Source organism: Apodemus sylvaticus, chromosome 3 (genome assembly GCF_947179515.1).
Source record: "Apodemus sylvaticus chromosome 3, mApoSyl1.1, whole genome shotgun sequence".
NCBI lineage: Eukaryota > Metazoa > Chordata > Mammalia > Rodentia > Muridae > Apodemus > Apodemus sylvaticus.
The window spans coordinates 166,161,154-166,232,823 of NC_067474.1; the positions used below are offsets into that span (position 1 = coordinate 166,161,154).

Sequence of the window (71,670 nt, forward strand, 5' to 3'; positions counted from 1 at the left end):
CGAACTGAAGTTGGCCACCAACCCCATCACCTAACAACCAATTAGTTTGTATGTAACACTGCTCTGCCAACCACACTGTGCTTAATGGCAACAGCCCTAAAGAGAGTATAAAAGCCCATGCAACACGAGACATGGGGTCGCTCGCTCTTCATATGCAGAGTGGCCCTAGCATGCTAGTATTTTTAATAAAAAATTCCTCATGCGTTTTGCATCAATTTTCCATCTCCGCGTGGTCCACTCAAGGGGTCCGGTAAGTTAAGATTGGTTGAGTCTTATAGAAACAAGCGTGAAGACCTCTTATTTGTGTGGGGCCCGTGCTTTCGTGTGTGTGTGTGTGTGTGTGTGTGTGAATAGAATTGGTTGCCTTCCGCAGTGGAGGCTGTGAACACTCCTGTAGAGGCCTTACAGTCAGCGAGAGCATTTCCCTCAGATATCAGCCCTGGCAGGGCCTGTGAGCTCTGATTCTGGATGGAGAGGGGAGTGGCCCTTCCCTGTAAGAGGGTGGAGAGTGGATGAGCAGAGGGGGAGTGAGTTAGCATCTAATCTAAAAAGGCTCTTGATAACCAGGGAGGCAACTTAACAGTGTATACACCGAGAAAAGATTAAAGGGCCCATTGACTTCTTTGAGAGCTGAAGAAATTGAGCATGGTTCCTTACACCGGGGGAGTGGTGGGCAACTCTCTGGAACAGAATAATGGGGATCACCCCTGGGAGAGCAGTATGTTTTTGCTGTGGCTCCCTTGTTTCTTCATCAGTAAATAATGAGGGGGCCCTTGGTGATGAGTTTCCCCAAAAGCTTTGGAGGGAGGTGAGAGTTAAGATTTGAGGGATGGAAAGGGTGGGTTTGAGAGGGCATAGAAAAGTGAGGAAGTTTCCGTTCCCAAGAATGTGAGTGGGGGGAGCAGCTAAGCTGGATTTTGTGAGGAGCCATTTTAAATCCTAGGGAGGACGAAGAAGGTATTAATGATTCTTTAGTCCAGAGAGGGAGGGGGAAGGGATGAGTCTCCCCACACCAGGATATCATCCATATAGTGAATGACAAATACCGTTGGAAATTTAAACCGCGTTGGCTTAGTGCTTTATGCTCTGAATGTGTTAGAAGTTTTTAGTTTCCCCCAATTTTTTCTCCTACGAAGGGACCATTGGTAATTAGTTATTCCTGTTATTGGGGTGGGGTATCCCATGAAGGGATCTTTAATATTGAGTTATTCTCACCGTGAGGGAAAAACAAAAACAAACAAACAAACAAACAAACAAAAACCAAGAAGAAAAGTCTAAGTTCCGGGCCAGACTGTGACACTGCAGCTGCAAAACCCCACCCGTCCGCTGGTCTGTCTGTCATCCTTCCTGGAATTCAAGTGCTGCAGGCAACCCTCAGCACAAAGAGCTGACAGGGAGAGACCCTGTGGTCAGGGGTTCTGAGCTCCAGCTGCCATTAATTCTTCTTCACCTTTGGGTAAGTTTCATGCCTTCGGTCTTGAGGAGGGCTCATGGCCCTCTAATTTCGGACTCCTTTTGATGAGATGAAGTATTTCCCATGATAGGAAAGGTTTCGAATTGCCTAGGTGAGAGGGGATCTTTCCTGGCCAGCCAGGACTCGAGCCTGCCTGCAAATTCAGACAAACCAGTGGCTGTCCTAAGGGCACTTAAATGGTCATTGTGTAACTGTTTTTTTTTTTTTCAAAGAGAGATAAAGATATGGGGTGATGGCTGACACCCAAGTGGGTAGGGGGCTGGGGACCTTCTACCCATGCCAAGGAGTAACCTTGGCCAGAGGGTGACATCTCAGGATGGGGAGGGGGGATCTGGTGGGGCCGATGTCTGGTGGTGTGTGTGTGTGTGGGGGGTGCTCGCCTTCTTTTTGCATGTCCTGGGGGTGGTCATGTTCCACATTCAGGTGCCAGCTGTTCTTCAGGCGCCACTCCTCTGCCCACAGCGGCATGACCAGCCTGTGATCTCAACCTGTGGATCCTGAGGGCGAGGTGAAGCAGGAACACCTGAAAGTTAGAGACCAGAGAGGGCGAGCTCTGGGAGAACAGTCTCTCTCAGGAGACAGGCTTCAGTGGGACCATTCTTTTTAATGGGAGGGGAGCTTTTATTTATTCAAACCTTTGCGGGGTGACTAGGGGTTATTATTGGGATGAGCGTACGTCATTGGCTGGGCCAGGGTGCTGGTGATGCCTTATTTGCATAAGGAGGAACTCCAGGTGCTGCTGGATGTCGCTTTACCAGGGGAGAGGAAGTTTAACCTGGCTACAGGGCTACGTGACCTGCAGAGGGGCAAAGGAGAGGGCCCAGGACTACGTGTGCAGGGACATGCAGTCCCAGGGCAAGCAGGGGCGGGGGAGGTGAGGTGGGGAGGGGGAGTGATCCTACTCCTGCCGATCTCAGGACAAGATTTCTGAGGTTTGGACACCCCTCAACCCCACTCTTGTGGGGTCTCATGGGTCTCACCTGCACCCTGCGCCCCACCCCCACCCGTCCAGTCCCCCAGCTCCCTGGCCCCACACTAATGGCATCTGTGGTTGTCATGGAGGTGAGGAGGGGGCAGCAGAAGTTGGAACACTGGCCTGTAGTCCAGTTTTCACTTCCTCCCACATTAGAATGATAACCACAGTTCTGAACGGTTATGAGGTTGGATATAAGATTCAAGCGAGGTGTGGTGGCTCAGGCCTGTAATCCCAGCACCCAGGAGGCCAAGTGTCTTAGTCTCTGCTCTTGTGCTGTAAGGAGACACCATGACCAAGGCAACTCCTAGAAAGAAAGCATTTAATTTGGAGGTGGCTTACAGTTTCAGAGGTTCACTCCATTATCATCATGGCGGGAAGCGTTGCAGCATGCAGAGGTGGTGCTGAAGAAGGTGAGAACTATATCCTGATCAGAGAGAGACAGAAACAGAGACAGCCTGAGACACACACACACACACACACACACACACACACACACAGACACGTACGCACGAGTGTGCGTGTGCGCACAGAAAGAAAACTTGGCATAGGCTTTTGAAACCTCCCAAGCCCAGTAACACACTTCCTCCAACAAGGCCACACCTGCTAATCCTTTTAATCCTTTCAAAGAGTGCCTCTCCCTGATGACTAGCATTCAAATATAGGAGCCCCAGGGGGCCATTCTCATTCAAACGCCTGCACTTAGGCTGGAGGCACCCAGGCTCAGCTACAGAGAGGCTACACACAGGTCTACAAACTCGCCTTTGCCTCCAAGTGCGGAGAATTTGGTACACGCTGTTGGGCACCTGAGGCCCTAGTGCCACAGATCAATAGGGGAGCGGGGAAAGTTAAGCACACAGGGTTGTCTTTTCAAAGGAAAAGATGTATGATCTCTTTTCCATCCAGAAGACTGGGGACTGGAGGTGATTAATAGCCTGGTGATCTGTGTTATCTGAAAGGCCAGGCTATACCACGCTCCCAAAACCAGGACCACAGATACTAAACAGTCTAGATGACCCTTACATTATCTGCACATTTAGGGGCTCCCCCGAACTCCCACAGTTAGGACAGAAGGTGGCTAACAGCCCAAACGACCCGTACACTCTCTGTGTGACTGAGATCGTGACGGAGCCTTCCCAAGGCCCTTAAGCCAATAATAATACATGGAGCCTAGAGCTGTGGAAAGCAAGGTCCTTTCCCAGAAGTAACAGTGCCTCTCTGTGGTGAGCGACAGAAAGCTTAATCTGTAGCGTCCCTTTAAGAAATGCAGAGGTCAGCCTGGCTGGGGCAGCCACAGCGGCAGCTCCTGCTCTGACCTTCATTGGTGCTGCAGAGAACAAATAAACAAGGCTCTAAGAATGCTGCAGAGAACAAATATACAAGGCTCTAAGAATGCTGCAGAGAACAAATATACAAGGCTCTAAGAATGCTGTAGAGAATAAACAAGGCTCTAGGAATGTAGAAACAAAGGTTTAACGAACAAAGTGACCAAGTTGTGCTGACCATTCTGACCAAGACAAGACAAAATAAAAGTAACAGTTCTCTGAATCACCCCCTCCCCGCCCCTCCTGCTACTGGGTTCCAGGGAAGACCACAAACTGTCAACAATCTTGGTACCAAGGTTCCCTCTTGACCTGTAAATTTAAAAATATATTTACTCATAGTAATCCAGCCCCCCTTGCAAATAGGGTATAAAAGATGTCTGCTTTCTGTGTTCAGGGTGGACTCTCCCTACGAGGATAAGAAGCCCCACGTACGTGGGTAGATGTTTTCCATGGATGGATGTTTTCCGTGGATAGATGTTTTCCGTGGATGGATGTTTTCCGTGGATAGATGTTTTACGTGGATGGATGTTTTCCGTGGATGGATGTTTTCCGTGGATGGATGTTTTCCGTGGATAGATGTTTTCCGTGGATGGATGTTTTCCGTGGATAGATGTTTTCCGTGGATGGATGTTTTACGTGGATAGATGTTTTCCATAGGGGCTAAAGAAATGGCTCAGTTGGTAAAAGCACGTGCCGGCATCCAGAAGAAGCAGGTCACAGTTGCCTTTATCTCCAGTTCCTGGGGTGTCCTGTGTACATATTCAAGACAGACACACAGAAGTAAAATAATTTATTTCAAATTTTATGTTTGACTTTAAAATATATATTTTCTAAAGGTGTCAAAATTATATGTTAAAATTAAAATATAAGGGGCCGGCGAGACGGCTCAGCAGTTAAGAGTACTGACTGTGTAAGACCCCCAAAAACCGAGGGTGCCCCAGCACCCCACACCCCGGAAGGTGAGAAATCACTCGCGAGAAACGGTCTCGATGCAATAGCATGAGGATTTCTTTATTCCAGAATTCTGGGTTCCTCAGCCATACACTGCTCAGGGGTAGAGGACTGAGGACCCCGTGCAACTGAAGTCAGGGGTATTTAAAGGGGAAAAAACACAAGACAAGGGTTGGAGGCCACAATTCACAAGGCAAGGGGTGGAGGACAAAACATGCATGTGTTTCTGAAGAAAACAGAGCTCTCGAAGTGAGTGGGAGCTCTTCTCGGAATGGGAAAGTACAGAATGAGGAAGTAAGGAAGGTTAGAGATTATCTGAAGCAAACATCCTTGGGGCATTGTATAGTTAAACATTGGAACTAGAACAGGGTGGGCTAACTTTCTCAAGCTGAAAGCAGAAAAACAAGTTACTCTGTGCTGGGCTAGTTGTTTAGAGGTCTAAAAACATTGAGTTGGGGGTCTCTCAACTGCTCTTCCAGAGGTCCTGAGTTCAATTCTCAGCAGTCACGTGGTGGCTCACAACCATCTGTAATGGGATCTGACGCCCTCTTCTGGTGTGTCTGAAGACAGCTACAGTGTGCTCACTTAAATAAAATAAATAAATAAATCTTTTTAAAAAATTAAAATATAAGCGCACGCTTTTAATCCCAGCACTTGGGAGGCAGAGAGCAGATGGATTTCTGAGTTTGAAGCCAGCCTGGTCTACAGAGTGAGCTCCAGGACAGCCAAGGCTACACAGAGAAACCCTGACTAGGAAAAAAAATTAAAATATAAACTAAAACAAATAAATAGCAAGTGCTATTACACTAATATTTAATAAAATATTCATTTTAAAATATTAAATATGGGATTTTTTTAATGTTTCAAATATGTTGAATTTCATTTTTTTTTGAGACCCAGCCCTGGGTAGCCTGGAACTTGCTATAGAGATTAGACTGGCCTTGAACTCATAGATATCCACCTGCCTCTGCCTCAGGAGCGGGTCATACCCTCTGTATCAGGAAGGCAGGGACCTTTGCAGGATGACTGGACGCCACCCGCCAGGGCCCAGTCATAGGTCGGACACCTGCAAACTGTGTGTGGCTTGCAGGCCGGGCTGGAGAGCACTTACTTAGTAACAGATCCTACCTGACACTTTTAAATATATGGATGTGACTTCAGGGTATCCAGAGTCACTCCACATCCGGGTATCCAGAGAGACCCCGTGCACAGAGCAGGATCAGGACCCCGAGGTCTTATGGGCCGTGGTTGTGCAGGACAGTACACGGGGAGAATGCAGAAACCAGAGGAGGACCAGCAGCCTGGCAGCCAGCCCCTTACCTCTCCTTCCTCCAGGTCACCGTCTGTCACGTTGGTTTTTTTTTTTTAAATCCAGTTTCCTTTGTCCAAGTTTTGTTTGATTTCCTCTTCTGTTGGTATCACAAATGAACAAATGCCTCCTCTGATATCACCTGCTGTTGCCGGGGTGTGGGGCAAAGGTCACAAGGACATGGGACAGTCCTTGGGTATTTTTCACTGGAAGAGTCCATTTTCCTTTCTAGCTCGCTCTTCTATCGTGTCCCCCTTTCTATCCCCCTTTCTTTCCCTCCCCACCTACCTCTTTATAGACTCTCAAGTAGCCAAGGTTGGACCTGAGTAGACTGTGTAGCTGAGGATGACCTTGAACCTCTGGACTTCCTGCAGCCACCTCCAAATACTGGGTTTGCTGTGGTGTCCTCGTCTTCCTTCTAAAGAGCAGGCGAGACCTCATGTCACCAAGGCTCAGAGTCACACAGCTGGTCCCCAGCTCAGATCTGAGATCGTGGCCGAAGCAGTTTAACGGGTGCCATCAAGGGCTGGTGCCCTCTGTCCGGACTCAGGAAGATGTCGTAGTTTTGTGATTTGCTTTTTAAAGGTTGCATTTGGAAGATTGGAAAGACAGGATGGATAAGGCAGTAGCGTATGTATTTTGAAAGCAATCGGCCATCAAGGGCTTTGCTGGCAGTGCCTCATGTCATCTGCCTCCATGGCCCTGGTGATTTTTATCACACAAGACCACAGGGATGTGGTGACAGCTGAGAAGAGGCAGGGCACTCCTGGAGCTGTTGGTCTGGTTCAGCCACAGGCTGACAGAACTAATTGTGAGGATCTCTTAGCTCAGGGGAGACATGTGTCATGGGCAGAGGAGCCCATGAATGTCACTGTGGTGGGAAAGAAATGGCATCCCTTCAGGGGAGGTGACAGCTCCTGCCCACAGCCACCCAGATGGAAGGAGTAACAGTCGTTCAGCTAAATGTCACCGTGCAGCAGGGGCCCAGAGCACATGTGTGCATGACACAGACAAGGCCACTGGGTGAGCCCATGGCATTAGAAGCCGCAGCCGATCTGGTCACCGTGTGGTTGTGTGTTTCGTGGTGTGACAGACTTCAAGAGCTCTGTTTTCTTCAGAAACACATGCCTGCTGCTGAGCTGTGTAAACCACATTGCTGTTTCCTTTCTTCTGCAATACTATACTGTACTATAAAGTCCGATTGGTCACATAAGCATAAATGTCAGAGTCTAGATTTATCCAGGTCAGTCTGGTGGCCACACCCATGCTTGGCCACCACACCCATGCTCTGACTCCCTCCCCCTCAGGATTCAGGAGTCAGAACCCCAAGGACAGCAGATCCAACCTCCGTGGCTTATCAAGTCACCAGCCTCCAGGACGGCCAACCACTTTTCTCAAGTGGAAAAAAATCACAAGTGTTAGTGTGTGGAGAGCTTGAAACCATTGTTTGCGACAGATGGGGTTGTGAATTGATGTAGCTGTGGTGGGAAACTGGTGAACTCAAAGTGAAACTGAGATACTACTTGGCACAGGAGCCCCACCCTTAAGAGTATACCAAAGAGAACGAACTCAGATGTCCATCAGTTGCTGAATGGATAAACAGCATAGGGTATCTCTGTCTAAAGGAATATTACTACAGCAGGAAACACACATTCTGCAACAGGAATGGATCTTATAAACATGCTGAGTGAAAGGAGCCTGTCACACAAAACCACAGGTTGGCTGACTGCATTTTATGAATGTGTAGAAGAGACAAGTGCCCAGAGACAAGATCAGTCTCAGGGAGACACAACACGTGGGATTTTGTCATGTCATCCCCTCCCCCAAAGGGTTTCTCTGTATAGCTCAGGCTACCCTGGAATTTGCTCTGTAGACCAGGCTGTCCTTGAACTCAGAGATCTGCCTGCCTCTGTATCTCAAGTTTTGGGATTAAAAGTGTGTGCCACCATGCCTGGCCTTAGGAATTGATGTGGTTCTTTTTTTGTTTGTTTGGTTTGGTTTGGTTTTGGGTTTTTTTTGTTGTTGTTTTGTTTTGTTTTGTTTTTTGTTTTTTCGAGGCAGGGTTTCTCTGTGTAGCTCTGGCTGTCCTGGAACTCACTCTGTAGAGCAGGCTGGCCTCGAACTCAGAAATCTGCCTGTCTCTGCCTCCCAGTGTGCTGCGATCACAGGCGTGCGCCACCACCGTCTGGCAAAAAAAAAAAAAAAAAAAAAAAAAAAATTTTAATTGGATGTTTTCTTTTTTTTTCAAGATTTATTTATTTATTTTATGTATATATGAGTACTCTGTAGCTGTACTGATTGTTGTGAGCCATCATGTGGTTGCTGAGAATTTGAATTCAGGACCTCTTACTCTAGTCAACCCTGCTCCTTCTGGCCTAAAGATTTACTTATTGTTATATCTAAGTACACTGTAGCTGTCTTTAGTCACCAGAAGAGGGCGTCAGATCTCATTACAGATGGTTGTGAGCCACCATGTGGTTGCTGGGATTTGAACTCAGGACCTTCAGAAGAGAAGTCAGTGCTCTTAACTGCTGAGCCATCTCTCCAGCCCAGATGTTTTCTTTCTTTACATTTCAAATGTTATTCCCTTTCCCAGTTTCCCCTCTTTTAGAAGCCCTCCCTCATTCCATCCTCCCTCCCCCTGCTTCTATAAGGATGTTCCTTCACCCACCCCCTCCCATGTCCCCACCCTCAATTCCCCTACTCTGGGGCATCAAGCCTTCATAGGACCAAAGACTTCTCTTCTCATTGATGCCTGACAAGGCTGTCTTCTGCTACATATGGGGCTGGAGCCATGTGTACTCCTTGGTTGATGGCTTAGTCCCTGGGAACTCTGGGGGGTCTGGTTGGTTGATATTGTTCTTCTGTTGCAAACCTCTTCAGTTCTTTCAGTCCTTTCTCTAACTCCTCCATTGGGGACCCCATGCTCAGTGCAATGGTTGGCTGCAAGCATCTGCCTCTGTATTTGTAAGGCTCTGACTGGGCCTCTCAGGAGACAGCCATATCAGGCTCCTGTCAGCAAGCATTTCTTGGCATCCACAATAGTGTCAGGGTTTGATGACTGTATATGGGATGGATTCCCAGGTGGAACAGTCTTTAGATAGCCTTTCCTTCAGTCTCTATTCCATACTTTGTCTCCATGTTTACTCCTGTGAGTATTTTGTTCCCCTTCTTAGAAGAACCAAAGCATGCACGCTTTGGTCTTCCTTCTTCTTGGGCTTCCTGTGGTCTGTGAATTTTATCTTGGGTATTCTGAGCTTTTGGTCTAATTTCCACTTATCAGTGACTGCATACTGTGTGTGTTCTTTTTGTGATTGGGTTACCTCACTCAGGATGATAGTTTCTAGTTCCATCCATTTGCCTAAGTTCCATCCATCCTAAATGACTAACAAGTCATTGTTTTTAATAGCTGAGTAGTACTCCATTGTGTAAATATACTACATTTTCTGTGTCCATTCCTCTATTGAGGGACATCTGGGTTGTTTTCAGCTTCTGGATATTATAAATAAGGATGCTATGAACATAGTGGAGTGTGTGTCCTTATTACATGTTGGAGCCTAAAGCCAACACTCAGGAGGCAGAGGCAGGTGCAAGTGGATCTCTAGGACTTTGAGGCCAGCCTGGTCTCCTCAGTGAGATCCAGGCCAGCCGAGGCTTCATATTGAGAGGGACACTGCCTCAAAAAAAAAAAAAAAAATCATGTCTGTGTGTGTTTGCCTGTGTATTATACCATATGCATGCAATGCCTGAGAAGGCCAGAAGGAGGCATCACATCACATTGTAAAACGAGAGTTTCAGGCAGCTGGGAGCTGCCCCATGGGATGCTGGGAATCAAACCCAAGTCCTCTACAAGAACAGCCAGTGCTTTTTTTGTTTGTTTGTTTGTTTGTTTGTTTTTTGGTTTTTTTGGATTTGTTTTTTTCGAGACAGGGTTTCTCTGTATAGCCCTGGCTGTCCTGGAACTCACTCTGTAGACCAGGCTGGCGTCGAACTCAGAAATTGGCCTGCCTCTGCCTCTGCCTCCCAGAGTGCTGGGATTACAGGCGTGCGCCACCACTGCCTGGCCATAGCCAGTGCTCTTGATCACTGAACCAATCCAGGATTTCTTTATAATCGATGGAAGTGTCTCATAATTAACTGGAGATGATATTCCATGCATAGTGAATATTCTAAAATTTCCTGAATGGTGTAGAACTCAAGTGTTGAAGTTTATGTCATAGGACATGAAACCTTATTAGCGTCAGGTCCAAAAGGTTCTTAAGCTCTGAGCCATACGGCCCAGGTTTCGTTTCTGGCTCCAAGGAGCCTCTGGGTATTTATCTTAAAAGAATTTATTATAATCTAAAGATTTGTTTAACCATTCTAGAATTATGTACATTTGTGTAGGGGTGTGCACACGTGTGTGTCCGTGCCTACAGATGCCAGAGGCATTGGATCCCCTGGAGCTGGAGTTAGAGGCCACCGTGAGCCACTTGGTATGGACTCTGTGAGTTGAACCTGGGTCCTCTGCAAAGACAGTATGCACTCTTAACCACTGAGCCATCTCTCCAGCCCCTTTTATTTTTAAATGGTGTGTTTGTTGGGGGTATGGTGCATTAATTCAGGTGCCCAAGGAGTCCAGGAGAGGGCGCTGGATCCCCCCCCCCCCCCCGGAGTTATAGGTGCTTGTCAGCTGCCCATTGTGGGTGCTAGGAACTAAACTTAGGTCCTCTGCAGAAGCACTAGGCCATCATAACCACAGAGCCACCGCTCCAGCCCCTCTACCGCATCCTTCTAAGGTGAGCAGTGACATGCCTGGCCTCATGCAGATCCGGAGAGCTTTCAACGTGTGTTTTACTAAATGGCTGCTCTTCTCCGGTCTCCCAGCTCACAGTCCAAGGGCAAGCCTTCATTCCTTTTGTGGAAAAACATGTCCTAGTCATTTGAATTCTAGTGGGAAGTCCATATATTTTAGATAAAACTGCCCTTTTGAAAGACCGGGTCTCGATGCATAACCCAGACAGACTTGGAACACAGGACTCGTGATCCTCCTGCTTCAGCCATCCAAGTTCTGGAATTACAGCTGTGTGTATGTCCAGGCCTTCTCACTCAGACCCTCTGCCCAGTCGGCCAGCTCCAGAGCATCTTTAGTCACGGGTCATGCGCGGTTTCCATAACAACCGCTTCCTCCTTTTCCCTCCTCCTCCCTCCCCTCTTCTTCTTCCCTCCTCATCTCCCTCCTCCACCCTCTCCTCCCTCTTTCTCTTCTTCTAGTTCTTTTTTTCCCCCACTCAACATCTTTCTAAAACTCTCTCAAGGATATCCACCTTGGTCAGTGATGTCACCCAGCGCCTGCGAGCCGCCTGCTTCCCTTCCCTCTCCCGCCCTGCAGTTTTTCTTCTCCCCAGCCTCTCTCACACACAGACATTGCAGAACATCCTGCCCTGCTGATCCTCTGCCTGGACACACAGCTAGAGCCTTCTCCTTTGCATAAGGGCATCCTAATAGTAATATTGGTGAGACTGGGGTCCCTTCCAGAGTCGGGTGGCTCTCTCCACGGCGCCAGCTCAGCGCTGGGTTTAAGAGGTCTGTCTCCCTGCTCTTATGGTTTAGGAGATGATTTGTGGCAAAAAATGCTTAGGTCGGTCTCAGTCCTTAAGTCTCCAGTATTTTAAGGACACATGAAAAGCTTTGGCATGGGTAAAAATTTGGTCACTATGCTAAGTGATCAAATTTGTTTCCTAAAGTCATCCAGGAAACGTCCTAATGGTCAACAGCTGATTCCAAGAAACCTTTCAAAGTGACATCGAGTGGGGAGCTGTGGGGATTTTGAGGGTAGCGAGGAGATGAACCACTTCACAGAGCAGCGTGGGGATTTCCCAGGAGGCCCTGCTCGGTTGAGTCACAGGTCCTGTGTTTGACCTGTGTGTGGTCCTGTGGAGCGGCAGAACCTCACTGAGCTGCTAAGGAAGCAGACCGTACTTCACCGCCCTGAGATCGCAAGGTTTGTCTGCTTGGGACTAATGGGGGACTAGAGAAGTGAGGATGGACCTGGTTCTCAGTGCAGATTTCTAGACTGTTCTTCCCTTGTAATTTATAACTTCCATCTCATAACCCACTCCATAAAGATAAAAAAATAATAAAGTTGGTCCCTCCCCCTTTTCCTTTTCCCTTTTCTTTTCCCTTTTCTTTTCCCTTTTCTTTTCCTTTTTCTTTTCCTTTTTCTTTTTCTTTTTCTTTTTCTTTTTCTTTTTCTTTTTCTGGAGACAGGATCTTGTGTAGCCCAGTCTAGTCTCAAACTCTCTAGCCAAGGATGACCCTGAATTTCTGATTCTCCTGCCTCCATCCCCTGGGTGCTTGGATTACAGATGTGAACACTGTGTCTGACTGAGTGCCAGGGCCGCATGCGTGCTAGGCAGGTGCTCTCCCCTCTGAGCTTCAGCACCAGCTGCAGTGTTTGTTTTTAATTGCCTTTGTTTGTTTGTTTTGTTTATAACCTTCAAATCTTAAAATTGGCAAGTTCAGGTCTGTGCTTAAGAAACTCTGGCAGTGAACTAACACAGGTCTTTTAAAGGGGGCCTAATTAAATGTCCAGTCAAATAGCCAGAGTGATAGCCACCGGCTCTCCTCTCATTGAGGGGACCCCTCAGATGGCACTGGCCATTAGGGGCAGCATGGCTGCCATCGGGATGCCAGCACCAATAATCTGAAAGCGCTAATGTTGCTGTTCTCACTGTCCCTGAGTTTGTGAGCAACGTGAGATTTTTGCAGACACGCGCAAAGCTGGCAGCTGCTGGCTGTTCCATAATATTCCAGTTTTTTTCTTAAAGGATTTAACAATTTTTAAATTGTATTTGCGTGTTTGTTTGCACACTTGAGTGTGGACAGCCAGAGGCACAGGATCCCCTGGAGCTGGAGTTATAGACAGTTGTGAGCCTCCCAATACGGGTGTGGGGAATCAAACCCGGGTCCTTTATGGGAGCAGTGTGTGCTTTTAAGCATTGCCCCAACATTCCAGTCTTAACTGCTCTTTAAAACACTGTGGAACCGCTTAAGTATGGTTGGCAGTGTAGACAGTTCGGGGAGGGAAACCCACCCTGCTTATAGTTTACAGGATGGCTCTTGTGAGATGGCCTCCTCTTTTTCTTTTCTTTCTTTTCTTTTCTTTTCTTTTCTTTTCTTTTCTTTTCTTTTCTTTTCTTTTCTTTTCTTTCTTTCTTTCTTTCTTTCTTTCTTTCTTTCTTTCTTTCTTTCTTTCTTTCTTTCTTTTTTAAATTTTTCGAGACAGGGTTTCTCTGTGTAGCCCTGGCTGTCCTGAAACTCACTCTGTAGAGCAGGCTAGCCTTGAACTCAGAAATCCACCCCCAAAAAAGCCTCCAAAAAACTGGCATTACAGGCATGCACCACCACTGCCCAGCTTGAGATAACGCTCTCTTAAAGACAGGGTCTCAGGTATCCTGGGTTGGTCTGCAGCTGTCTCTGCAGTTGAGGATGACCCTCCTGCTACTGTCACATGTGTGCTGGGGTTAAGCTACAGCATCCACTGCCACTCCGGGTTTCTGCACACCTGTGCGTGTTAGCAAGCACACTACCAGTCAAGCGACCGCAGCAGGCGGAGAGCAGCTCATCTGACTGAGACGCTTTTGGAATCTCCTTTGCTAGTGTCGAGTGCATGTGACACTTCGCTATGGGAAACAACTGTTACAACATGGTGGTCACCGTGCTGCTGGTGGTGGCCTCCGAGAAGGTGAGGGCGGCGCAGAACCCCTGTGACAAGTGCGAGGCTGGTAAGTGCCAGACTGGCAGGTGCCTTCTCTTCGGTTAGCCTGGTGTCTTAGTCAGGGTTTCCATTGCTGTGAAGAGACACCACGACCAAGGCACCTCTGATAAAGAACAGCAGTCAATTGGAGCTGGCTTACAGGTTCAGAGTTCATTCAGTCCATTATCATCACGGTGGGAAGCATGGAATCTTCCCACCAGGTAGACTCGGTGCTGGAGAAGGAGCTGAGGGTTCTACATCTTGATTCTGCCGGCAGCCAGGAGGGGGCTCTCTTCCACACTGGGTGGAGCTTAAGCGTTAAAAGACTTCAAAGCCCACGCCCACTGTGACACGCCTACTCTAACAAGGCCACGCCTCCTAATAGTGCTACGCCTCCTAATAGTGCTGTGCCACAGGGCCAAGCCTATTCCTGTACCACAGGCCTGGTTAGAAGACTAATTCCCTTGCAAAAGAGTGTTGAATTTAACAAAGAGGCCATGGGGACCCAGCTCGCTCACTTAAGCTTGCCACGTCAACTTGCCATCTGCGCATCGTCAGAGAGGCACTCTCACTGCTCGCTCTCTCTCTTCCCAGAGGAATTGCTCAACAGATTCAGGGTTCTTCTTCTTCTTCTTCTTCTTCTTCTTCTTCTTCTTCTTCTTCTTCTTCTTCTTCTTCTTCTTCTTCTTCTTCTTCTTCTTCTTCTTCTTCTTCTTCTTCTTCTTCTTTTTTTTTTTTTTTCGAGACAGGGTTTCTCTGTGTAGCCCTGGCTGTCCTGGAACTCACTCTGTAGTCCAGGCTGGCCTCGAACTCAGAAATCCACCTGCCTCTGCCTCCCAAGTGCTGGATTAAAGGCGTGCGCCACCAACGCCCGGCTCCTCCTCCTCCTCCTCCTCCTCCTCCTCCTCCTCCTCCTCCTCTTCTTCTTCTTCGTTCTTCTATTTCTTTTTCTTCTTCTATTTCTTCTTCCTCTTCTATTGCTTCTTCTATTTCTCCTCCTCCTCCTCCTCCTCCTCCTCCTCCTCCTTCTTCCTCTTCTTCTTCTTCTTCTTCTTCTTCTTCTTCTTCTTCTTCTTCTTCTTCTTCTTCTTCTATTTCTTCTTCTCTTCTTCTATTTCTTCTTCTATTTCTTCTTCTTTCTTCTTCTCCTCTCTCTCTCTCTCTCTCTCTCTCTCTCTCTCTCTCTCCTTTTTTAAAGATTTATTTATCTATTATATGTAAGTACGTTGTAGCTGTCTTCAGATACCCCAGAAGAGGGCATCAGATCTCATTACAGATGGTCGTGAGCCACCATGTGGTTGCTGGGAATTGAACTCGTACCTCTGGAAGAGCTGTCAGTGCTCTTAACCGCTGAGCCATCTCTCCAGATCCCTTCTCTTGATTTCTTTGTCACAATATTTTTATGTTGTTATCCCTGGCTGCTGGATTGCGTGTTTGCAAAGGGTCACCCTGCAAATGTGTGCAGTCTTAAAATGCCAGTCAGTAAACCTATCTATCACCATGATGCAGAGAGGACAGACTGAATATTTATACTGATGTCCTTGCAAATGTCACAACACTGTGAGTGCTGGTCATATGTTGTCAGACACAAACGCTGGTGACGCTTCTCGTGCAGGTACTTTCTGCAAAAAATACAATCCGGTCTGCAAGAGCTGCCCTCCAAGCACCTACTCCAGCACAGGCGGACGGCCGAACTGTGAAATCTGCAGGGTGTGTGAAGGTAGGTGAGTCTGTCTCTCTGTCTGTCTTGAAAGGAGAGCTTGCTGTTGCACAGGCTAGACTGGAACTCCTGTCTCTCAGCCTCCCAAGTCTGGAGGTTTGATTTAGAGTTAGAGACATCTTCATCTTTAAGACCGTTGGACTTTGATTCCTGTCTACTAACTGATTTTTTTTGAAAGCTCTCTGCACAACGAGGTGTAGTAAATTCCTTTCATGAAATAACAATCATTTTTTTTTTGTCATTTGTTGTTTTGTTTTGAGACTGGCTCTCATTATATAGCCCTGGCTGAACCGGAACTTATAGACCAAGCTGTCCCTGGAACTCAGAGAAATCCACCTGCCTCTACCTCTGAAGTGCTGAGATTAAAGATGTACACTGCCACGCCTGGATTTTTTTTTTAAGTCCCATGTAGCCCAGGCTATCCTTAAATACTTCATTTTCCTGTCCAAATGCTGAGATTATAGGTTTGCACCACCACACAATTTATGATAGTGGCTCTCAACCTTCCTAACACTGGGACCCTTGTGTTGTGATGACCCCAACCATAAAATTATTTTCATTGTTACTTCATGACTGTAATGTTGCTACTGTTATGGATTGTAAAGTAAACATCTGTGTTTTCCCATTGTCTTAGATGACCCCTGTGAAAGGGGCATTCAACCCTGAAAGGCGTGGCTACCCATACATCAAGAATGACTGTTTTATGAGGGGTGGGGCGGGACCCAAGGCTCTGGTACACCAGGCAAGCACGCTACCACTGAGCCGCACCACCAGCCCAAGAAAAGGTTTTAAAGAGCAAAATGTAAAAATACTGTAGTGGATATTGAAAATAAAGCAGTATGAACCAGGCATTGTGGCACACAGATTCAGCACTAGGAAACTAAAGCAGGAGGATTTTCAGTTTAGCACTAGCCTGAGCTACACAATGAGACCCTATTTCAAAACACAAAAAGAAAGTTAACAGGCAAACATGATTTCTAAAGTTATAATGTCACTAACATAAGCACAGCAATCATGGATATGTATGTACATATATGTGTATATATGTATATACGTGTATATGTGTATATATATATGTATATATGTGTATATATATATATACACATGATCTATGTGTGTATATACGATATATATGTTTATATGATGTATATGTGTATGATGTATATGCATATATATGTACACATAATCTATATGTGTATATATGATATGTGTGTATATGATGTATTTGTGTGTATATATGATGTATATGTGTATACATGTACATATGATGTATATATGTATATGTGATATGTATATGATATGTGTCTATATGTATGTATATATGTATATGTGTGTGTATATACTTATGCATATATACATATGTGCATATATACACATACATAAAACAGCAGAACAGAGATTCATTTCCTGAGTTCGGAGGTCAAGGGTAACACGGAGCTGGGCTTTGCAGGCTATTTCAGGTTCAAGAAGCCTTGCTCCGCTACCCACAACGCGGAGTGTGAATGCACGGAGGGATTCCACTGCTTGGGGTCAACGTGCACCAGGTGTGAAAAGGACTGCAGGCCCGGCCAGGAGCTAACGGAGCAGGGTAGGTTGTGCTTTCTCCACCCGGCAGGCGCCAGTCTGTGACCTGAACACCACGAGCCACCGACAGAGACCCAGAAGTGTTGCTGACAGGCGTTTTCATCCCATTCTAGTGCATTCTATTGTGTTTCCATAAATGGGGCTAATCAGAAGCTAGGACGTTTTGTTAGTCGTCAGAGCCGTGCCTCCGTCCATGTTTTAGATGAGCACAATATGATTAGACTGAACATGAGTGGCCCAGGCTTCCAGTGCAAGGATCACCAAGCAGGCGCTTCAGAGCGACCGCTGCCCTTGCGGAGGACCCAGTTCAGTTCCCAGCACCACATCAGGCAGCTCCCAAGGGCCAGTCTTGCCAGCTCTGCTCTCTTCTGTGCTCTGCGGGCGTCTGCACTCACATGTATGTGTGCGCAGACAGATACATGCACACATACATGTGAATAAAAAAAACTAAACAAATCTTCAAACTAGCCACAAGGCAGTGTGCACGGGTTGACCTAACGACCGGGGTCAGTGGCTTGTCCCAGGAAGCGTTGAGGGTTGGTAAAATGCCTTCTGCTGATTCTCAGCCTTTCTTCAAGGTTGTAAAAACTGTAGCTTGGGAACGTTTAACGACCAGAACGGTGCTGGCGTCTGTCGACCCTGGACAAAGTACGTATGCACTCTCATTTTTCCTACAACACAAAGACCCCGGGACAAACTGAAAGAGAAGGACGCTGTCACTGGAACGTAGATCTGCAGTGACAACCTCTAGGCGATGGGACCTCTGTGTGGTTACAGAACCTTGTGTGAATATGGGCATTCCCTCAGAACCCACGCTGTGTGTGTGGTAGAGGGCAGAGCCTCTGTCTCCAGCACATACGTATGTGCATGCTGTGCTGGCCCCTGGAGGGACACGGGCAGCAGACAGAGTCCAGATGTGCCCGTGGGCTGGCAAGGTTGGCACTGGGCTCTGGGGCTGGCCACTGGTCCAGGTAAGGCTTGGTGGTGCCTAGAACAGCAGGGGTCTGGGCATGGAACACATGGCTCAGAGGTTGTGAAGGCAAGCTGGCAACCGTACGGACTGGACTACTCACCCTAATGGTAAAATTCACATTTTAGATGTCCATGATCTGCTTCTGTTTGATTTCCTTAGTAGAAAGCGAGTTTTTCGTTACTTCAGTTATATATTTATAATGTTTAACAAGTATACTGGTGGGTAACAGACTGATATGTTTTTTTTAAAAGCTCTTTCAACTTAAATTGATCAGAATGTACAAGTTAGTATTTGTAAAATGGGATGTGAACAGGGATCTAAGGAAAAGGGAAAAACCCTATATGATGGTGATGATTGTGATGATGATGGTGGTGGTGGTTGTGATGATGGTGGTAGTGATGATGGCACCGATGATGGTAGTGAGGATAGTGATGATGGTGGTGGTGATGACAATGACAACTCCTGTTCACGAGCCTGTGTCCCTGGGACTTGTTCACTTGCTTTCATCCTAATCCTGGGAGCACAGGCTGCCCCTCTTTTAAACTGCTGAGCAAACCAAGGCTTAGTTAGACAGGCTATAAATCTGCCAACAGTCACTCTGAAGTGCAGACCCAGGGCTTGCGCCTGCCTTGTCTGATGTTGCTGCTTTCTGCCCTGTGTGTGCCTGGGTCACTCATAGGAGCAAAAACTTGAGGGGAAGAGTTGAGAGACAATGAGTCAAATCGCGTTGGGCCGGCCACGTTGGCTGACCTCGACTGTGAGGGGATAAGATGGAGTACTCGTGGCTTCTCAGCCTGGGGAGAGAGGAGACCTCATGGGAGGTGGGGGAGCTTTCGGTCCAGAAGCTGAGGGAGACAGGTGGAGGTCAGAGAGCCTCTTGCTACTTTCTCACATCATCTGGCCCCCGTGCTTGTGAGCCCAGGCCAGCCCACGGAGTCGCTTGGATACAAAGTTTCTCACTGTACGGCTCCCCTCGGAAATTAACCATCTGAGCTCCTTCCCTTGTCCTGTCTAAGCTGCTCTCTAGATGGAAGGTCTGTGCTTAAGAACGGGACGAAGGAGCAGGATGTGGTCTGTGGAGCCCCTGTGGTCAGCGTCTCTCCAGGGACCACCACTGCTGTGACTGCTCCGGAGGGAGAACCAGGTGAGTGTTTTGTTGCTGTTAAATAAAACTTAGTGAGCAGCTACGGTAGTTTACAACTGGAATCCCTCCACTACAGAGGCTGAGGCAGAAAGTTGGCAAGTTCCAGGATAGCCTGGGCTACCTAAAAAGGGGCTACCCCTTTCTTAACCTCTTGAAACACCTCATCCAAACAAACGCATGATGTCTATTCAGACTACATGGGAGTGTCCTTAGTGCTGCTGGGTCTCCCAGTTCTGCCCACAGCAGGCGGCTCTGACATGCCATCTTCTTTGTACTCTGTCTTGTTTCCTGGATGTTGTTAGTCAGTCAGTAATCAGTAATAGCAACCCTTGTCCCACACAGGTAATGCTCCTTTGTGAAGGCCAAGTCCACGGGACTGACAGGCCCCATGCTTTCTCAGTAGAGACAGGCTACTTAGTTTCCGTAGGCTTCTAGTAAAGCCATTACACATGAGCACACTGTAGCTGTCTCAGGCACACCAGAAGAGGGCATCCCCATTACCTATGGTGTGAGCCACCATGTGATTGCTGGAATTTGAACTCAGGACCTCTGGAAGAACAGTCAGTGCTTTCAACCACTGAGCCATCTCTCCAGCCCACATTTGGGTTCATTTCTATAGCCACTTAGGTTTAGGACTTGGGTTGTGACCCCGTTGGTAGGGCACTTGCCTCACATGCCGGAAAAGCCCTGGATTCCCTCCCCAGAACTGTATGAATTTGGGTATGGTGGTGTGTACCTGTAATCCCGACTCTGGGGGTGGAGGCAGGAGGATTGGGAGTTTGAGGTTATCCTCAGGTACATGTGGAGTTTGAAGCTAGCCCAGGATACATATGACTGTATTTCAAAAACAAAACAGAACAAACAAAAGAGAGTAAAGTCACCTAAGCTTAATGAGTTATGGGTTGGCGTGCCTGCGCACTGCCTCCCCAGAGCCCGTGCACTTCCGGGGTGAGTTCAGATCAAGCTTGTCCTAACCACTTCTGGCGTCTGTCTTCTTGCTCCTGCAGGAGAGCGCTCCTTGCAGTTCTGTGCCGTGCTCCTGGCGCTGACAGTGGCCTTGCTGCTGGCCCTAAGCTTCATCCGGTTCTCTGTGCCCACATGGATCAGAAAGAAATTCCCCCACATATTCAAGCAACGTAAGGCCAATAGAGCATGGGGGCACGGGGAGGCGGGACACATGTCTGGGAGTCTGAGGACAACCTCTCCGGAATGTGTTGTCTTCCCGTTTCAGGGACTGGATAGACCCAGGTCCTCGGGCTTGCTTGGTGACAGTGTCTTCATTCCACTATCCACACTGCAGGCTTGGATTTTGCTTTTCTAAGCGATTGGCTAGCACATGGTTGCAAAGCCTGAACAAGCTTGTTCTCACAAGGGTCTTGGCAATGCCAAGGAAGTTGTGTAGTGACAGTTTGGGTTTCCTTAAAAACAGGAATATTATGTGCTTTCATTTTAATCCCAGGTGTGGGGTGTGGGGCTGCTTCAGACTGTCCTCAGCAGATGACTGTGATTTGCCTTGTGCTCTAGCAGGGGTGTGATTTTGCCAATTGCCGATGGTTTCTGCAAGTGTGTGGTATTTGGAATTCTGAGGACTTTTTGGAGGCTATATAAATTATAGAGCCCCTCTAGAAGGGTGGAAGTCATTGGTTGCAAAGAAGAAATTAGGCAAAGATCAAACGTGCCCCAAGGAACTTGATACCCCTCGACAGCAGGGATCATCTAATGATATCATTGCCCCTCCCCCAATCCTTTTGTCTCTCTTACAAGAGTTGCTAGGGGGTTGGAAGGGAAGACTTGGCAGAAAGAAGAAGGGTGGAGGAAAAAGGACCCACAAAGAATCCAAGAGTCTGGCGACAGACACAGTTGGGGTGGTTGTGACTTGGTGCTGGGAGGTATGGCTGGAGCAAGGGCTGACGAGGCTACTCTACCCACAATGCAAAGGGTGACCGCTGGGGCAGAAATAGAGCCTGAACAGGACCTAGAGCATGCATAGGACATCAGACACATATGCCGCAGTCCCAGATAACTGGGCACATGTGAGTGTGGGCACCCAGTCAGCTTGTGCTGGTGGCATGGAAGGACCTGGAAAGAACGTTGCTCAGAAGCTGGGGGGTTGGGTGGGGGGGGGGGTGTTGCTGGCTCAGTTGTTGAAATGTTTTATAGACAAGCTAACACCCAGATCTGTGTAAGAAGCAGTGGCATGCTCCCAACACACAGCAGGCAGTGACAGGCAGGTCCCAGGGGCGTGCTAACCAGCCGCGCCTAGTTGGTGAAGTCTGAGCTAGTGAGAGACCCTGTCTCACAAAAAAAAAAAAAAAAAAAAAAAAAAGCAAACAAACAAAGGCGAGCCTCTGATCTTGAACACACATGTCAGTGCGTGCACACCGCTATACAGAGAGCACCCCCACCCCACCCCAGAGTTGCTTCTCTGGATGGTAAACAGCCTCAGCCTTGGCTCAGGTGTGCACTCAAGGAATTAGGGAGAACCGGATGGTGTGGAAGTGGGTGTAGAATGGACTGCTGTGCTTTCAGAGGCAGATTTCCCACATTCATAAGCTAAATAAGACGCTGCAAGGAATCAAGCCACTGCCTGGCACAGAGTCCGTACCCTACACAAAAGCTTTCAAGGTCTACACCCGTTGTATGCTCCATAGACGGGGCAGCCTGTGCTCCGACTTTGTGAAGGACAGGAGGAGGGCGGATAAGCCGCTCACAAGCCGATCAGAGATGAAAAGCATCCAGGCGGCAAAACTGCATCTCCAAATGAGAGCGGACAGAAGCATGGAAATTGATGAAAATATTTGAGGAGCTCAGTAGTTAAGATACTTGCTGCAAAGCCTGACGACCCGAGCTCCAGCCCTGGGTAGTAGGAGAGAACCAGCTCTCGCACTTTGTCCCCTGGCGCGCAGGCACACGCCACGCCACAGCGCATGCGCGCACAGCCTCGCACGCGCACTGTAAAAGGTTGAGGCTTCTCCAGCAGGGTAGGCGTGCTAACTGTTCGCTCGTCAGAGAATCAAGCTTTGTTTGTGTTTTTTAATCTGCGACGGGGGAGATGTGGGAATGATGTCCAAGGCAGTACGTCAAACTTCTCCAAAATGATGGGGACCCCACTGGATGCCTCTCGCTCCACTTCCCTGTGAACCCGCAGTGGTATTTTTAGCTGTCTGGTGGGCGGGGAAGAGGAGCTCGTTGTGGTTTGGATTTATGTTTCCTTGATGATGCCTGAGGTTAGCTGCCTCTTCGCCTTTTCACATTTGATTGACAGTTTGGGTTTCTTACGCTGAAAAGTCTTCCCACCATTCTTTATCTGTCCTGTCCTTATCAATGAAGGGGACACAGTGCGCGTCCCTAGCTGTAGATGTCCGTTCCTTTTCTTTGGTCTTCCTCGCTCCCTGCCGAGGCCTCTTTCCTATGGAGCCCTCTAACCACGGAAAGAATCATCACATCCCCCACCCAGAGTGCCAACAAGGCTTCTGAGAACATGTTTTCAAAGGTATTAATTAGTAATGAGTGAGCTGAATTTAATAAAAAGTTAAAAACCTTTTAATTTTTATATAATTATACATTCACAGAAAGTCACCTAGAGCAGAATAGCATCACATGGCATCCACGAGACTCTAACGTCACCACGAGGCCAGGGCACTGACGTACAGGACACACATAGCTGTGTGTCACTCTATCACTCCCATCATGTAACACAACTGAACTAGGCAGCTGGTAAAGCGGGGCATGGGGTGCGGGCTGGAGCCAGGCAGTGTGGGAGACACTGAAGCAGAAGGCTCTCGGGTTCAAGGTCACCAACTCACCTGTCCACCGCCCCGTCCGCCCTTTCTCTGGCATCCACTCATCTAGTTTCCATTTTGACTCCTAGTTGTTTAAAAAGTGTATTTGTTATTTAATTTGTTACAATTAATTTGTTAGAAAAAAAACAATTGCATGCGTTTTCTGTGTATCACATGCACGCAGATCCTCTGGTTCTGGACTTTACAGGCGGTTATGTACCCGGCCCTGTGTGGGTGCTGGGAGCTGACCTAGGGTCCTTCGCAGGAGCAGCGAGTGCTCAACTACTGAGCCGTCTCTCCGGCCCCATGATAGCTTTACTCTTACATTTTAAAAACATAAAAGCCCAAGCCAGATAAAGCCAACACTCACTCCCTTCCCCCAAATCTATGGATGCTTATGCATAAGTTTCATGAGAAGGTAAGTTTTTGTGTCTCTTAAGAGAAATGCAGTTGGAGAGTCAGATGCTTTTTTGAGTTCGATTTTTTTTTTAAAACTTGGTGTGTGTGCTGAGGTCGGAAGACCACCTGCGCGGAGGGCGATTCTCTCCTCCACTTGGCTGAGACAGTCTCTCTTGATTCCACCAGGCTGTGTAGACTGCTAGCTGGCACTCCTCTCCATGCCCCGCCCCACCCCCGTGCCCCACCCCCATGCCCCACCCCTGCCTCTGCTGCTCATCCATCTTGCCATAGGAATGCTGGCCTTACAAGATGCCACCACGGGATTTGGCTTCAAAACATTTTCATTCATTCATTCATTCATTCGTTCGTTCGTTTGGTTGGTTTTCAAGACAGGGTTTCTCTGTGTAGCCCTGGATGTCCTAGAACTTACTCTGTAAACCAGGCTGGCCTCGAACTCAGAAGTCCCCCTGCCTCTGCCTCCCAAGTGCTGGGATTAAAGGCGTGCGCCACCACTACCTGGCCAAAATATTTTCTTAATGGGGCTGGAGAGATGGTTCCTCTGGCTCAGAACACTGGCTACTCTTCCAGAGGTCCTGAGTTCAATTCCCAGCCACCACATGGTGGCTCACAGCCATCTGTAATGGGATCTCATGCCCTCTTCTGGTGTGTAGGTGTACAGGCAGATAGAACACTCACTTTTTTTAAAAAGGAAAAATAGTTTTATGTCTCTCCTTCCCCGTGTGAATATATGTGTGTGTGTGTGTGTGTGTGTTGAGTATAGATGCATGGGGGGGGGTGTAGGGAGGCACAAGTGTGTGCATGTGGGGGGTATGGATGTGTGAATGGATGTGGGGTGGTGGTGGAATGCATGGTGGGGGCGCCAGTGTTGTGGACAGTCACATGCAAGTGCATGTGTGTAGGTTAGAGAAGTCCCCTTGGGAGTAGTAGGTGCTTTCCTTCTACCACGTGGGTCGCAGGGATCAAACTCAAGCCCTGAAATTTCTGCAGCGGGTGCTTTTAGCAGAGCTACCTCACCAGCCCACATCTAAGAACCCTTCCTACATCCCGGGTCTGAAGGGTTGAGACTTTCCCCCTGTGGGAGTGTGTACGTTTTACACTTTTGCATTTGACATTTAAGGCTATAAATTAGTTAGCTATAAAGTGTCAGAAATTAAGGTCAAGACTTTTTCCTGTGTGGATTAGAGAGCTGTGCATGCCCTGTTCCATTTTCACTCAAAGAAACATTATTCTCCATACTCTGTCTACCCACCCCCATTTTTATTGGCTGTGCTCATGAGGGGGCAGAGTCCCTGATCATTGGCTGTGCTCATGAGGGGGCGGAGTCCCTGATCATTGGCTGTGCTCATGAGGGGGCGGAGTCCCTGATCATTGGCTGTGCTCATGAGGAGGTGGAGTCCCTGATCATTGGCTGTACTTGTGAGGGGGCTTGCTAGCCATCTTGCTCTGAGGATCTATCTGGTCTCCTCTCTCTACCTGCCAAGTCTGGAATTACAGCCAGGCTGCCATACTTACCTGGCCATTTTGTGGGATTCTAAGGGTCCAAATTTATGTCCTCTTGAGTAGATAGCCAGCGCCTTAGTCAGAGTGCTGTCTCCCCAGTCTTCTTAAGAATCCTTTTCTAAAGCTTTTTTATGTATATGTGCCTATGTAATTGAATGCTATGTGTATCAGAGGCAGACATCCTGGATTTGGAGATTGTGAGCTCCCTGACATGGGAGCTGGGAATTGAACTCAGGGACTCTGGAAGAGCAGTTAGTGCTCTTAACCACTGAGCCATCTGTCCAGCCCCTTGATTTTTCTTTTCTTTCTCGCTTTTTTTGTTTGTTTGTTTGGTTTTTGTTGTTGTTGTTTTTGAGACAGAGTTTCTCTGTGCAGTCCTGGCTGTCCTGGAACTCACTCTGTAGACCAGGCTGGCCTCGAACTCAGAAATCCATCTGCCTCTGCCTCCCAAGTGCTGGGATTAAAGGCATGCACCACCACCGCCTGGCTTTTTTTGGTTTTTCGAGACAGGCTTTCTCTGTGTAGCCCTGGCTGTCCTGGAACTCACTCTGTAGACCAGGCTGGTCTCGAACTCAGAAATCCACCTGCCTCTGCCTCCCAGGTGCTGGGATTACAAGCGTGCACACCTGGCCTTTTTTTTTTTTTTTTGAGACAGGGTTCTCTGTGTAGCCCTGGCTGTCCTAAGACTATGTAGACCAGGCTGGCCTTGAACTCAGAGATCTACTGGAATTAAAGGTGTGAGCCAGCAGTGCCCAGCACCCCAGTCCCAACCCTTTTTTACTTTAAACAATTGGCATGACATAGTGCCTTAGATCATGTGTTCATTATATGTAGAAGCAGTGTGCTTGTGAAACTGGCTTCTATCCTGTCTCTCTCCTTGGGATTTTCTGCATAGACCACAACGTTATTTATAAATAAGCCAACATTTCCCCTTCCGTATGGTGGGAGACACTTCCCACCTCCAGGCCTCCAGGATTCTGATAAGAGATCTGCTATTATTCCAGTGGGTTTCCATGGTGTCTCTCTCTGCTCTCAAGACGTCTCTGCTTTTTGTCTTCAGAGCTCTGACTGTGATATGGTGTGGATTCCTGGACTCCTCGGGTTTGAGGTTCAGTCAGCTTCTAGAACTTGTAGATTTCACCTTTTCCCAGATCCGAGGCAGCGGCAGGTGGTGACGAATCGGCCATTATTTCAAATGCTTTTGAAAACATTCAGCCCCATTTACCTTCCCCGGCCCTCCATGCTCCAGTGATGTCAGTTGAGGTCTCTCATCAGAGCCCTACATGTCCTTGAAGCTCCATCCATCCGTCCGTCCATCTGTGCATCCGTGGATTGGATGATGACATTTCCGGCTCCATTCTCCTCATTCCACTGTGAAGATAGTCACCTGATTTCCACATTTTCAATTATCATAATTCTTCAGTTTTAAAACAGCTACTGGCTTCCTTTCAATTCGCTCCCCAGGTCTCTCACTATGCTGTCCCTTCTGGTCTTGAACCCATGGCCTCAGGCAGCGCTCCTACCTCACCTCCCAAGTAGCTGGTACTCTAGCTGGTCACCACAGCTGGTAGCTCTCAGTCAACTTATTCCCCTTTTGTTTCTGACGTGCTCCTAGTTGCTTGTTGGATGTTTTAAGGAGCCTACGTTAGATTCTTATCTTAGCGCCTGCGACTCAGTCGTTTCTTCTCAGCTGACCTCTTCCTTGTCCCGAGGGGTGGAGCCGTCATGCTCCGAGGGGGTGGAGCCTAACTCAAACCTTCCATCTTCTCAGACTTTCCCTGAGGCCATTCCCAGGGAGTTTGGCTCTAAACTTCCTTGGAGCGGGGATTGTAAACAGATCCTTTCAGGCCTCAGATGACTTTATTCTGGCGTAGAGGACAAGGCGCACTTGGGTTCTGCTGTCCAGGTGGACTCCACTGACCTGGCACCGGGGTGCCTGGCCCTGGCCCTGGCTTTTGCTGTGATGATTCCCTGGTTGTATAACACAGCACTTCTCAACCCTCCTGACTCTGCAACCCTTTAGCACACTTCCTCATGTTGTGCTGACCCCCAACCACAGCATTATCTTCACTGCTATTCACAGCTCTTAGTTTTGCACTGTTATAAATTGTAATGTAAATATCTGTGTTTTCTGATGTTCTTAGGCAGTCCCCGTCTAATGAGAGGGTCATTCGATCCCCTGGGGGGGGGTCACAACCCAGAAGTTGAGAACCACTGGTCTAGAAGTTTCCCATCTTGCAAGGCTATCTGTCCCTGGTCCTGTACCTGGAGAGAACAGGGTTTTCCGACCCCTGTGCTGGCATCCTCTGGCTCTGGGCACTTCCTGCCCCCCCCCCCCCCCCCCCCCCCCGCGCCTCGAATTGGAGGCAGAGGGAAACCCGGGCAACTTATTGCGGTGCTGTTTCCTCGGCCCTGAGATCCTTGGCCAGTCTGCCCTCTCCTCGCTGCCTTCCAGTCACCTTGTGTTTGTTTCCTAGGCCATGTCTGGAGTTTTGGACAGTACAGAAGAGCAAATCTGGGTTATGCAAGATATTTCCTATCCATTCACATTGAGGCAGTGAGAGGCCAGTGATTGGAGGAGAGAGAGGAGGAGCTAAGAGGAATGAAGGGTGGGAGAGGAAGAGAGAGGGCTGGTCGGAGAGGAGATGTGGATATCCAGATGGCTTCAGATGTGTTTCTGGTGTTCTGAGAGGTTAGAAATGTTGGGATAAAACTTCATCATTGTAAACTGGCATTATGTAATTGGGAGTTTCCTATGCATAAACATATTTGGCTGACTATTCAAGTTTAAGAGTTATTCTTTACCGGATACTTGGAGCAGAGGTTTGGCGGCGGGGGGGGGGGGGGGGACTATAATTTAAATATTTCCCACTACCTCTGGGAACATATGGCCTCTCCTACCTGCAGTGAATACTATTTTGGCTAATCTTGGGTACAGTTACAAAAAAATATCACAGCAGCATTTCTCAGTCTTGATGTCTTTGCTTCCCTTCTTTCTCCTCCCCCCCTTTAAAATATGATCTAGGACGTAGAAGACATGGCATTGGAGTGGGGCCTTTTGTTAAGTTTAAAAGAACCAGAGCTGGAAGGGCCGCTCAGCGCTCAGCCGTAAGCGCAGATCGGACAACCCCAAGCTGCAGCCGCAGGGCCGCAGGGCCGCAGACGCTGGGGCCGCGGGCCTACACATCACTTCTTTGCTTTTATACACTGGACTAGTGAACAGCTTTAAAGTTGGTGCCACAGGATCTCACGAAAAGAAATGAAAACCTGAAACACCCTTGAGAATAGAAGAGGGTCTGCTGCCGGGAAGCCACAGCTGGGCCTGCCGCGTGGGCCGCGCTCTTGGCCAGTGTGAGCCGGGCTCAAGCTTTGGTTGCCTTGTTTCAAGCCATTGAATAAAATATAGACGATGGATTTAACAGCTGAAAGGAGGGAAGGAGGGAGAGAAAGGGGAAATCCTGGCATGTTGGGGTCGTGCCGTAATTCCAGCTCTTGGGAGGCTGATCCAGGGGGCTTATCACATGACCAAGGCCAGTTTGATCTACAGAGAGCGTTGTAAGTCAGCAAGACAGCAGAGTGAGACCGTCTTCGAACAAACCACAATAAAATAAAAATACAGTAAGATTAAAAAAAAAAAACAACCAAAACCAAGACCAACTATCTCTACAAAGCTCATGCCTGCCATCACCTGGTTTGTAAACTTGCTCACTTTAGGGTTGAGACGGTTCACAGGTGTGACTCGTGTAACAGAGGCAGCAGACTGACGTGTCTGTGACATTGTATCTGTTGTTTCCTAGCATTTAAGAAGGCCATTGGAACAGCTCAAGAGGAAGATGCCTGTAGCTGCCGATTTCCAGAGGAAGAAGAAGGAGGACCAGGAGAAGGCTACGAGCTGTGATGTGCCATCCTAGGAGATGTGCGGACCCTCAGGAAACCGAGAAGCACTAGGACCCCACCTTCCAGTGGAGCGGCACAAGCCACCCCACCACCCTGTTCTTAAACACTGTCCTAGACGATGCGTGGGCACCCACCCCATCCAAGTCCCTTCTAATGCTAATATATTTGTCTTTACTATTTTTAATTCCTTTTTAAAAAAATTTTAAATTTTATGTGTGTGAGCATTTTGCCAGCCCATTTGCACACGTGTGTGTATGTGTGTGTGTGTGTGAGAGAGAGGTGGGGGGGGGCTCCTAATGCCTGCAGAGAACAGAAGAGAAAGGGTGGAGTCATAAGAACTGGAGTTACAGATGCCTGTGAGCCTCCATGTGGGTGCTAGGGATCAAACCCGCGGCCTTCGCAAGGGCAGCCAGTGCTCTTTTTTTTGGATTTGTTTTTTTTTTTTTTTTTTTTTTTTCGAGACAGGGTTTCTCTGTGTAGCCCTGGCTGTCCTGGAACTCACTCTGTAGACCAGGCTGGCCTCGAACTCAGAAATCCACCTGCCTCTGCCTCCCAAGTGCTGGGATTAAAGGAGTGTGCCACCACTGCCAGGCTCTTGACTTTTTTTTAAAGATGTATTTATTTATTTTTATTTATCTGAGTACACTGTCGCTGTCTTCAGACACTCAGCAGAGGCCATCAGATCCCATTACAGATGGTTGTGAGCCACCATGTGGTTGCTGGGAATTGAACTCAGGACCTCTGGAAGAGCAGTCAGTGCTTTTAACCACTGATCCATCTCTCCAGCCCAGCCCTTGACATTTTTAATAGGACAGTAGAAGATCAACTTCTAGAGTCTCCTTAACAATATATATACATATATATGTGTGTGTATATGTATATGTATAAAATCTAGAAAAATGACAGTTTCAGTTGGATTTCATGGACCAATGGTCCAGCTAAAATAACTGTAAAATCGGTATGTTTGCATGTGTGTGTGCATGTGTGTGTGTGTATGCATATGTGTGTGCATGTGTGTGTGCATGTATGTGTGTATGCATGTGTGTGTGCATGTATGTGTGTATGCATGTATGTGTGCATGTGTGTGTGCATGTGTGTGTATGCATGTGTGTGTGCATGTGTGTGTGCATGTGTGTGTGCATGTGTGTGTGTATGCATGTGTGTGTGCATGTGTGTGTCAGTATGACACATGACAATAAGCCATAAGTGCAATGTGCTTCCCTAACCCATCCCCCCTTGGTTTCTCACTCACTATGACACCCTCCTCCACTGTCTGAAGAGGGAGAACCATGCATTCCTGTCTGGAAAAGGCCTGTCAGAGTTTGAGGGTGATTTTCAGAGGAGTGCCCTCTGTGTTGGCCTCATCAATAAACAGGCCACATAGGAAAGGCACAACGCACCACTGTGAGGTGGGGAACTCACCTTAGGAAGGCGGCCTTCAGACCCGCAGGCTGCCGCTTGCCTCTGCCCAGCTCCTTCCTGTACAGCTCGAGAGAGGAGAATGGTTTTACTTTTATTTACTTTGAGACAGCATCTCACTGTGTAGCCCTGGCTGGCCTGGAGCTATAGAAATCCTCCTGCTTCTGCTTCCAGAGTACTGGGATTTAAACTGTTCACCACCCCCTCACACACACACCCAAGCTGGTCTTTCTGATTTTAAAAACCACCTAAAAATATGAAAATTGGGCTCTTATGAAAGTCGAGCCTGTTTTTCAGCTTCATTCCAGAAATCTTTATCGTGTCGTGTGTCGTTATGTCCCCTGTAACTGTCGCATGTCTCATGCTTTCCGATATCCTGCTGTGCGACAGCAGCTGTGAGTGGCTTGAACCATTTAGAATCAGATCTGGAACTCCGATTGCTGTGTAGCACCAGGGTGTCCCTTCTGCAGGGACCGCCCGCTGTCACTTATGAGTCCGTCCTCCTCAGAGCTATGTCTGGGTCCCTCATCGGCTTCTCAATCGCTGTGTGGGGGCTACTGATTCTTTACTGTTGCCTGTGCAGGAGAGCCACTGGGGAGACAGCCTGAAATACAATTGCTGCGTCTACAGCAAGCAGGTGCCTTGATCAGTTATACAGTGTATTAGTTTGGGCTCTCTAGAGTCACAGAATGTATGGATAGTTTTTATATAGTTAGGGAATTTGTCGATGATTTACAGTCTATAGTCCAACTCCCCAACAATGGTCAGCAGCAGCTGTGGATGGAAGTCCAAGGATCTAGCAGTTTCTCAGTCCCACGAGGCAAGCAGGCAAGGAAGAGTGAGTAAATCTTCCTTCTTCCAATGTCCTTATATATCTCCAGCAGAGGGTGTGGCCCAGATTAAAGGCGTGTGCCTCCATGCCTTTAATCCCAGATGATCTTGAATTCGGAGATCTCCTTGTCTTAATCTTCTGAAATTCATAGCTACTATGCTTCAAGATCTCCATGCCAAGATCCAGGTCAGAAACTTATATCTCTGAGCCTCCAGATTAGGATCATAGGTGAGCCTTCCAATTCTGGATTGTAGTTCATTCCAGATATAGTCAAGTTGACAACCAGGAATAGCCACTACAATCCACCCCTTGTCAACTTGACACAAATAATATCTCATGTTCACATGAAACAATAACAAGGTCATGAATACGCCTAACATGATATAACTATTCCTCGTACAATCGCAAATGCATTTGTAAATTTACAAAGGGGCAATCAATGTCCCTTGGGAACATTCTTTTGGTGTCTCAATACCAATTGATGTTAAAGGAATTGGAAGAAAGACAAATGTATCCTTAACAAAATAAGATGTGGGAGGACAAGGGGAGAGAAGGGGGCTTATGGGATTTTCGGGGAGTGGGGGGCTAGAAAGGGGGAAATCATTTGAAATGTAAATAAAAACTATATCGAATTAAAAAAATAAGATAGAAGCATTCATATTATAATCCTTGTTTCTGCAACTGGTTACATGGCCTTAGCTGGTATTTATAACTACCTTCCTAGCTGGGCTGTGGTGGCACACGCCTGTAATCCCAGCACTCTGGGAGTCAGAGGCAGGTGGATTTCTGAGTTCAAGGCCAGCCTGGTCTACAGAGTGAGTTCCAGGACAGTCAGGCCTATACAGAGAAACCTTGTCTCAGAAAAAATCCAAACAAACAAACAAACAACCTTCCTCTGCTACCCATTCTGTATTTCCTTCACCTTCAGCAAGCACCTCAGCAGGTCTTGGTTCTTTTCCTGGAGGATTGACCCATACCTTCATTCCTGGTGGGTCATCCTTTGTCATCCTGCTTGGATTAGGCTGTTGTAGTTTCCCATTGACTTTAATCACAGGACATAGCAGTACTCAGAGACACCCTAGGGGATCTCCTGCACTCCAGACATAATCCTGCTTATCTCCTTTGTGGAGAGGCAATCCAATTTCCCCATGGTAATCTGGATCTATCACCCCTCCTAACACTGTTATTCCTTTCTTAGCCTGTTGGTTTAAGGGCATTAGAAGCCCAAAATGGCCAGGGGGAAGTCTGAGCTTCCAGCTCAATGGAATGTTGTGGCTCCTGGTAGGAGCACTCCCCCCTCTGGAGCCAAAACTTCTAGGCCAGCAGAACCTAAAGTTGTGGGGACAGGAAGCAAAAATTTTCCTAGAGGGTTACTAGGAGTGAGTGGAACTATTCTCTTTTCCACTCCTTGATTCCTGGACCCATGGATCCTGGCTATGGGAGAAACTGTATCATATATTGAACGCTGATTCAAAGCATATACTGCCTTCTGAAGAACTCTGCCCCAGCCCTCCATGCTGTTGCCACCTAATTGACATCATAACTGTGTCTTCAAAAGGCCATTCTATCTTTCTGTCAGACCAGCTGCTTCAGGATGATGGGGAACATGGTAAGACCAGTGAATTCCATAATCGTGGGCCCACTGTGGCACTTCTCTGGCTGTGAAATGAGTTCCTTGGTCAGAAGCAATACTGTGTGGAATACCATGATGATAGATAAGGCATTCTGTGAGTCCACGGATGGTGGTTTTGGCAGAAGCATTACGTGCAGGAAAGGCAAATCCATAACCAGAATAAGTATCTACTCCAGTAAGAACAAAATGTTGTCCTTTCCATGGGGGAAGTGGTCCAATATAGTCAACCTGCCACCAGGTTGCTGGCTGGTCACCTCGAGGAATGGTGCCATGTCTGGGGCTCAGTGTTGGTTTCTGCTGTTGGCAGATCTGGCATTCAGCAGCAGCTGTAGCCAGGTCAGCCTTGGTGAGTGGAAGTCTGTGTTGCTGAGTCTAAGCATAACCTCCATCTTGGCCACCATGGCCACTTTGTTCATGTGCCCACTGGGCAATAACTGGGATGGCTGGGGAAGGAGGTGGACTGTCCACAGAATGGGTCATCTTATCCACTTGATTACTGAACTCCTCCTCAGCTGAAGTCACCTTTTGGTGAGCATTTACATGGGACACAAATATCTTCATATCCTTTGCCCATTTGGAGAGATCTATCCACATACTTCTTCCTCAGATGTCTTTCTTACCAATTTTCCAATTGTGATCTTTCCATGTCCCTGACCATCCAGTCAATCCATTGGCTTCAGCCCATGAGTCAGTGAACAATTGTACATCTGGCCATTTCTTCTTCCAAACAAACTGTAAAACCATGTGTACTGCCCAAAGTTCTGCCCACTGTGAAGATTTTCCTTCACCTGTATCTTTCAGGGTTGTCCCAGAAAGGGGTTGTAATGCTGTAGCTGTCCACTTCTGGGTGGTGCCTGCATAACGTGCAGAGCCATCAGTAAACCAGGTCCTAGTCTTCTCTTCTTCAGTCAACTGGTCATAGGGAACACCCCATGAGGCTATAGACGCATGCTTGGCAGCAGATGGCATTGTAACAGGAGTAGAAACCATAGGCATCTGAGCAACTTCTTCATGTAACTTGCTTGTGCCTTCAGGACCTGCTCTGGCCCGATCACGTACATACCACTTCCATTTGATAATAGACTGCTGTTGTGCACACCGTGCTTTATGACTTAGAGGGTCGGGTAACACCCAGCTCATGATGGACAGTTCAGGTCGCATAGTAACTTGGTGTCCTATTGTCAAACGTTCAGTTTCCACTAAGGCCCAATAGCAGGCCAAGAGCTGTTTTTCAAAGGGAGAGTAGTTGTCTGCAGATGACGGTAGAGCTTTGCTCCAAAATCCCAAAGGTCTCTTCTTTGATTCACCTACAGGGGCCTGCTTTGCCTTGAGTCTGGTTATAGGTCTAGAACTATTGGTGGGCCCTGAGAAACATCAGTATTGTCAGCAAAAGTCACTGCTGGTTTATCAGGCTCTGAGGGATTAATTTCCTCAAGTGGAGAAGGCATTATTTCAAGGGGTGGGGCTGAGGGTACTACTTCTTCAGGTGGAGCAAATCCTTGAAAATCTGAAGATTCAAAATTCTCAATTTCAACAGGGTCTTCCCACACATCCCCATCCCAAGTTATAGGATCCCATTCTTTGCCAATTAATGCCCTTATTTTAACTGCTGACACCCTCTGAGGTTGAGACTTAAATTTTTGCTGTAATTCAGCCAACCTTATAATGAGAGCTTCAGTTTGATTTTCTGCTAGTTGAGCTCTATGGCTGCTAGAGAGTAGATTCTCTTCAAGGGCACACATAGCAACTTTTAGATTGTTTACTTGAGTCTGGAGCTCTTCGATTTTATCACACAACTCCTTCCTTTCCTTCATTGTTTTTTCCCCCCGAGATGCTAAGAGCAACCAGCCAGCAAAATCATTTTCCAATTTTTTCCCCAACTTGGAGAAAGTATTGTATACCACCGAATCACCTAATTCATCAAGATAATCAAAGGCATTAACTTCTTTAAGCTTGAGATATAGTTTCATCCACAGGTCTTCAATATTCTCCAAGCTTCCAGGAGGGAGAGAATCTGGAGAAGTTTCAGTAGTTGAAGGTACTAGTGGATCAACCAACCAACTCCAAAATTTAAAACATTCATCCTTATACTTCTGCTCCTCTAGAACCACTCCTGGTACCAACTTCTGTATTAGTTTGGGTTCTCTAGAGTCACAGAACGTATGGATAGTCTTTATATAGTTAGGGAATTTGTCGATGATTTACAGTCTATAGTCCAACTCCCCAACAATGGTCAGCAGCAGCTGTGGATGGAAGTCCAAGGATCTAGCTGTTTCTCAGTCCCAGGAGGCAAGCAGGCAAGGAAGAGTGAGTGAGTCTTCCTTCTTCCAATGTCTTTATATATCTCCAACAGAGGGTGTAGCCCATATTAAAGGCAGTAGGTCTCTAACAGAGGGTGTGGCCCAGATTAAAGGCGTGTGCCTCCATGCCTTTAATCCCAGATGATCTTGAACTCAGAGATCTCCTTGTCTTAATCTTCTGAAATTCATAACCACAATGCTTCAAGATCTCCATGCCAAGATCCAGGTCAGAAACTTTTATCTCTGAGCCTCCAGATTAGGATCATAGGTGAGCCTTTCAATTCTAGATTGTAGTTCATTCCAGATATAGTCAAGTTGACAACCAGGAATAGCCACTACATACAGAAATAACAAATGATGCCCCCAGATCTCAAGGGAGTCCAGCAAAATGAAGATAAGTGGTTTTTTTGAACGTGTGTGTGTGTGTGTGTGTGTGTGCATTCGTGCGCTGGAGGTCAGCCTTGAGTACTGCTCTTCAGGTCCATTACTGACCTATGGCTTACTAAGCAGGTTTGGCTGACTGGCTGGCCCACGAGCCCTAGGATCTCCATGGCTGGGTTTTGAACTCAGGTCGCAAGCACGTAACTGGCTGAGCACCTCCCCTGTCCCCAAAACTCACCACTTTCTCTGAACATAGGTCTGTTTGACCTGTGGCTCTATGTCGTGGCTCACAGTTGAGATACCCGCTATGGGCCCATGCTTTGAATGTGTGGCTCCCCACTGGTAGTCGCAGAGCCTTTAGGAGAAATCAGAAGGGCCGTCCTTCGATGGTTCTACAGGTCCCTGGTCCCAGCCTGCCTCCTCTGCTTCCTGACCCAGTCAGTGTGAAGAGCCCTCTATGTCTGCTTCTGTTGCCACAGATACCACCAAGTGCTCCTGGCACCTTCTCCACTGTGATGGACCAAACTCTCCCCGAAACTGTGAGCCCAAATAAACTTTCCTCTGTCAAACTGTTATGTCCGATGTTCTGTCACAATACCACAGACAGCGCCCGTGATGTCCAGTGTCACAACAATACCCCAGACAGCGCCCGTGACCTCTGTGAGCTGTCTCTGGGACCCAGGTGGAGGGAACAGCTTCTGATTGGAACACTGGATATCTTACAGCAAAGGGAGAGTTGTCACTTCAGTTATGTATATGATCAGTTAGATGCCAGCGTTCACACAGGCACATAACTGGGTCAGGTAATGACTGGCCATAAATATGATGATTAGGTGGCACGGTGGCACACCTGTGAGCCCAGTATGGCAGTGGCAGGAGTCAAGTCGCTTTACAGAGATGGTCCGGCTCATGTGGCTGTCCATCCTACTGTAATCCAGCTGCTTCCATGCCTTCCAGCTTCCCCGCCCCCGCCCTCTGCCATTGTCACGGCTCACAACTCCATGTCCCTTATCTTACCAGTTTCTTGGTACCAACGGCACTTCCCGGGGTTTTAGTTTGCATTCCTTCATGACAGACGAGTGTCCTGTCACATCATATATCATTTGTTCCCTTTAAAAAGGAAGATTTTTAAAGGGAACAAATGATATATGGTCATTAAGACAGATGCCTTTAATCCCAGCACTCAGAGGCAGAGGCAGGTGGATCTCTGTGAGTTCAGTGTCAGCCTGGTCTAGACAAAGAGGTCCAGGACAGCCAAGGCTAGATAGAGAGAACCTGTATCAAAGCAAACAAGCAAAATCCTTATTTTTATGTGCACATGTGCTCTTTTGTTTGTGTGGCATGTGCATGTCAGTACTCACAACGGCCAGAAGAGGGCACTGCAAATCCTGGAACTGACATCACAGGAGATTGTGAGCTGCCCCACATGGATGCTGGGAACTGAACCCCTGACCTCGGCCAGAACAGCCAGTGTTCTTAACCACGGAGCCATCCTTCTGCCCTTTGTGTTTCTTCTGAAATATTTGCTCATGTTTTGCCTGACTAAAAAGAACTTGATCACCTCTTTCTTATCCACTTACATAAATTCCTTCTGTAGTCTAGATACCAACCTTTGATACCGATCTTAGCTTCTTTTCCCGTTGCTGTAATAGACTGTAATAGACAGGGCAGAGCTGTGAGATGGCTCAGCAGGTAGAGGAGCTTGCCACCAATCCCAACATGACCAACGGAGAGCACTGATAACGGTATGTGCCCCACAGGTCACACATGTGCCTGCAGGCACATCCACATGCACAAAGGAGCAAATAAACGAGTGTCATAAACTAATAAAGCGAGCCCAACAGCCTGGTCAAAAAAACTGCAAAGGGGACTTAGCACACGGCAAGCATGCAAATGAGGCATGGTAATTCCCACCAATCACTGCACAACTTTCAGTTCTACCACTCAGAGGCCTTTCATAAAGACCAATCTCAGGTCTCCTGTTACACCCGGGCAAGAGCTTTCCGGAGAGCCGTCACCAGGGACTGACAGTGCTCCTGTGTGAATGTATGAGTGCACGTGAATGATGGGTGAACTGGGGGACCTGTTTATGTAGGCTACTCTCGGAGGATGTCTTCCAAGGCCAATGCAGGGCCTGTAGGGAAGCCCTGAGAGGAGAAGGAGCCTTAGCCCAGCCTCACAGGTCGTAGCAGCTGGGGTGGAGTGTCCTCAGAATGGACGGGGAGGAGCCGAACACTCCTGGGCTGCCTTAGAGGCGCTGGTGACTGCTAAAGAGTTTCTCGGCTGCTGGTTTCCCACTAGAGGCAGCCCGGCAGAGAGGAAGGAAACTGATACCTCCAGCTTCAATGGCTGAGTAGATTACCCCCCCCCCCCAGCTGTTTAAGTTACTTCAAGAAAGACAGTGCTTACCCCACTGTCAGACTGTCCTTAGGGAAAGCAGAGTCTCTATTCACGTCTCTCACAGTTCTGTTAGAATTATTTGAGATTTGTTATTTTATGTGTAATATGTACACATGTCTGTCTGTGTGCGGGTATGTGTGCATCTGGGTGCAGGTGCCGCTGGAGGCCCAAAGGTGGCATCAGATCCCCTGGGGGTGGCGTTGCAGGTAGCCATGAGTCTCCCACACCTAGAGGCTGCAGGATCAGTATGAAATCTGAGCCACTGAGCTCTCTTACCAGTCTCCCACCCTGCCCCCCTTGAGAGTTAGTTCTAAGAAATAACTTTGTGGCTGCTTTCGAATGGTTTGTTTCTGGAGTAGAAGCGTGGCTTCCGTTCGAGCAGCCTTTCTTGTTGTTGCTCATGACCTGTAGATAAAGCTGTTTCTTCATTGGCAATCAGTTTGTTTACAATGACAGTACTTTCCTCCTTTTCTAGTCTTTGTTGCTATTGTCGAGTTTTTGGTTTTGGAGACAAGGTTTCTCTGTGTAGCCCCTGGCTGTCTTAGAACTCACTCTGTAGACCAGGCTGGCCTTGAACTCACAGAGATCCAACTGCCTCTGCCTCCCAAGTGCTGGGATTAAAGGCGTACACCACCACTGCCCGGCCAGTCTCTCATTTCTTACCCTTGACCTAAGTGGTAGGACTTAACTCAGTGATTCTTCTTTCTTTACAGAGGAAATGTAAAATTCTTTGATTAGGTTGAGAAGGTTCCCTCCCATTCGTGGTTTGTGTAGAGAATTATTTTCTTCTTCGTCTTTGTCTCCTTTTCCTTAGTTTTCTTGGGGGGGGGGTGTATTTAGGAAATAGGAGGCCATACAGCCCATATAGCCCAGGCTAGCCTTAAGCCTGATATGTAGTAAAGGACCATGTTGAATTCCTGATCCTCCTGCCTCAGTTTCTGAAGTGCTGGGGTTACATTTCCATATGGCCATTTCTGGTTTTTCTTCATTTTTATTTTATTTTTTAGCAAATTTGTTTGTTTTGTGACACAGAGAATCAGTTTGCTGCCAGGCTGGAACTTAGAGGATCAAGAATCCTCTTCCCTTAGCTTCCTGAGTAGCAGGGACAACAGACATGTCACCTCCCTGGCAACCTGGTAATTTTGGGTTGACTTCTCTTGCCTTTGGACACTTGGTGTCTTGGTCTGACTGTGCCCTCCACCACCCACATGTGATGTGGATGTGAGACCTCTGACCTCTCTGGTGCGGCATGTCTGGGATGACAGAGTTAGACTCTCATCTGCTTTCAACTAGGAACACAGAAAACGCACAGCAGGATGTGCTTATCTGAGGAGGTTGTGTTAGTTACCCCGTCTCTACGACAGACTGACAGAGGTGAGCGAGGGAAGGGTCTGCTTCGCATCTGTCTCAGAGGAATCCAGGCCGTCCTGGTAGGGAACGGTGTGGTGACATTAGTGCAATGGGAGGAGGCTGTTATGTGGTTCCTCATGTATGGGGGGTGGGTAGGAGGCTAGACCAGCACTGGAGGCTAGTATAACCTTCAAAGGCCTGTCCTTAATGGCCCACATCCTCCAGCTCTGTCCTGGATCCCAAAGTTCCATAATCTGTGGAAACAGTACGGCTAGCTCTGGACCAAGAGCTCAGACCACATCACACCTTTGTGATGGTGTATTTTGGCATCACATGGGAGTAAATGAAAGATGCAGGGGGATCTTGGGACAGGCATCACTGACTCCGTAGTAGATAACAGAAAAGGAATGGGAGATGGGGAAGATGGCTCCCTCTGGAAGACTGTTTGGGAAGCCCAATAATTTATTTGAATTGACTATATAGACATTTCAGTGATCAAAATTAATGAAGTTATTTAAGCTTTCAGATTCTTAAAAAAACAAACCCATGTTATTTCTGAGACAGAGTTTGATTTTGTTCTTAGTGGAAGATGTCACCCTGATGGAAACTTTAGCTCTCAGGGACGTGGGGCTACTCAAGTGGGCGTCTTCAGCCGGAACCAGCAGAAGTTTCCATTTGTGGGTAGAATGTACCACACACCATGGCTGCAGCGTACACAGCAGCTGTGTGCTCCGAGTGGGGCGGGGTTAGAGCAGTGATTGTTATCAGCGAGATTACAAAAAAAAAAAAAAAAAAAAAAAAAAAAAGACAATCTCAAAATCTCAAGATTGTCTTTAGAATAAAAAGGCTAAAAAACATAACTTGAGTGTGTTTGGGGGAGGATGCGTGTGCCTATAAGTGCACGTGGAGACCAAGGTCAGGTGTCTTTCTTGATTGTTCTGCCCCTTGTTTCCAGCACAGGGTCGCACCTGGAGCTCACTGATTGGCTAATCTTGCTGGCCATCAAATTCTCAGGACCGCCCTGTCCTTCCCTCCCTCGTACTGGGATTCCCTGTGCGCGCTCTACCCAGATTCTTTTCTTTTCTTTTCTTTTCTTTTCTTTTCTCGTCTTTTCTTTTCTTTTCTTTTCTTTTCTTTTCTTTTCTTTTCTTTTCTTTTCTTTTCTTTTCTTTCTTCTTCTTCTTCCTCTTCCTCTTCTTCTTCCTCTTCCTCCTCCTCCTCCACCTCCTCCTCCTCTTCTTCCTCTTCTTCCTCCTCCTCCTTCTTCTTTTTTCTAATCGAGGCCCCAAGTTTAATGATAATTTCAGAGTTTGGGCGAGCTCCTCCCCCAAACTCCAGGGCAGGTTCCAGGGAACTGGTCTGGCTGTTCCGTGAGTGTTGGCTCCATCTACCCAGATTCTTACGTGGGGCTGAGGAAACAAACTCAGATCCTCAAACTTGTATCCCAGCCACCTCAGCTGACTAAAGCCAGATCTCCAGCCCACAACAGCGCGTGTTTAAGATCTTCCTATTATTATTGCAACAGTATTTCCAAACTGGAGTTCACAGGCTGTACCTGGAGAAGCCAGACTCGGCCATCTGTCCTTGAAAAGCCAATTAAAAACGGCCACATTCAAAGCACAAAACAAAACAAAACCCCACAGCACTCAGAAGGCTCAGAGGCAGGCAGGAGTTCAAGACCCGTTTGGGCTACACAGACCCTATCTACAAAAGAAAAAAAAAATCACTGTAGATACAGTAAGGAGGGGCCCAAGAAAAGTTTCTATTTCTAGGAGTCCTGCAGCAAGGTTAAAATACATACAGGGCACAGGGATATGTACAGCCAAGCAGACCCCACTAAGGTGTAGCCCTGCCTATTGGTAGCACTCCTGTCTGGGCTCCAGTCTCTCCAGCATGGCCGTGACAGTGTCAGCAACCTGAAGCATCCTTCTTGGAGGTGAGCCACCCTCTGGCTGGCACCAGGCTTCAGCCGAGATTCTTGGGAGAATTCCAGTTTCTTGGGGTCCATCGTTTCAATATAGTCTGATATGGAGATTGAGGGAACACGCTGGTCTCCGACAAGCCTCTTCCAATGCTAGCCCATTAAGACAAATCACGAACGAATATGACGTTCTTGGAAATGAGTTGGTCCCAAGTATGTTACACATTTTGAGCCGAGCATGGTGCATACCTGTAGTCCCAGATCTTGGGGCAGTGGCTGCGGCAGGCAGCCCATGAGTTCGAGGCCAATCTGGGCCACAAAATGAGACCCTGTCCTCAGCTACCTCTCCCTCAAAAATGACTTCATATTTTAGACTCTTTTGCCATCAATAACTTATTTATTAGCTATGTGATGGCTCGTATATGCTTGGCCCAGAGAGTGGCACTATTTGGAGGTGTGGCCTTGCTGGAGTAGGTGTGGCCTTGCTAGAGTAGGTGTGGCCTTGCTGGAGTGAGTAATTTCATGGCTGTGTTGGAGTGGGTGTTTCACTGTGGGCATGGGCTTTAAGACCCTCGTCCTAGCTGCCTAAGGGTCAGTATTCTGCTAGCAGCCTTCAGATGAAGATGTAGAACTCTCAGCTCCCCCTGCACCATGCCTGCCTGGACACTGCCGCGTTCCCACCTTGATGATAATGGACTGAACCTCTGAACCTGTAGCCAGCCCCAATTAAATGTTGTCCTTGTAAGAGTTGCCTTGGTCATGGTGTCTATTCACAGCAGTAAGGCCCTAACTAAGACACCTCTCTAGAATCCATCTTGATTATAGTGGAAGAGACTCCATCAGATTCCTTCTGGGGCTCCCAGATTCCACAGGTCAAAATATCCCAGCTACTCGCTTTAGCTTAGAAAATGTGAACACCAGGTTGCTGCTCACAGGGTCTCTCCTCAGCCTTGCCTGATCTGGCGTGCTCTATGACCTCTGACCCCAGTAGCCCACACCCACAGTGACACACCTACTGTCTGCTTCCTCAGCATGTCTCCTTGACCCCCTCAGGCCACCAAAATGAGCCGCATATGGGAGATGCTTACACATTAATAATAATTAGTTGGCTTCCAGCTTGAGATGCAGCCTTGGCCCCTCTGGACCACCGCTTTGTTGTGCTGACCCCGAGAAACACATCCCAGATGCTCTCACCTAAGCAACGCTGACCTCTGGTTAATCCCAGCTGATCTCCTGGCTGCATTTAACCAGAAAACACATTCCTAATCCAAATCCTTCACACATGGCCCGGACAGAGCCTTTGCTTACCTCCGAAACCTCACCAGTTGCACCTCCATCACCCATGTTTCTTTCAACAGTCTTCCAAGCTCCCTCAGAACAGTCTGTCAAGCACTGAACACTCAATGGCTTTTTCAATCCAAAGTTCTATACACTTCCACAGTGTCCCCAAAACAAGGCCATGCCGGTCACCACAATAGTTTGTTTGCTGTTGCTGCGGTTAAAACACTGTCCCAAACCAACTCTGGGGAAGAAAGGGTTTGATTTGCAGAGTATGGTCCACCATCTAGAGGGATCAAAGACGGGGGGGGGGGGGGGGGGGAGGTGGCGCACCACGCCTTTAATCCCAGCACTTGGCAGGCAGAGGCAGGAGGAGGCCAGCCTGGTCTACAGAGTGAGTTCCAGGACAGCCAGGGCTACACAGAGAAACCCTGTCTTGGAGAGAGAGAGAGAGAGAGAGAGAGAGAGAGAGAGAGACAGAGAGAGAGAGAGAGAGAGAGAGAGAGAGAGAGAAGCTCAAGCCGGAACAGGAACCACGGAGGGGCGAGGAGCACTGCTCACTGGCTTACTCCCGGCCGCCTGCCCAGGGACGGTACTGCCTCTGGTGCACTGGGCCCGCCCACATCAACAACCAACCAAAAGAATGGCCCATAGACTTGCCCGCAGGCTAAATCTGATGGGGACATTTTTCCCAGTTGCTGGTCTATTTCCTAGATGACCACGGCCTATGTCAAGTTGTCCAACAACAATAACAACAACAGCACCAGCAGGCCAGGATTTTTATTAAATAGCCCACACAGACTGAGGCAGCCTCCCTGCCAGTGGAAAAAATTTTGCTCTTCTCCCTGTGACTCTGCCTGTGCAGGGGACCCATCTTTCCTTTCTGGGGACCTCCTGGCTGTCTCCAGATCTAGTTGTATTTGCTGTGCCTCCCCTGATGTACACGAACTCTGTACGCTACCTCTTTTATTTTACCTTAAAGTCTTCTTGTGAGAAACGGTGCTTCCACGTCCCTGGTACAGAGCAGGTGTACGCGCCGATGACCCCTTACATCTCAGAACCTGTATGGCGGCTACTAGATAGGAAGACAACACCCCTTTTGTATTTCTTTTTCCTCTTTTTGCGCGGGTTCTTGATATATAGTGCAGGCTGGCCTTGAACTGGAGATTCTTAGAATACAGCGCAGATGTCACAGCCTGAATCAGGTAGCCTCCTTGTGGCTCTCTTCCAGACTTGGGTTAACAAACGGTCTGTGCTGATTGATATTCTCAAGATCTATCCATTTGTTTGTTTGTTTGTTTTTTGGATTTTTTTTTCGAGACAGGGTTTCTCTGTGTAGCCCTGGCTGTCCTGGAACTTACTCTGTAGACCAGGCTGGCCTTGAACTCAGAAATCTGCCTGCCTCTGTGTACTGGCTGGTTTTGTGTGTCAACTTGACACAGGCTGGAGTTATCACAGAGAAAGGAGTTTCAGTTGGGGAAGTGCCTCCATGAGATCTGACTGTGAGGCATTTTCTCAATTAATGATCAGAGCAGAGGGCCCCTTGCGGGTGGTACCATCCCTGGGCTGGTATTCTTGGGTTCTATAAGAGCAGGCTGAGCAAGCCAGGGGACGCAAGCCAGTAAGGAACATCTCTCCATGGCCTCTGCATCAGCTCCTGCTTCCAACCCTGCTTGAGTTCCAATCCTGACTTCCTTTTGTGATGAACAGCAATGCAGAAGTGTAAGCTGAATAAACCCTTTCCTCCCCAACTTGCTTTCTGGTCATGATGTTTGTGCAGGAATACAAACCCTGACTAAGACAAATTGGTACCAGGAGTGGGGTATTCCTGTGACAACCTGACCATTTTTGGGAGGATTGTGGAAGGACTTTGGAACTTTGAGCTAGAAAAGCTGTGGAAAGTTCTGTAGGAGCTTGGAAGACAATGTTACGAACAGTGCAGAAGATGGAGGCCTGGCTTGTGAAATTTCAGAGGGAAGATTAAAGACTCTTAAAGGGGCCAGGTTTTGATTGTGAAGATTCTGTGGTTTTGGTTAGCTGGGGCTGAAGAATCAGCTGTGATGAACAAGATACCAGAACCACTAAAGCAACCCTTTGTGTTACTGGGACTATTGATGCTGGTTAGCTGGAGCTAAGAAATTAGCGGTGATTCAGAAGAGACCAGCATCACTACGGTGAAATCTTCTGGGAAGTGTTTTCTGAGAGCACAGAGGCTGTGTTCCAGAGATAACCACAGTTGTATTTTGTGCTGTGGCTGGACTTGGTACTGTGTAAGAGTCACCCAGATGGTACTGGTTTTGAAGGCATGAAGGGGTCATGAAGAGCTGCTGAGGCTCTTGGCACAGTGAGAGGCCACAGAAGGCCATTGGTGAAGGTGCAGCCTCAGTGGCAATTGATAGCCCAGGACTTGAAGGAGTTATGCATAGGATCAGAGGCTTGTCACCATGAAGAGAGCCTATGAGAGGCTATTGGTGAAGCCTAATTACAGTGGAAGATAGCAGCATTTTGGAGATGCCAGTACCATGCGATGACCACCAAGAACAGCAGTAGCAGTGGAGTACAGGCAGATGGAGCCTAGAAGACAAGCTGTGTGCTACAAAGGGCAGAGCTGGAGAAGTAACCCAAGCCCTTGGAGGAACCCAGAAGATCGTGAGTTGGATCCCAGACATTGAACCATTGGAGTTTGAGTTTTGCTTTTGGTTGTGACTGTGCCCTGATATGTTTCCCTCTTGAAGGAAGAACCATTGGAGTTTGAGTTTTGCTTTTGGTTGTGACTGTGCCCTGATATGTTTCCCTCTTGAAGGAAGAAAGTATTTTAGTGGAGCCCACAGTTGAGAGACTTTGAATTTTTAAAAGACTTTGAATTTTAAAGATATTGGACATTTTGAAGTGATTGAACTTTTAATGTACACAAAAGACTGTGGGCCTTTTAAAGTAATTTAGATCTTGGGGATGAATAAGAAAGTAAGGGTTGAGGCTTAATAGTTATGTGTTTGTGTGTCAAGTTGACAAGGGGTCAATTGTATTGGCTGGTTTTGTGTGTCAACTTGACACAGGCTGGAGTTATCACAGAGAAAGGAGCTTCAGTTGGGGAAATGCCTCCATGAGATCCAGCTGTGGGGCATTTTCTCAATTAGTGATCAAGGGGGAGGGACCCTTGCAGGTGGTGCCATCCCTGGGCTGGTAATCTTGGGTTCTATAAGAGAGCAGGCTGAGCAAGCCAGGGGAAGCAAGTCAGTAAGGAACATCCCTCCATGGCCTCTGCATCAGCTCCTGCTTCCTGACCTGCTTGAGTTCCAGTCCTGACTTCCTTTTGTGATGAACAGCAATGCAGAAGTGTAAGCTGAATAAACCCTTTCCTCCCCAACGTGCGTCTTGGTCATGATGTTTGTGCAGGAATAGAAACCCTGACTAAGACACTCTGCCTCCCAGAGTGCTGGGATTACAGGTGTGCACCACCACTGCCTGGCTGTACTCACTTATAAGTGGATGCTATGGAGTCTGGACAAATGCAGCTCAACTATGCACTGTAAGGCGGACCAATACATGTGTGTTGTTAGCAAAAAATCCTTCACACTCACGCTACCCTCTACAGACCCAAAGAAGCTAACTGAGAAGGAAGGTTCAGTGAGGCTGCTTGGATCTCACTTAGATGGGGGAATAAAATAGTCATAAGAGACAGATGGAGGGAGGGGAACTGGGTGGGAGGGGGCCTGGGGGTGTTCAGCATCAAGTGTGGGCAGGAGAGGGGGCTGGACGGCCATGAGAATGAATGGAAATCAGCAACTGACGGGTGGGGAGGTGGGGGCACCTCCAGGAAGAGACAGAGACCTGGTACTAGGGAGGCATCCACGAATCAATGGGGGTGACCTTAGCTGTGGAGATAGAACTGGAAGAGGGTACCTCTTATAGCCAGGTGGGAACCTCAGTGTAGCGATAGGGACACCAACCTACCCACAAAACTTTTGACCCTAAATCTATCCTATCTACAAGAAATGCAGGGACGGAGGATGGAACAGAGACTGAGGGAATGGCCAGCCAATAACCAGCCCAACTTGAGAGCCACTCCATGGGCAAGCACCAGTCCCCGACACTATAACTCTGTTATGCTTGCAGACAGGAGTCTAGCATGGGCTGGCCCGAGAGGCTCCACCCAGCAGCTGACTTAAACTGACGCAGAGAACCACAGCCAAACCGTGGACGGAGCTTGGCGACCTCTATGAAAGAGCAGGCGAAAGGGTTGCAGCCTCCAAGGGGACAGGGATAGGAACTCCTCAGGAAGACCAACAGAGTCAGCTAACCTAGGCCTTTGGGACCCTCAGAGACTGAACCACCAACCAAAGAGCACACACGGGCTGGACCCAGGCCTCCCCGCACATATGTAGCAGATGTGCAGCTTGGGTTATGTGGGTCCTAAACAACTGGAACAAGGGATATCCCTAAAGCTGTTGTCTGTCTGTGAATATGTTCCTCTAGCTGGGCTGCCACATCTGGCCTCAGTGGGAGATGATGTGCCCAGCCCTGCAGAAACATAATATGCTGGGTTGGGGGATATCCAGGGGGACCCCCATCTGCTCAAGGGGAGGAGAGAGGGGAGGGGGAGAAGAGGAGAATTGTGGGTAAGGGGTGACAGGGAGGGGGCAGTGAGCAGGATGTAAAGTGAATAAGTAAAATAATAATAACAAATAGAATAAAGATAACCACTGTGGAAAAGCTGTCCACAGCGACACCTAGAGTCGAGTTTGAGCTGTGCACCAGGCTCTCGCCAAGGTGCTCAGCCGTGTACTTCACCATCAGCCTACTAGACTTTTATTTAAACTCTTTTTCTGCGCTTTCATGCAGTGCTCAACACTGCATGCTGTATGCATTTAAGAATAAGCAATAAATAGCAGCAGTCAGAATAATTCCGGAGTGAAAAGAATTTTAAAAGCGAACCGCCCACCGCACGTGTCTTTACCGTGTGCTTGGCCAAGCTCATCAGTGCTTACCCGGCAGGGGACACCGTGACCACAAGGTGGTTTCCCGGGATGAGGCTCCCCTGCTGCCCTCTCATGTGCTGGCCCGTGAGATTTCCCCACACGTGGGAAACATAATCTATGGTAGTGGGGGCTGCGTTCACACGCTTTCCTAAAGAGGATTTCTAAAAAAAAAAACCTAGCATAATAAAAATTTACAGTAGAGACTGGGGAGACGGTTCAACTGTTGAGAGTGCCTGCTGCTTTGGTTGAGGGTGTGGGTTCCGTTCCCAGCATTCACATGGTCTCCCTGAGAAACAGGCACATAAATAAAATAAAAATTCCAGGGCTGGAGAGCTGGCTTACTGATTACAGCACTTGCAGCTCTGGCTGAGGGCCCACCTCCAGTTCCCAGCATCTACATCAGTGGTTCGCAACCTTCCTCATGCTGGGACTCTATCCTTGCGTGAATATCTGTGTTTCCCGGTGATCTTAGGCGACCCCCGTGAGAAGGCTGTACAGTCCCCGAAAGGGGTCACAGCCCACAGGTTGAGAAGTACTCATCTACGTGGAGGCTCCTAGGTCTCTTAAACAAACGCTAGTTCCAGGGGATCTGATGCCCTCTTGTGGCCTGCCTGGGGACTGCACCAATGTGTTGCATAGACATGCAGTCAAAATACCTTCTCACTACTTCAAAATAATAATGATGATGTTGATGATGGTGATTTAAAAAATATTTCCACTAGAACCGCAGTTGAGAGTGCAGAGTGCTCTTGCCGACCGACCAAGCGTCCACGCTTGGTGGCTGACCTGTAACTCCAGCTCCAGGGATCTGACGCCCTCTTCCTGCTTCTGCAGGCATCTGCACCCAGTTGGTACGCTTCCTGCACAAATGCGCATGTAAGCAAAAACGAGTCTTTAAAACTTGAACGGTAGCAAAAGCAATGAAAAACATATTCCAGTATGAATATTAGAAGACCTTCATTCTAGGATCCCAAAGTCTCAAAAAAAATCACAAAACCGGAAAAGCCCAGTGTACAGCCACAAAACCAGAAAAGCCCTTTGTACAGCCACGGGTGCCATATTTGTTTTGGGCACATTTGTACAGAGCATCTCGGATGGCGGATGACACGTGGGTAACTCTCTGCTGAAATCTGGATCTGGGATCCTCAACATGCAGAAACAGGTCTCTGGTTGTTTGGATGTTGAATTAAATAATAAGTCCCTGGGGCAGGTTCACTACCCACCTCAATGATTTACGTTCCCAAAAGAAAGACCCTCCTTCCGCCCGCCCCACACACAGCCTTTATATTTTGATAGGCTAAGCCATTGCCTAACCGCCATGTGGTTAATCCATGTTCTGCCAATAATTCTGAGTTATTACTTACTGAAGTCCCAAGTCCCAAGAAATTCCAAAAGCCCCGCCTCCGTCTGTCCTTCCCAGCTATTGGCTGTTGGCATTTTTATTTACCAATCAGAACCAACTGGGGGCAGGTTCGCAGAAGCTAGGAGCAGACACTTGTAATCAGTTTTAGGGACCCAAATTAACATTAGAATACAAGCAGCATTAGGCCAAACCCTCTACATCTGGCAACCTGGATCTTGCCAAAGGGGTTCTGTTACCCGGGGTCTCTGGATCCCTCTCCCCATTTACCCCTAAAGTCACCAAGTGTGAAGCTCAAATGTAAATATTTGACACTCACATGAGCCCACTCACTTCTGCCACCTGGCTGTTGGAAATTTTTGTCAGAAGAGAAACTGGAAAGAACAAAAGCTCCCTCCGCCACAAGAGGGCGGTAGACACCACCACGGGCGGTGGGTACCTGGGACCAAGGAGACTCCAGGATGGAGGGGGCCCAGCTAGGAGTCATTTCATTATCACCTGTCCTCCTGGGGACAAGAAGGAAAAATGACAGTCATCTTCGGGGACTAACGAGAGCATAGTGTTGGCCAGGGTCTGTTACCCTCAGAGGTTAACTTAGTCTCAATTAGACAGCGGGAACCAGGAAGTTCCCAACCATGTGCAAACAGCGCATCAGAAGAAAACATGGTCTTGGGCAGAGACTGAAAATTAGAGGCAGCAATTTAAGTAACTGAGAGCATTCTAAAGCATGCGGGATTTTTTCTTTTTCTTTCTTTTCTTTTTTCTTTTTTTGTTTGTTTTTGAGAGAGGGTCTCTTGTAACCCAGGCTAGCCTTGAACTCATGTAGATCAGCCTGATTTTGAACTCCTGATCCCCCTGCCTCCACCTGCATTACTTACCACCATGCATGGTTTATGCAGTCCTGGTATGGAACCCACCCCTGGCAGCACTCCCATGGGCTGTTTCAGATCCAAGCTTCATGTAGTTAATGTAGCCTGAAATCTCACCCACAGTGTTCCAAGAAATTGCTAGGGCCAAGCCTGCTGGAGTGTGCTTATAACCCTAGTATTCCGGAGACTAGGGCAGGAGGATTGTTCCAAGTTTGATGCCAACCTAGTCTCTGCATTGAGTTCTAAGCTAGCCCAAACTATGTATTCAGACCTTGTCTCAGAAACCGCAAACAATGGTTAGATGAAGACTCATTGGCGAGATGCTTACCGATGAAACACGATGGCCCTGGAGCTCCAGCTCAAGCCCAGAGTCACTGTCTAAAGGCTGCGTGAGGTACTGCGCAGATGCAGTGCTACCCAGGGAGATGGAGAACAGTTGGCTCCATGATGCACTTTGGCCAGCCAGCCTAGCCAGAGAGACTTCATCTCAAAGAATTAAAGTGGGCGGCAGAATGACACCCGGGGTTGTCCTCTGGCCTCCACAGGCACCTGTGTGGACACATAGACATGTAAACACATACACAGAAACACAGACACACACAATTTCTAGGGAGAGATTCCTGCTAGGAAAAAAATGGCCAACCTGTTGGGTTGGCGCTTGGAGCCCACGGCTCACCACTGTGCGACCTGGGAAGCCCCGCCTACTCTGCTCCCTAACCCTCCCACACCCGATAAACTCTGAACAAAGGAAGGGTCCCAAAGCTTTCTGCATTTCTTTTTCTTTTCTTTTCTATTCTTTTCTTTTTTTTGTTGTTTTTTTGGTTTTTTGTTTTTTGGGGTTTTTTTGAGACAGGGTTTTTCTGTATAGCCCTGGCTGTCCTGGAACTCATTCTGTAGACAAGGGTGGCCTCGAACTCAGAAATCCGCCTGCCTCTGCCTCCCAGAGTGCTGGGATTACAGGCCTGCGCCACCATCACCTGGCTGCTTTCTGCATTTCTGGCAGCTGACGCAACATACCAACTCACCCATGCAAGCACCCAGCTTCTGACTATATCGGGCACAGTTCCGGCCCCTGGCGCTGATATGCATCACCTGCCGCCCAAGATCCATAAAGCCCCAGCCTTAGCCCGGGCGCGTGATTTCCCTGGCTCTGTTCCTTGGGACCAGTAAACCCACCCAGGAGCAGCGCCCAGTAAACCTGCACCTATTTACTTTTAAGGAGATCTGATCTGCATACTTTACCAAGACAGACTTAAGAAAGGAAATGCGTAAATAAAACTGCCGTTGAGAAACTGAGGAAGAAGTAACAATTCCTGTCACCTTAGCCCAGAGGCCCAGGTAATTGTTAACAGCCACAGAAGCAATTATTCTAATATGACCATGTTAATCTAATTGCTTCTGATTTTTTTTTTAAGTTTTATTTTATGTGTCTCTTTGTGTGTGTACACGTGCACTCGTGAGGCCAGAAGAGGGCAGGATCCCCCTGGAGCTAGAGCTAGCAGGCCTTGGTAAGTGGCTGTGTGGGTGCCGGGAGCCAAACCCTGGTCCTCTACGAGAACAGCCAGTGCCTTTTAACTTGGGAGCTATGGCTCCAGTCCCTCAGAGCCACCCCTCTAGTCCCTCAGATCTGAAATTCACAAACAAACTAATTTCTGCAAACAAAACAGATTGCACAATACAGACTCTTGTTTCTTATTTGCAAGAGCTATTTCCCAGTTTTAACTGAGTCAGATGGTGGTGATCTTTGAATTAATGATTGACCAGTTATTGATCGTAACAGGCCTGGCATCCCTGAGGCCTTCACTTTCTGATATGGTCTATACTGAGCTTCCTGCCCTATGGTCATCTCTGAATCACTTCTTCCCTGTCACTACAAAGCGATTGGAAGGCGAGGCTCATTCCCCACATGGTCAGTACAGGCCTGAGATGACTCTGCTCATTTCCTGCTCATGGCCTTACCTGCAGGAAGATCAGCTCTGCATTAGAATCAGGTGTGGTGCAGAACTGTAAGCCTGGCACTCGGAGGAAAAGCTCAGGGCCACCCTCTGCTTCACAGTAAGTTAGAGGCCAGCCTGGGCTACTGACGACCTGAGTTTGATCCCTAAGACCCACACAGGAGGAGGGAACTAAATCCTGCAAATGGTCCCGTGGCCTCCACATTTGTACCGTGGCAATGCACGTGCACGTGCTCACACACATGAACACACACATACATACATACACACATGAACACATACACATAAACTCACACATACACACAAACACATACATACAAACACACACACATGAACACACACACACAAATGCAAAAGAAGTATAATTTTAAAAATCTTATCTTAAACCAAGAATATGGCCACTGTAGGCCTGATTTTAACACATTTCTCCACCTGCAAACCTGCCAGAGGTGTGTGTGTTAGCATCCGACCGTCACCACAATATCAAAGGTGAAGAGGCCACCCTGAGCTCTAGCCCAGCTGACCCACAGCCAGTTCCAGGGTGGCCAGGCCTGCATTGTAAGACCGTCCTGAACTGACAAAGGGCATTCCAAAGGCTCCTGGTGCCTGTTACCCAGCCTGACAAGCTGAGTCTGGTCCCCCAGAACCCACAACTCTTGCAAGCTTCCCTCTGACCCCCATATGCACACTGGGGTGTGCATTCATGTGTGTGTGTACCCACCCACACACCCAAAAATTAACTAAAATGTCATTTAAATGTTTTGATAGGAACAACAAACATTTAGAAACCTTGGTCTTTCTAAATCAAACACAACAAAATGATATGAAAGAAAAAAATCCCATTAAAAAGAGCAGCTTAGGAAGATGGCGAGACGGCTCAGTGGTTAGGGGCACTGGTTGCTCTTGCAGAGGACCTGGGCTCAGAACACACCAGATCCAGGGCATCTGACGCTGTCTTCTGACCTCCACGGCCTCCATGTGCACACGTGCTGTGCATGAACTCAAGCAGGCTCACAAACATACACAGAAAGGAAAAGTAAATAAATAAAAACTTAAGTAGAGGGGCTGGTGAGATGGCTCAGCAGTTAAGAGCCCTGACTGCTCTTCCAGAGGTCCCCAGTTCAAATCCCAGCAACCACATGATGGCTCACAACCATCTGTAATGAGATATGACACCCTCTTCTGGTGTCTGAAGTATACTTATTTATAATAATATATAAATCTTTGGGCCGGAGCAAGCAGGGACTAAATAAGCAAGGTTAACTGGATCAAGCAGAGGTCCTAAATTCAATCCCCAGCAACCACATGAAGGCTCACAACCATCTGTACAGCTACAGTGTACTCATATACATAAAAAAAATTTAAAGAATGTAGTGGCCAGGCGGTGGTGGCGCACACCTTTAATCCCAGCACTTGGGAGGCAGAGGCAGGCGGATTTCTGAGTTTGAGGCCAGCCTGGTCTACAAAGTGAGTTCTAGGACAGCCAGGGCTACACAGAGAAACCCTGTCTCAAAAGAACAAAAACAAACAAACAAAAAAACAAAAAAAAACCCCAAAACCCAAAAACAAAACAAAACAAAAAAGAACGTGCTGTGTGTGTGTCTGTGTGTGTGTGTGTGTGTGTGCACATACATGCATGAGTTTCTGTGCACGATGCATGTGTGAGAACCTGTAGAGTCCTGAAGAGGGCACAGGATCATGTGGAGCTGGAGTTTAGGAGGTTGTGAGCTGCTATGTAGGTTCTGGGACCTGAGCTTTCTGCAAGAGCAGTAAGTGTCCTAAACCACTGAGAATCTCTCCAGCCTGTTAGTATTATCTTAAGAATAGTTAGTAAGCCTAATGTCTTAGTCAGGGTTTCTATTCCTGCACAAAACATCATGACCAAGAAGCAAGTTGGGGAGGAAAGGGTTTATTGAGCTTACACTTCCACATTTCTGTTCATCACCAAAGGAAGTCAGGACCGGAACTCAAGCAGGTCAGGAAGCAGGAGCTGATGCAGAGGCCATGGAGGGATGTTCCTTACTGGCTTGCTTCCCCTGGCTTGCTCAGCTTGCTTTCTTATAGAACCCAAGACCACCAGCTCAGGGACAGCATCACCCACAAGGGGCCCTCCCCACTTGATCACTAACTGAGAAAATGCCCCACAGCTGGATCTCATGGAGGCACTTCCTCAAGGGAGGCTCCTTTCTCTGTGATAACTCCAGCCTGTGTCGAGTCAACACTCAAACCCAGCCAGTACACCTAACATAAGTGAGGTCTACCCTTCTATCAAGATTTTGGTTTGTTTGAGACAAGGTCACCAGGGTGGCTTTTGCAGAAGGCGGAGACGGTGCCACAGGGATGATGCCCAGATACAGCAGGACGGAAGAGAGGCTGCAGGCGTCTTCTGGTACAGACCACGCTGCCAACCTTGCTCCGGAATGAACAAGAGCCATGAGTCACCGGTGACGTGTCAGAGGCTGAGCCCAGACCTGGGTGCAGCACAGTGGGGGCAAGTGGGGCAGGAGGGCAGCAGAGCCATCTTGGAGCTGCACCAATCACCAGCTTTGGCGTCTGTGGGGTGGGTAAACTGAGGCAAGCAGCCAATGGGGGTCAGTGCTAAGAGCAGCTGACAGGGTTAGCCTAGACACCAACGGGGGCTGCTACTAGGGCAGCCAGCGATTAGGGGAATTACTCAGCAGCCTTTTCTCTGAGGGAACAAAGCTTAATTTCCTGGGGCTGGCACTCCATGAGGCCAGTGAAAAACTCTGAATTCTTTTAACTTGTTGAGGCCTTCGAGAAGGAGAAGGAAAGAGAGAAAATTCATATAGACACATGCACATACATACACACTGAATAAATGAAGCAAAAGGCAGAATAACTTCATCCATACATGTATACATAAATACATACATGTACATATTCACACAGAATGGATGGAACAAAGCTCCAACAAGCAAATTGCAAGCATTTCACACATACACACACATACACACATACACACAATTGGTGGATGGAGCAAACTCCAACATACACCCAAACAAGCTTTACACACACACACACACACACACATCTGATGGATGTAACAGAGTTCCAGAACATTCCCACACAAACTTTACATACATACATACATACATACATACACATACATGTATACACACATACATATAGTTGATGGATGGAAGGGACAATGTTCCAACAACTGAATTCTTCTTGCCATGGTTTATGTATCCCAATGAAACTTTTCAAGCAGTGTAAAGTTACAATGTGATTACATTCTATTTTTCTTCTAGTGAACAACTATGAAAAACCAGTGTGTTCTTCAACACCTTTACAAGACATAACATTATGTACTGCAGATAAAGAAACAAATTATTCCCCAGAACCATGTTCATTCATAACCAAGCAATTTGTTATAGATTAACAAAGTGTAAGCAGCCGAGGTAATTTTCTCAGCCAGTTTCTATTACTGGCAGGCAGTGGTTACAAAGAAAGGATTAATTATTTTATCATTTACCCTTAAAAGTACTCTTGTAAAAATATTAAAAGAATCACTTTTACATAAAAATCAATCATATGTATTTTTAAATCCTCAGAATACGTATCAGCAATTCTTCTTAAATCATATCAGGAAGCTGAGGGCAACATGGGCATAAGACACCAGTCGTCAGCAGCCCAGCTGACCATGACGGTCCCTCCCCTAACTAATGAGAGTGCGCCTTTCTGAACTTCAAATTGTTCCCTAAGATTTTCTACATCAGAGCCAGGAGCAAAAACATCTCAGCCTAGCTTCACTAACAACTTTATTTTCCAAATGTTTTCTAAGGGTGGTGGCATTGCTGACAGTCTGCGGCTCTAAGTCCTTTCCTAGGGTGGTGGTGACTGAATTACTAATCTGCTCCAGCAGCAACACCGGGAAGAGATCAAGCACTGTGGTTGTGAGTGAGGGGCGGGGCTGGAGGCCCCTTAGAGTTTCCATACAGCTCCTAGATGAAGAGAGAAGTGAGGGCAGCAGGCAGAGCAGACACAACAGCAGGGAGTCCTCAGGACAGAGTCCTTACCCTTTACACTGCAACCCTCAAGTGGCTTCATTTTAAAACAATGATCACTGATCCCAAGTTCACTTTTAATTGGTTTTAAATTTTGTGTATGTGTATATGTGTATGAGTATATATGTGTGTGTATATGTGTGTATGTGTGTATTTGTATATGTGCATACATGTGTGTATATATGTGTATGTGTGTACATGTGTATGTGTGTATAAATGTGTATATGTATGTACGTGTGTATGTGTGTATATGTGTGTGTCTGTTTATGTGTATGTGTATGCATGTGTACGTGTGTGTCTGTGTGCATCTGTGTGTATATGTGTGTGTTTATGTGTATGCATGTATGTGTGTATGTGTATATGTGTATATATGTGTATGTATGTGTATATATGTGTATGTATGTGTTTATGTGTATGTGTGTCTGTTTATATGTGTGTATGTGTGTCTGTTTATATGTGTGTATGTGTGTGTATGTATGTGTGTATGTGTGTGTATGTGTGCTGTGTGTGTATGCATGTGTGTTTGTATATGTGTACATGTGTGTGTCTATTTATGTATGTGTATGTGTGTATGTGTGTATAATGTGTGCATGTGTATTTGTGTATGTGTATGCATGTTTATGTGTGTGTTTGTGTGCATATGTGTGTATATATGTGTGAATTTATGTGTGTGTGTTTATGTGTATGTATGTGTGCGTCTGTTTATATGTGTGTATGTATGTATGTATGTGCATGTGTGCTGTGTGCATATGTATATGTATTTGTGTATGTGTGTATGTGTGTGTATGTGTGTATGTATGTGTGTATTTATATATATGTGTGTACGTGTGTATGTATATGTGTCCATTTGTGTGTATGTGTCTGTCTGTTTGTGGTGTGTGTGTGTAATCATGCTAGAAATCGAACCCAGGGCCTTATGTATCCTAGGCAAGCACTCTACTACTGAGATACATCTCCAGTCTCAGCTTCATGTGGAGATGCACACAGATGCACGCACGCACATTTATACTGGGGGTGGTGCAGAGACTTATGTAGTACAGGCTGGCCTCGAACTTGCTATCTACCTTAGATGCCCTTGAACTTCTGCTCTTCCTGCCTTTGCCTCCCTAGTGCTGGGATCACAGTCTGCACCTGCATACCCAGTCCATGCAGTTGTGGGAGTGGAACCCAGGGCTTCATACATGCTGGGCACGTGCTCTATCAACAGGCCCACGGCCTCAGGCCCAGGCTAGTTTTTACTGTGGTGTGCTTATGGCTGCAGATCTGCAAACAGTTACCATCGTCATCCAGCAAAGGAGTCACCACCTCTTCTTGAAGTTCTGTTCAGCCTCCAGTTCACACGAGCTTGTCTGGCTCCATGTGTCACACCAGGGTCCTCTGGATACCATGTTGTAAGGTGACCCTTGGGTGGAAGGCTGCTTCTGGGTACTCCAGATGCAAAGGCCCCTCCAGTGACTTAATTCTGTCTTGGAACTTAAGAACGGTATGAGACTGCAAAGTGGAAACTTAAGGGTTCTTTGGAAAGTCAGTTGTACTGGATGGAGTTTTGCTGGGGCAAACATGCAAAGGATTTCCTGAAGTGGACACAGGTGAAAGGTTAAGGCAAGCTCATGAAGGAACATTTCACCGAAGCAGACACAAGTGAAAGGATGTTCTGCTAAAGCAAGTGAGATGGTATGATATGTGATGAAGGCTTCTTTGCTAACGGCATCAATGTATTGGTCCCCCTTACTCTGGTAGTTGAGCTGCATTTGTCAGGACTCCATAGAGAGAAACGAACCAAAAACCTTCTGGTAGCGTGCTGCAGTTTCTTGCTGCTTCTGTGGACTTGGGCTGATTGCCAGAGTGATGTGAGCTGTGACAGACACATGTGCTGAGGCAAATCACGTGGAGGACACGTGATGTCTGGAGGGTATAAATAGGATTCTAGGGACAGTGACCGGGGCTGAGCTTGGCTTTCTTATAGAGCCAGCTGTGCAATGCCTGTGGGTCTGAAGTCTTCCCTGATCTTCCCTTCCCTGAGAAAGAGAGGCACAGCTGAGAACTTCTCCTGGTCCTTCCCACTGACTCAAGCAGAGGCTGAGGCCTGGCTGTCTCTGCTAGGTCGTGTCACAGCTGCTGATTCCTGATTGATATCCTGACATTACTGAACTGGACTGCTGGTGTATCTATCCGGGAAGTGTTTGCGAGTGGATGGAGCTGCCCCTGCTGACCTCTGAACTGAACTGCCGATTCAACAACACAGACGGGAGTTGCTGCAAAGAACCTTTCTAAACAGGTCTACTTCCCCCATATCTTTTCTTTCTCACTACCTCTGGTGGGTGGTGGGCTAAAGGGGAGGTTAAGGTGTTTAAGAACCACCATTAAAAAGAGGCATTTGGGGGCTGGAGAGATGGCTCAGCAGTTAAGAGTACTGGCTGCTCTTCCAGAGGTCCCGAGTTCAAATCCCAGCAACCTCATGGTGCCTCGCAATCATCCGTAACAAGATCTGATGCCCTCTTCTGGAGTGTCTGAAGACAGCTACAGTGTACTTAGACATAATAAATAAATACATCTTTTTTTTTTAAAGAGGCATTTGAAAAAATTAAAGTTACAAAAGTGCTTGACAATTTTTCCATCTCCATCTGTGTCATACCCACAACGTTCCATCCTGCTGTCTGGCAGGGAAGAGTGAGTGTCCTGCAGACAGAACGGAACATGGGGTCCCCACAAGAACAGCCAGACCTGAGCCTTCGTTTGTAAGTTACTTACTGACCCCCATGCCCTCCCCTCCCCAAACCCCAAAGCAACCTGATAGTTTCTGAGACATGTCAGGCTGTGCTGACCGTGGACCAGTGGAAAGTCAGGAGGTGGAACTCCCAGGAGATGATGTCCTCTGGATAGAGCTACAACTCTGTAGCAGAAACCCCCCACCCTGCTGCCTGCCAATAGACTGATTGTGAACGCTGAGGCTACGGGAGGTGGTAAAGCTTTGGCAACTGGAGAAAGAGGCTGAGGCCATCCTGGCTAACCACTTGAACTATTTCCCAAAACAGGGTGACACCCACCTGCAGTCTGTTACACTTTCACTTTTTTTTTTTCTAGACAGGGTTTCTCTGTGTAGCCCTGACTGTCTTGGAACTCACTCTGTAGACCAGGCTGGCCTCAAACTCAAAAATCCACCTGTCTCTGCCTCCCAAGTGCTGGGATTACAGGTGTGAGCCACCACTGCCCGGCTTTTTGTTTTGTTTTTTTTTGTTTTGTTTGTTTGGTTGGTTTGTTTTTTGTTTTTTGTTTTTTTTGTTTTTGTTTTTGTTTTGTCTGCTACACTCTTACAACTCTTTAAGAATGATTTACTTGATTTCATGTATATGTGTCTTTCCCTGTATATATGTCTATGCACCATACACACGCCTGCCTGGGGAGGCCAGGCGAGGATGTCAGATCCTTTGGAGCTGGAGTTAAGGGTAATTGTGAGCCGCAACCACATGGATGCTGAGACCCAAAGCAAGGTCCTCTGAAAGAGCGGCCACAGCTTCTGATCTCTGAGCCACAGCCAGCCCCCTGAGGCCTATTCTGTTGTGCCAAGCATGTGTGTGTGTGTGTGTGTGTGTGTGTGCCCACAGAGGCCAGAAGAGGGCATCAGATTCCCCTGGAGCTGGAGTTACGGGCGGGCAGATGAGAGCACCCAACTGAACTCACCTCCTCAGCGAGAGCACCCTGTGTTCTTAATCCCTGAGTTGCATCTTCAGACTCTGATTTTTATCTCAGGGCAGAATTTCCCTCTGTTGAGTCGATGGATGTCAGCCATAGCCACGGTCACAAAGGACTGAGATTTGTGTTGATTATTGGCTCTCTCTGGCAGCAAGGGGTGGGGGGAGCCTTGGTAGTTGAAACCTTTCCCGGCCCCAATTAAATTTTGTCCAATGATTGAATAAAAGCAGCCGGCATGCGCTGGGTGTGGTCAGTCTTTTCCAAGAAAGCCTAACTGCTCTGCTCCTTGGGAAAGTGAAGGCTTAGCATCTCCGTGAGCTTCTCTCTCTAGCGCAGTGTCTTCCTGCCTCAGTTTGGACCACACGCCTGGCTGGCCCTTGTTTTTAATGGAATGATTATCTAACGGGATCCAGCCCCGTGGGGGAAGGGCATCAAGAGGGGGAGCAGGTAGAACACAGCTTTGGGTGAGGACAGTTGTATACGGTCTGAAGTTCCCAGGCTGTGTAACTGACACCACAACAGTTAGAGGTATAGGGTGAGCATTTGTCTTAGTTAGGGTGTTTACTGTGAAAAGACACCATGACCAAGGCAACTCTTATAAGGACAACATTTTAGTCTTAAAGGCCACGCCCACAGTGACACACCTACTCCAACAAGGTCACACCTCCAAATAGTGCCACTCCCCGGGCCAACCACATACAAACTATCGTACCATTTAAATGCTCATGGATGGGGCTGGAGAGATGGCTCAGTGGTTAACAGTCCTGGCTGCTTGCGCAGGGGACCCAGGCTCAACTCCCAGCTCACAACCTCCTGCAACTCCAGTTCCAGAGGATCTAATGCCCTCTTCTGACCTCCCCAGGTACCAGCCATGCACATGGTATACATACATGCAGGTAAAACACCAATACACATAAAACGAACCCTTAAAAAGGGGGTTAGACTAAAACAAATGTAACGTTTGTGAAGCCAGGTGTGGTGGCACATGTCTTTAATCGCAGCACTCGGGAGGCAGAGGCAGGCGGATCCCTCTAAGTTTGTTTGGGGCCAGCCTCGTCTACAGAGCATGTTTCATGACAGGTAGGGTTACACAGAAAGACCCTGCCTCAAAAGCCAAGTTGGATAGATAGATAAAACTGCTCCTGGAGTTTGTGGTTGGGGATTCAGACAGGCATGAACTTGCTCTGTTCTACGATGCAGCTGTGTAACCCGTCCAGCGGGTCAGTTATTCCAGGGTTCCGAAGGGGTGCTACCTGAGGGTCAAAGGGGGGAGAGAAGAAAGGAGGCCAAGCACCAAGAAAGACAAGTCAATCTGGGTTATGTCAAAGCCTCGTTTAATGCTCTGGGGTACACAGGTTTTAAGGCTTTCAGGAGGGCCGTACCCCAAGGCAAGGACAAAGAGGGGCAGAGGTATTCCTGGCATGAGATGAGGAGGTTATCTGATGAAGATACCCGGAGTCGGCGATGTTGACACAGGCAGGATCATTCTGCAGTTATCTCGAAACAATGGCTAAACCAATGTCCATGGGAGAGGCTCTTGTTTGCTTTTCTCAGGGCCTTTGCCCTGTCAGCCAAAGTGAGGGTCTCTAATGGCTTCCCACACAGCTGGGCTGTAACCCAAATCCAAGAAGCTAGAGAAAAGGAGCTGCACAGCTGCGCTCACCATCCCCTGAGTGATCACACCCGACTGTGATCACACCCCACTGTGATCACACCCAACTGTGATCACACCCAACTGTGATCACAAGACTGTGGTCACACCCAACTGTGGTCACACCCTGTGTGATCACACCTGACTGTGATCACACCTTGCGTGATCACACCCAACTGTGATCACACACACACACACACACACACACACACACACACACACACACACACGACTGTGATCACATGACTGTGGTCACACCCGACTGTGGTCACACCCTGCGTGATCACACCCGACTGTGGATGCACTGGGACCAGCTGCTTCGTGCTCCGGTCCCCACGCCTTCCTGCCATGAGGGATTAAACCCTTACGCCATCAGCTAAAATAAATCTTTCCTTTCTTCAGTTGCGCTGGTCAGACATTTTTTACAACAACAGGAAGAATAATTAATAACCCTTTGCATGTGCATGAACCCAGAAGGGGACAGCAAAGGAGCTGAGGTTTTAACTGGACCTTCTGTCTGGGTCCCAGGATAACCTCTTATTGGCACGAGCCTGGGAACAGAGAGAGGATAGACCCTAACAGCTTACGTGACAATAAGAACTCTTGGCAGAAATGACAAGATGGGACTGGTATATGCCTACTCAGTGATTGCCAGACAGCTATAGGAAGATGGAATCCCACAGCAGCCATCAAAACATTAAAAATTATCCAACACATGAAACACCAGGAAAATATGAGCTATTCTCAAGGAAAAAGAAAATGGAGGGCTAACAGTGCCAGGTGTCCTAGATGCTGGGACAAAGCACTTAGCTTTCCATGAGCAGAAAGGTCCTAGCTCTTAACAGAAAATAGATATTGTGAAAAGGAGCAGAAACTTTAGAAAACTCAATATCTGAAACATTGTAACGGGGGCTGGAGAGAGGGTTTAGTAGTTAAGAGCAGTGACTGCTCTTCTGAAGGTCCTGAGTTGAAATTCCAGCAACCACATGCAACATGGTGACTCACAGCCATCCATAATGAGATCTGGTGCCCTCTTCTGGGGTGTCTGAAGACAGTGAAAGTGTACTTATTTATAATAATACGCAAATCTTTGGGCTGGATCGAGCAGAGATTGAGCTAACAAGGTTAACCGGACTGAACAGAGATCCTAAATTCAATTCCCAGCAACCACATGAAGGTTTACAACCATCTGTACAACTACAGTGTACTCATATACATAAAATAAATCTTTTAAAAAGAAAACATTGTAACAGAAATGAGGATAGCACAAGGAGAAAACCAACTAGAATCAAAGTGAACGTGTCTCCACTTGAAAAAGCAGATCAGAAGTCACCAAAAACTGTCAAGCAAAATCTTAAGGGCCTGTTGGGGTAACACACAAAGACCTATATATTTGAGCTACTGGAGTTTCAGAAATGAGAAAGACACTGTATTTATCTAGGACAAACGGGGAGTAATACACTGATATTACAAAGGATCTACTAAAGTTGCTTAAGAAAATTAAGTTACACACGTAGACTTATAAAGGCGTGCTCCCCAGTTTTCTTGTTAGGAAGAGCATGGTTCTGCCACCCAGGCAGGATGGCCCTGGTTAGCAGCTGCCTGGGGACAGCAGCCCTGGTCCATCCAGAGATAATGTCGAAAGATTTTGGCATCACAAATCTCCGTTCGCTCAAACAACCAATCTCGAAATCTCTGTCTCTATGAAATATGTTTTGTTGCTCAAACTTTAAGCTGGGCCCGTGAAACTATATGAGCTGATGGAAATTTCCACTTCGGGCTGGTTTCCTCTTGTGCTTGAACCAGAGCCAGCCTTGTACTATTATAACTAGGGAGCTCTTCCTTAATCTCTAAGTGCTGATGTGATTTTTCAAAGGGGAGGCATAGTCATTCTATAACATTGTACAAAGATATGTGAAAGCATAGTGTTCCTTAGTCAGGGTTGGTACTGATGTAAAACCGCCATGAACAAGCAACCGGGCGAGGAAAGGGTTAATTCAGCTTACACTTCCTCATCGCTGTTCATCACTGAAGGAAGTCAGGCAGGAACTCACACAGGACAAGAACTTGGAGGCAGGAGCTGATGCAGAGGCCATGGAGGGATGTTACTTACTGGCTTGCTTCCCCTGGCTTGCTCAGCTTGCTCTCTTATAGAACCCAGGACCACCAGCCCAGGGATGGCTCCACCCACAAGGGGCCCTCCTCCCTTGATCACTAATTGAGAAAATGCCCACAGCTGGATCTCATGCTGGTATTTCCTCAAGGGAGGCTCCTTTCTCTGTGATAACTCCAGCTTGTGTCAAGTTGACACCCAGAACCAGCTAGTAGGGAGCACTACAGATGACCACGGGTGTGTGCAAGGGTGTGAGAAACTCCCTTAGAGCTGGGAGCCTAGTAGTGCTCCACAGTGAGTTTTAAGGCAGTCTGGGTCACTGTCTTAAAAATGAAAATTTCCATCCCCAAACAACAGAATATACATTCTTTTCAAATACATGTAGAATATTAATTGAAATAGGCCACATCTGGGGGGGGGTCACACAACTTAAGAAACTTAAAATCACTAAAATTAGATAAAATTAATCCTCACACCATGATGAAATCAGACAACCAGCTGCAGAAAGGTGATCCAAAAATACAGAAGTGTTTAGAAATTTAAAAGTTGAATTGGGAAGATGTCTTTATTTTTGTTCATGTGTATGGTGTGGGTGCAGGTGCCCAGTGAGGCCTGAAGGCATCGGATGCCCGGGCGTCATGGGTGCTTGTGAGTGGCATGTTTTGGGTGTTGGGAACTGAATCTGGGTCCTCTGCAAACGCAGTATGCTCTTAGCTGCTGAGCCGTCTCTGCAGCCCCTACATTAAAATCTCAAACATTTCCAGGAAGAGGTAGTAGCTGGGAAATAGACGCAGCTTAGGTCCTGGGTTCAGTGCCAGCACTGCAGAAAAACCAGCCAAACGCTTAGAATAACAGTAACGGTAACAGCAGTGGGTGCTTGTAGCTCGTTCTGGGGAGGTGGACACAGTTGGATCCGGGCTCTTTCTGGCTAGCTGTGTAGTCTACTTGGTGAGTTTTAGGACAGCGAGAGAGCCACTTTCTCAAAAAAAAAAGTGCCTGAATAATGATACCCAGAATTGTCCACTGGCTAAACACATACACACACACACACACACACACACACACACACACTCATAGAAATAGTCCCACACACCACACACAAACACTTGTATACACACACTTGTAGGCACACACATAGCATACACACATACACATACTCACACACATACCACACACACACACTTGTATGTACATACCACATACACACACACAGTGCACATACACAAGTCATAAGTCTTTAAAATGTCTACGTATAACTGATGCTTGTTCCCGACAGCTCTATCCTCTAACAGACTGTAGAAGGTTCTTTCTGTCTTCCAGATGAGCTATTGTCTTAGTTTCATTTCTGTTGATGTGTAAAATATCCTGCTGAGATGCAGCTTGGGGGAGAAGTGGTTATTTTAGCTTATGGCTCTAGGTTTCAGTCTATCACTTCAGGGAAGTCACAGCAGCTGCCGCGTCAGGGCCACCACAGGCAAGAGCAAGCCATGCAAGCTTGCACACTTGTCAGTGTCCTTACACAGTCCAGGCCCCACACCGGGGAAGGGGCTGCCACATTCAGGATGGGTCTTCCTACATCACTCCATGCAATCAAGGCAGTCCCTAACAGACACTCCCACAGGCCAGTCTGATTGAGAAAATCCCTCAGTGAGGCTGTCTTTCCTGGTGACTCTAGGTTGTGTCGAGTTGACAGTTAAAGCTAATGACTGCAGATAGCCTGTCTTAGGTCCAGTGGGATGGACAGTGGGTAAAGGTACTTGGCACCAAACCTAACAGTTTGAATTTGGTCCTGGAATTCACATGGTGGGAGGAGAGAACTGGCTTCTCCCACAGGAGTCCCTGAACCACGCCGGCTGGTGCTGTGGCAAACCCATGCCTCTCTCCCACATAAATACATATAATGTAAGCAAATAAACAATCAAAAATCCAACCAACCAACAAAAACCTCTGGCAGAGACTATTTGACTCCGTCATCGACCCCTGGCTAAGCCCACGTCCCACCCAGCTCAAGCGCAGGACCACTAAGCTTCTTCAGCATCTAAGAACGACCCCTACCCAGATCGCGCAGTGCACAGCTTCATGAATGAGGCAGAAACCCAGCTCTCTTTGCCTCTAGGTATGTTCCTAGAGAGTTTAGCAGTTAAAGCCCCCTTCTTACTTATGCTGGCTGGTTTTATGCTAACACAGCTAGCATCATCGCTGAGGAGGGAGCCGCTAAGTCTAAGAGCAGGCTAGAGACTGGCTTGTAGGTCCTTTATTTTGCTTTTAAGTTTTTGAGGCAAGGTCTCACTATGTAGCTCCAGATGTCCTGGAACTCACCATATAGACCAGGCCAACCTTGAGCTGAAAGATCTACCTGCCTCTGCCTCCCATGTGTTGGAAGGAATGGTTTGTGCCACTACACTAGGAAGGAGAGCATTTTCTTAATTAGTGATTGCTGAGAGAGAGTACAGCCTGTTGTGGGTGGGGCCATCCCTGGGCTGGTAGTCCTGGGTTCTGTAAGAAAGCCAGCTGATCAACCCATGGGGAGCAAGCCAGTGAGCAGCACCCCTTCATGGCCTCTGCATCGGCTCTGCCTCTAGGTTCCTACCCTGCCTGAATTCTGCCCTCACTGCTGTTGATGATGAACTTCTATGGAAGTTGAGTGAAATAAACCCTTTCCTCCCAAGTTGCCTTTGGTGACAGTGTCTCATCACATCAATAGTAACCTAAACTAAGTCATTACCCAAGTGACATTCTCATGGGCAGTTAGGTAACACTGTGAGTCAGGTGCTCTGGTGTGCTGGGCAGGATACGTTGTTTTTGATCATGATGAGATTTGAGTACACTGTTGCTGTCTTCAGACACCCCAGAAGAGGACACCGGATCTCATTACGGATGGTTGTGAGCCACCATGTGGCTGCTGGGAATTGAACTCAGGACCTCGGGAAGAGCGGTCAGTGCTCTTAACTGCTGAACTATCTCTCCTGTCCCATGATGAGATTTTAAATAAAATAGATTTATTGGGTGGAAATAGCTGGATTGACAAAGTACTTGTCATATAAATGTGAAGACGTGAGTTTGATTGCCAGAAGTCATGTAAAAATCCAGCCACAGAGCACATACGTGTGATTCCTGTGCTGGGAGGCAGAAACAGGTCGGTCCTGGGCCTTGTTGGCCAGCTAGTACAGATACTGTAGTTGACCTCTGTTGAAATGAGAGGACACTCTGATCAAAAGCAACTTCCAGAAGAAAGGGGCTGTTTTATAGTTCAGAGGGACAGAGTATCAGCATAGAGGAAGGCAGCAGAAGGGAGGGGAAGCCTGCTAGTCAGGGAGCAGACAGCTCACATTTCATCCCCACACAGGAAGTTAGTGGGATGAGGAATACAACCTCAAAGCCCACTCCCGGAGGACTCTATCTCCTCATGGGTTCATAAATGTCACAGAGGGCGCCACCTGCTGGAGACAGTGCTCAAATGCATGAACCTATGAGGGACATTTCGTAGTCAAATCATAGTATCAGCCTAGTCATAGAGTTCCAGGTTCAGTAAGAGACCGTAGCTCAAGGAAACAGGTTGGACAGCACCTGCAAACCAATACTGGAACTTGCCCTTTGAACTCACTACCCCCAGGAGAATTACCACTGGATTACTGGTGTAGTCTGCTCTGGCGGCCTGGTCTCTCTCACAGGTCTCCAGGCTAAAGTCTGAGGTGCTGCGTGTTGGTCCTTGCTGTGGGTTGGTCCTTCTAAGGCCTCCTCAGCTTGCAGACAGGGTCTTCCCCAGTGTGTGTGTGTGTGTGTGTGTCTGTCTGTCTGTCTGTCTCTATCTTTTGTTGTTATTGTTGTTGTTGTTTTCGAGACAGGCTTTCTCTGTGTAGCCCTAGCTGTCTTAGAACTCACTCGTAGACCAGGCTAGCCTTGAACTCAGAAATCCGCCTGCCTCTGCCTCCCGAGTGCTGGGATTACAGGTGTGCGCCACCACCGCCTGGCTTGTCTGTCTGTCTCTTACTGCTTTCTGCAAGGATACTATCCACCTTAGTTCAGAGCCCATCTTACAGGCCTCACTTTGGTTTAGTCACCTCTTCAAAGACTGTCTGGAAACACAGCCTCATTCTGAGACTCTGGACCTTAGACTTTTGACAGTTAGGCTTTAGATAATAGATCCCAGCCCAGGCCCCCCATCCCATCGACTTACAGACAGGTAATAGTAAAAATCATGAACCAGGGCTGGAGAGAAGTCTCATAGGGTGAAGCGGGTGTCATACAAACATAAGGATCTGAGCATGGATCTCCAGGGTCTGTGTAAAAGCCAGGCGTGTTGGCACACATCTGTAATCCCAGTGTTGGGGGCAGGAGGGGGAAATCTGGAGTTGGCTACAGCTGATAGTCTAGCCAAACCAGCGAGGGGAAAAGCTGGAGTTCAGTGGTCTGATAGTCTAGCCAAACCGGTGAGCTCCAGGTTCAACTGGACACTGTTGCAAAACTGAGGTACAGAGCAACTGAGGAATATGCCCAAGACTGGCCTCTGTCCTTCAGATGTGCAAACACATGGGCACATACCTATATGAATGCACACACACACACACACACACACACACTAATCATGAAAGAAAATGATGCAGGTCGCTGGTCCTCAGCGTACTCCTGGGAGCATCCATTTGTGGTACAGCTGTGCTCTGATTCTTCCATTCAGCTCCACAACTGGCTCCCGGTATCCTTTAATATCAGTAATAGGACGACGTACTGGCGAAGCTGTTTAATAAGACGATGTACTGGCGAAGCTGTGCCGGAACCAGAGCGGTGACATTTGAGTCACTGGGTAATGTGATGAATCAAATCAATAACTAGAGCGGATGTTTACTGTACGTCACCCTTCCTGTCCCCATCACGCGGGGATGTGTGACACATCAGGGCTGGATTGTACCCAGACGCAGAACACCGTTCCTTTGGCAGCTTTGTGAGCTGGCCTTCTGGGTCACAAGGATAGTTATAGACACCTCTCCTGGAAGAGCACTACCCAAAATGGAAGCATCAGTCTGCAAACGTTGCCTGCAGCACCCCAGGGTGGCACAGGGCTCTAGGGGCTCGACCAGTGTTTACCGCATGTGAACTAGGTTCTGTGGAACAGAGCCCTGACTGCACTGTGGCCATCTGTTCCTGTGTGCTCACCTGCTCATGATGGGATGGACAGAGCCACATGGTCTAATGCACAAGGTTGTTCCTTCTGGATACTCTGCAGTGGCGGGCCCCCGCGCCCAGGTCCTACCTTTAAAAGGGATTAGTACACACCTTCCAATATGGCTAAGGTCACGCCAAAGACAGCAAAATGACCAAGAGTCCCCCTTGGCCTGAGCCAGCATGTGCCACTTGAGAAGCAGGGACATCACCGCTCCGCAGCTCATTCCGGCTCAGGAGGGTTGTTCTGCCTGCTGTGGTCTGTTCTGTCCTCCGGAACAGCATACTCTTGCCTGAGGGGCCTCACACAGATAAGTCTTCCCAGTCTTGGAGGCTGGATAACCTCCAGCTGCGAAGGGCCAGTGCGTTCGGTCCTGGTAGGGCTCATGTCCTGGCGGTAGTGGACTTCTTTAACTGTTTTCACTTGTCCAGAATTCTCAGGCCTTTCTCTGTTTTTTTTTGGTTTTGTTTTGTTGTTGTTGTTGTTTGTTTGTTTTTTGTTTTTGTTTTTATAAAAATGGCACTGATCACACTCTGGGGGCCCCACTCTCCTGGTCTGATCTCACTTTGCTTTTCTCCTGTGGCCCCCATCACACTAGGGATTAATTAAGAGTTTCAGCAGACAACATGCAGGGTGTGCCCAGAGCCTTGGGACTCATGCACGCTAATGCCGAAATTGTCCGGCTTAGGAAGCAAGCTTGAATGTGACCTGCGCCATCTGCCTCACTCACACAGGATGATGGCAACACGGGCATTCTGCCGGCTTGAAGAAAACGGGCTGGGGCTCAAGGGTTGGCCGTGGAGCTGGGTGTCAGTGGAGCTGAAGAATGCCCTTGTCAACTCGGCTCTCTCAAGTCTGTGCTTGTCAGAACTGAGCCCTTGTGTGAAAGCTCCGTAAGAGGTGACAGGAAGCGGGTGGGAACAGAAAGGCGGGCACCGGGGAAAGGGATGAGAACGAAGTGTCACGACACATGCGTGTGAAGATGCCATCATCAGACATGTTATTCTGTACATAGAACCCAAGATTCAGAACTTCCGATTGTATCCGTGGTCTGCCTCAAAAAGCTCTGTGAGTTCTCCAGGTTAAGGCTTCTGGGGATGATATAAGGGGAGAGGGGCCTAGCAGTGATCCTGGGCCAATCCCCAAGTGGACAGTGAAGTCACCTCCTCAGGGACGGCAGCTACAGGCTTTCAACAGTGAACACCAGAATAATAAACTAGTAACAGGCTACTAAATAAAACACATTTTGGGGGTATGTCTCTGTTGCTGATCTGTCACTGTGAGGAGACACTGTGACTGAGGCAGCTTATGAAAGGAAGCATTTAACTGGGGGGCTTGCTTAGTTTTAGAGGGTTAGTTCATGACCATCATGGCGGGAAGAAGCTTGGTTGAGCAGTAGCTGAGAGCTCATGTATGATCTATAAATTTCAGAAGGAGGGAGAGAGGGGAGAGAGAGAGAGAATGAGAGAATATATGAATATGTGTGTGGGTCTGGTATGGGCTTCTGAAACTGGAAAGCAAGCTCCCCAGTGGTAACCCTCCTTCATGAAAGCCACACCCCCAAAGGCCACGCCTCCCAATCCTTCCTAAACAGTTCCACTAAGTGGGGAATAACCATTCAAGTACATGAGGAGCATGGGGCCACTCTCATTCAAACCACCATGGGTGTGATAGATGACCAGGCAACAAGCTTCAGTTGAAAGGACACTTACCAACAAGCTTCAGTTGAAAGAACCCAAGCACTGGGCTAAGGGATCTGGCATTAATGGTGCTAAGGCATCTACTGTGTGTGAGGAGTGGGCAGGGACTTGTGACAACTCACATCCTTGTGGATCCTAACCCCAATAAACAAGACACACAGTGATGGTTTGTATATGCTTGGCCCAAGAAGTGACACTATTTGAAGGTGTGGCCCTGTTGGAGTGGGTGTGGCCTTGTTGGAGTGGGTGTGTCATTGTGGATGTGGGCTTAAAGACCCTCATCCTAGCTGCCTGGAAGCCAGTCTTCTCCTAGCAGCCTTCAGATGAAGATGTAGAACTCTCAGCTCCTCCTGCACAATGCATGCCTGGATGCTGCCCTGCTCCTGCCTTGATGATAATGGACTGAACCTCTGAACCTGTAAGCCAACCCCAATGAAATGCTGTCCTTATACGAGTTGCCTTGGTCATGGTATCTGTTTGCAGCAGTAAAACCCTAAGACACACATTAGCAAAACATAGCATGGGAATACAATAACATGTAAGGAGAGGGGGTAAGGATACTAGGGTAAGAGATGCCGGCTTGCAAATTTAAGAAAGTTTGCCCATTATAAGTGCAGAATTGGGGCTGGAGTGATGTCTCTGTAGGTAAAATGCTTACAAGACCAGCATGAGAGGGGGGAGATGGGAGCAGTTGCCACACCTGTCATCCTAATGGTAGGGGCAGAGGCAGAAGAATCTGGCAGTTTGCTGGCCAGGGAGCTAGCTAACTGATAAGTTCCTTGTGAATATGTTGAAATGCTATAGAGAAGACATCTGATATTCTCCCCTGGCCTTGCTGGTTCTTCCAGGGACTCATATGTGAATATATATGCATGCATGTAATAATGCCACACCCCACCCTGGGGGGAAGAGAGAGAGAGAGAGAGAGAGAGAGAGAGAGAGAGAGAGAGAGAGAGAGAGAGAGAGAGAGAAGAAGAAGAAGAAGAAGAAGAAGAAGAAGAAGAAGAAGAAGAAGAAGAAGAAGAAGAAGAAGAAGAAGAAAGGAAAAAAGAAAGGAAGGAAGGAGGAAGGAGGAAGGAGGAAGGGAGGGAGGATGGGAAATACAGGCTAAAGTTTTAAATGAAATTGCTTCATTAAAGTAGGGGAATGGGTTAGCTATCCGGGGGGAGAGCATTTTTGGTAGACGGAATAGCCAGCAACCCATTACCTGAATTACAATTCTATGACGAGTATTTCTTAGTTGTTACACATTAAAATTCCCTTTGTGTGCCAGTAACCTAGGCTTTTGTTTTGCTTTTGTGACAGAGTCTGGTAGTGCAGGCTAGCTCCAAACTCGCGATTCGCCTGCCATCATCTCCCAAGTGCTGGGACTGCAGGTGTGCACCATCACATCTGGATCCCTCTGTTCTAAGAAAGAGCTCTGCAGCTAGCTAAAGACAGGATAACTTTCAGGTGGCCGCTGCCCACAGATGCCGCAGCCTAGATGTGAAGCCACAACTCTCGTGGTGTGGTTTGAACTCTCCCTGGGAAAATTTGAATAAGCATCTGCTTCCATCAACCACAGGCGAAAGCTGCGATCCCACAGACGTCAACCTAGTGAACCAGGTCCCTCATGGGGCTTACGGAGCATGTTCAAGGGATGGCAAACAGGGGCATGGGCCGCCCCAAATCGGCCACATCAGGAAGAGAGGCCCACCCTGGAACAGAAGGAGTCCTCCATTCTGTTAACTCTCCACTCTTGAGCGCCTCCTGAGGCCGCGAACAACTGTGCAGTTCCATCCAGCTTGCTGCGGGCACAGGAGGAGCGGTGGGAATCTCAGGCGAGGTCTGATGACCTTTCTCAGCCCCTCCCCCTCAACG

At 47.8% G+C, this 71,670-nt stretch overlaps 1 protein-coding gene across 1 annotated transcript; it reads left to right on the forward strand.

The window, feature by feature from the left end:
* Positions 1-11,878: 11,878 nt before the first annotated feature.
* Tnfrsf9 (TNF receptor superfamily member 9) lies at positions 11,879-28,974 on the forward strand. The gene is made up of 8 exons (XM_052178248.1): positions 11,879-12,015; positions 13,674-13,798; positions 15,386-15,490; positions 16,941-17,078; positions 17,653-17,722; positions 19,064-19,191; positions 20,199-20,327; positions 28,691-28,974. The coding sequence occupies exons 2-8, from the start codon at positions 13,699-13,701 to the stop codon at positions 28,789-28,791; spliced, it is 771 nt and encodes a 256-aa protein (XP_052034208.1). The 5' UTR covers positions 11,879-12,015; positions 13,674-13,698; the 3' UTR covers positions 28,792-28,974.
* Positions 28,975-71,670: the final 42,696 nt, after the last annotated feature.

Coding starts and splice junctions, on each gene's coding strand:
- Tnfrsf9 (XM_052178248.1), top strand. CDS start 13,699: ATGGGAAACAACTGTTACAACATGGTGGTCACCGTGCTGCTGGTGGTG. Junction 19,192..20,198: donor TGCTCCGGAGGGAGAACCAG/GTGAGTGTTTTG, acceptor TTGCTCCTGCAG/GAGAGCGCTCCTTGCAGTTC. Junction 20,328..28,690: donor CCCCCACATATTCAAGCAAC/GTAAGGCCAATA, acceptor GTTGTTTCCTAG/CATTTAAGAAGGCCATTGGA.